Source organism: Cygnus olor, chromosome 2 (genome assembly GCF_009769625.2).
Source record: "Cygnus olor isolate bCygOlo1 chromosome 2, bCygOlo1.pri.v2, whole genome shotgun sequence".
Classification (NCBI taxonomy): Eukaryota; Metazoa; Chordata; class Aves; order Anseriformes; family Anatidae; genus Cygnus; species Cygnus olor.
Genome location: NC_049170.1, coordinates 145,920,150 through 145,992,238, shown reverse-complemented (window position 1 = coordinate 145,992,238; position 72,089 = coordinate 145,920,150). Strand labels below are relative to the sequence as shown.

At 41.9% G+C, this 72,089-nt stretch overlaps 3 long non-coding RNA genes across 5 annotated transcripts; 2 read left to right on the top strand and 1 right to left on the bottom strand.

Annotated features, from left to right (window-relative positions):
- Positions 1-7,277: 7,277 nt before the first annotated feature.
- Positions 7,278-10,654, top strand: LOC121066209. 2 transcript variants are annotated; one of them, XR_005817584.1, is made up of 3 exons: positions 7,278-7,342; positions 9,230-9,503; positions 10,060-10,654. It is a non-coding gene; the product is annotated as an uncharacterized LOC121066209 (long non-coding RNA). The 2 variants fall into 2 exon arrangements; XR_005817585.1 differs by lacking the exon at positions 7,278-7,342 and adding an exon at positions 7,796-7,946.
- A 12,795-nt stretch (positions 10,655-23,449) lies between these two features.
- LOC121064816 lies at positions 23,450-32,034 on the bottom strand. Its single transcript, XR_005816707.1, has 3 exons — positions 31,964-32,034; positions 26,561-26,767; positions 23,450-23,923 (listed from the first exon to the last, which is right to left on the bottom strand). It is a non-coding gene; the product is annotated as an uncharacterized LOC121064816 (long non-coding RNA).
- LOC121064815 lies at positions 28,943-54,517 on the top strand. 2 transcript variants are annotated; one of them, XR_005816706.1, is made up of 5 exons: positions 28,960-29,105; positions 37,601-37,727; positions 49,309-49,414; positions 51,140-51,239; positions 52,826-54,517. It is a non-coding gene; the product is annotated as an uncharacterized LOC121064815 (long non-coding RNA). The 2 variants fall into 2 exon arrangements; XR_005816705.1 differs by having other exon boundaries at positions 28,943-29,105; positions 51,140-54,517.
- The last annotated feature ends 17,572 nt before the right edge of the window (positions 54,518-72,089 follow it).

Below are 72,089 nucleotides of genomic sequence, written 5' to 3'. Positions count from 1 at the left end.
GTGTGTATTTAAAATGAGGTGAATAATCCTTGAGGCATTTTGAAAATGGTGTTTAAGAGATGTCTGCTCACAGTGTATTTTGGTGTCTCTTCCCACCCCTCCATCCCACAGTTACAAATGCACTCAGTCTATCATAAATGTTAAACTTGGCAGGTACGGAGGCAGCCTCATGCAGGAGCACGGGATGGATGGAGGACCCTCTGTGAAGTTGGGGAGCCACATCTGCATTTCCCAGGGCTCTGATGCCTAGAAGATTATATTTTATATCAGCTGTGCAGTATACAGGCCTTAAAGGAAAAGAATAATTGAGACTGTACTTCTGGAGTGAATGGGTATAAATGTAACATAATGTAACATGCATCACACAGATGCAACTGCTGAGTTTTGGCATATTAGTCTCTGTCTCTTACACTTCACTGAGGATGCTGATTTTGTTGTTTCCTGCTCAGTATCATGGGTGCTCCAGAAGCCTTCCAGGGCAATCAGAGGAAGGTTTCCAAGACCGGCGGGAATTTAAGGGACGCTCAAAAGCACGCATTATAAACTTCAAACAAAGCTGTGCAGATAATTTAGGCTGCAGGACTGTAATTAGATAGAGGAAAATGTATGCTGTGATAAACCCAGCTGCTGTTCTCATAGCATGTGATTGATATAGCAGGCACAAGGCCAGGACCAGAAAAGGTCAAAGCTGTGGTTAAAATGCCATCTTCTAAAATGTACCAGATCTGATGTGTTTCCTCAGGATAATGACATGCTGGTTCAGATTCTCCTCTCACCTCACCCAAAGAGGCTGGGGAAGATCTGTCCCAAACAGGTTGTTTGCTGCACCAGAGAAATTTAATCAGAGAGTTTTCAGGACAGATGGGAATACTCAGAGCATGTGCATCCATCTTCTGTAATTTTTAAGCCAGTGAGTTTCAAAGTTGTTGCTATCCTTTCTTTAATGATATTTGGATAGCTGCAGTGTGTCATTTCAGAGAGCTTTCAAATACCGAGTATTGCTTATGACAGGGAGGGTGCTAATGAGTTCCTATGTGTATTCGTGTATAAGGAGGTAGTCAGAGGACTTTACCAAACAGAATGTCTACAAGCTGTGCAAAATATGGGTAAACAGAAGAGGTCCTAATGTGATGACCCATTTGCACCAGCACAAATTCTTCATAGCTCATCCAAAGGAGCCTTCTTTGGTGGCTAATATCATTGCATGGATCTCGATAAATGGCACTTCTAAAACTTGGCTGTTGCAGCTCCTTTGTGACCTTTGTGATGTAACAAGGAGACCTACAAAAGATATAGATATGTCTGATAATTAAGACATTATTTAATCTACAGTCTTGTCAAGATCAGGCAAAAGCTCCATCTCTGGCAGGATATTGGTGTGAGATAAATGTAGGAGTCACAGAGAGCTCACTGAGAGACATTCAATTTGAAGATCTTATTTCTCCAGTCAGACTTAAAATCATTGCCAGGTTGCAGTAAAATAGATTAAAAAGAAAAGCTTGACATTTAGCATCAGACCTGAAAATGAAGCAGTCATGTGCTCTTGTCTTATCTCTGACATTGGCTTGCCTTGGCAGACTTGACATGTCATCTAGGGTGTTGATGCTTTAGTTTTGCCATGTGTAAAATGGTGATATCCATTCTCTTTCCCAAAAGGGCAAGGGGGATGCATGTTTAAGAGCTGATAAGTGTAAAATTTATATCTGAAAAAATACACATTTAATTGTATAAAAATTCAGCAATAAATCAGTGAATTAAAAAATCTGATTGCTGAGAAACTGGGGCTGAGTGAGGCCTGTAGGTCAGCAGTGAAATGTGATGGTAGGACTTTATTGCTGTTTTTAAACTCTTTTTTCCCCTCTTCTCTCATACTTTCATTTTTTTTTTTTTTTAAGCTAAATTATATCTTAGGGTTTTGAAATAGCATCAAAGGCATAGCTGGAATGTTTATAAATAGCTGTATCTTTTCTTGAAGGTGTGGCGTCCTAGTTTATTTCAGGTTTTGAGGTAGGAAAGCGCTACAGGCCACGGGCTGTGGAAGCTGCATGGGCCTGGCTCCCTGGCCAAGCCCTTTATTTACCCTCCTTGCTTGCTCACGTACCCAGATCCTATCCCTCTAAGGCCACCCCTGTGCTGTTTTGTCCTGTCGGCTGCCAGAGTGTGCTTGTGCCAATGTCCCACCACCCTCCGAGATGTCAGTGTAGGAGCTGGCTGGTCGTGGTGGCACCTCTGCCATCCATGTGTTCTTCCCCACACTCTTCCCTTTTCCTCTCCTCACTCTTTGCTGTCTTTGGGCCCTCCCTTTCCCCAGCTTTAGACACACAGACAGGGAGCGATGTCTCCCTGCTGTGCCCTCTTTCCCATTTCCTCTCCCACTGGTGTCCTTCCTCCTCCCATGAGGAGGAAAGGCCTAAAGCATGTCTTCTCCTTCTGTGGGGGTCTGCAGGCTCCAAAGTCATGTCCCCAGGGCCTACTGCTGTTGGGGCAGCCACCTCTGCGGCCTGCATGCTATCTCTGTGTCACACATGAGCGAGCTGTACGCCAAGGGGAGAAGCTGTGTCAGACAATAGGGCAGAGCCTCTCCTTTGAAGACAAGCACTGGAGAGCCGTGAATATTAATCTGCAGAAAGGGCCTCGGATGCCTGGGGGCCAGCGGCTCCCTGGGGACCCATCAGGAAGAGCTCCGGGATGGCATCTCGCGGCGCAACGGCACAGGGGACCGGCTGCTGGGAGCAAAACCCAGCACTTCTTGGCTCGGGATCCACAAAATGAACTGTAACCACCAGCCTATAAATGAGAACATCCAAACAAACAAACAGGAATAAGACCGAAGGAGAAAAAAAAATAAAAATCCAGGATGGTGCTGCTTTGACTCTGAGTCCTGTCGTCTTCTAGGACTGATGAAGCGACTGGGTGGTTCTTCAGATTCCTGTGGTCTGAACACACACCCTAGTCATCACTGAGATGAGCTCGGAAAAAAACAGTAATGAAAGAGGGCTCTGATTTATTTCCTGATAAAATAACCTTTGCTCTCAAAGGCTAACATTTCAGCTCCAGCTTGCAGAGAATGATCTTTTATTTCCATCCATCAAAGCCTACATCGTGCTGGATATCCAGAGAGTATTCTTCACACACAGCCATGTGTTGGCCAGTGAAAGAAAATTACTACCTATATATATTTTTTTTCTCTGTGGGAGGAGAAAAAGGAGGGGGAATAAAGTCTGTATTAAAGACTGGAATAATTACTGTCTATTGCAAACCTGTGACTATGGTATGAGGAAAATTGCTTAAAAGTACTGTATGAGCCAAAGTTTTTCTTCGCTGTGTAAATAATCTCTGCGTTTTTTGCAGCATTTGATCTGAATCATCCAAGTAATTCCTGCTTATTTTCACCCAGGTAGACATCTTGAGTGAGTATCCAGAGGCTTTCTGCTCTGTCACTGTAGCAAACCTATACTGGTGCATCATTTTTTGTCCATCACAGGTGTCATTTGGGTGTGAACTAAGAGCCTGCAGTGTTCACTGAGACCTGTAAGAGTAAAAGTTAAGATTTCCTATTTACATGGACTCTTTCACACTGCATTGCGCTGCAAATGGCTATGGGGAGCAGTCAGCATAAATGAGTTAAAAACGAAGGCAGATATTTATTTGTGATCAAAACATCAGATGAGCTTGATACACGAAGAGCCAGAGGCACTGAAATAATGTGTTGTTTTCCATAAAAGAGAGCCAGATTCAGCTCATGTTTCCAAAAGTATATATATATATATATATATATATATATATATATTTTTTTTTTTTTTCTTTTCTGTCAGTGGGCTGTACTTGGACAGAACAAAGAGTAGAGGGTCTTGCAGTGTTTATGTGATCACCAGAAGCAGCAACATTGAACAGAATGCCTTGATGGATGAGGGATTTGGGTTCATGTGGCTGAATGTCTTGGTTCCCCTTATAAGTGAGAGCTGTGGCTGGGACTGCAGGCTCCGATGTTAACTCAAAGTAATGCTGGAGAAGCCAGAGGGCTTTCCCTGGGTGATGATAATGGATTTATAGAAGGCTTGGAGTCCTCTGAGAAGGCTCATCTCACAGAGCTCCGTTTTGAGAGCTCTCAGTCTTTGGTGGGTTGGCAGAGTCTGCCACATGGATTTATTGGTGTTTACAAAGTGCTGTGAAGAGGTGGTGTTGCAGGAAGATGCTTGTGTAGGTGCAGAAAGCAGCAAGTGATTGCTTTTCTGTGAAGGTGTGTAGAGGATGCCCATGGGTGCATGCACTGTATGCCACCCAGCATGTGGGAACAAATGCATTTACATACAGGGAGCAATGAACAGAAGTGAAGGGCAGGAGTGCAGAGGCCGTGATGCAAAGTCTCTGGAAGTCAGCAGTGCCTTCCTTTTTGTAAGAACATGAGCTCTGCTTTTTTCCTGGGGGTTTTACCCATTACAAGCTCACAGAGGCAATCCAGAAAGGACTGGATGAGTGGGGAAGAAAGGACCTTTCTGCAGATGAGCGGAGTGATCCTACTGTGGGTCATCGGTAGGGATTGAGTCGGGGTTGCACCCCACCACTGCAGAAAGCACAAACGTCTTTCCTTTGAGCTAAAACAAGTAGCTTTTCATAGTGGGTATGCATTATAGTGGTGCTTCCCATGAGAACCAGCCACTACAAAGAGGTGAACACAGTCACCTTGCAAATGATGCAATAGGACTAAAGGTCAGCCTCCTGTGTGGGTCCCTCTAGGAACAGTCAGTGGGAGTTTTAAGGGCTGAATATCCTTACTTAACAAAGTTAAAGCTTTGATAAGGCAAGTTAATGTTGCTTTTATTATGAAACAATATAATACCTGAATGGACCATCCAGCCATTAGCATATCTGCCTTGGCTATAGGGAAACATTCATGGCCCAAAACAGGAGCTGGAAAAAAAATGCAGAATAGCCATAAAAAGTCTTAATTCCCTCATTTTCAAGTTCTGGTGTTAAGGACCTGCAGGATTATTCCCAAATTCTCATCTAACCAGTCCTCCTAGCTCTTGCATTCAGCAGTTTTCACATAGCCTGACTTTTCCTCTAAGTGTACCCTTCATCCACAAGGACCCCATAAAAAGTATTAGGCAAAGATTAAACATTATAAGCTTATAACCAGCTCATAAAATGAGTTTTAAATGCTAAGCATGAAAGGGTGAATTTGCCTAAGGGGCTGCTCAGAGCTCCATTGGCTCAGGGAAACTTGTTCCTCAGGAGGCATATTTATCACTATAGTTTATTTGTATTACAAGAGGCACCACTGGAGACTGGGGACTTCACTGTGTGAAGTGCAGCTCAGTTATTCTGTAGGAATCAATTCCTACAAAATATTTTATATTAAAATTGGAAGGAGAGGACTAGGCCAGTAATAAGGGAAGGTTTTCTATCTTCATTTCATGGCTGGGGATCTGAGGCTCTGCAGAATGAAGGGTCTTTGCCCTGTGCTTGGTGGTCATGTGGGAGCAAAGGTGCTCAGCCCAACCTGATAGCAAGTCCTGATCCAGATCAGTACCTGACATGCTCTTGCAGATGATCAGTACAAGGCTTGAGACCCCTGCACCATTCCCACCTCATCCCTTCCTATGGCAGACTACTTTCATGAAAAAAACTCAAACAAGGACATGGTAACATAAAATTCCTTGCATATGTTCTCCCATCACAAAGGCAGCTGATGACTCAGACATTAGCTGGACAAGCAAAAATGCTACAGGAAGAAAATTTATTTTTTCATGGATGATTTGAGATCAAGGATTTTGGAAAAAAAATCAAACTTGGAGATAGGCCTCTCTTTATAGTCCTTAATAATTGACTTGATTTTTCAGGCCTGTCAAACATTTGAGAGCTTTCCTAGAATCATTTATTTTACACCCAACTCCTCAACAAATAGTCTTCACATCTGTAGAGTTTGCAACTAAAGAAGCATTGAAAATTGCCTGTGTAAAAAGTAGAGTTAAATTTTGCATTAAATTCCAAACCTTTCCTTTCCTCTAGGCCAGCTAACATTTCCTATCGTCATCTAACCAGAGTTTGTTTTCATGTCTCATTTTCCTTTTCTATTGATGTATTAGTCTGGTAGGTTGAGTTTTCTCAGAGGGAGGACTTTTGTGCAAGTTTCATTAAAAATATTTCACAATACCTCTCTAAAATGTGATCTGTGCTTTTGTGTTGATTGAAAATTGTACAGCAACTTGTTAAAGCATATTCTTTTATATTTCATCAAAACAGATACGTTTTAAATGGAAATCTCAAGTATTTTGTTTCTCTGTGGAGATTAAAGTGAGGTTTGTCAAACTGTCAATACAATTGCTTTGAGCTTGACTTTCTTGTCACATGTACCTCAGTAAGTGAGGAGGAATTCTTCTGAAATCACTGGAATTATTCTGCTGAAAAACTTCAATGCTTGAGTTAGCAAGGGCCCTTGTTTTTATTATGTATCAGCCAGGCTGTCTGAGCTGTCCCAGAATTGCCCGTTAGTAGCATATATTGAACTACAATATTAATGAAGAGAAAAGTCTAAGTATTTGTGGTTAATGCATTTCTTTAAAACTTCACAATAGGAAACAACATGTTTCACATTACCACTTACCTCCTCTAAGGCAAGAGTTGTTCCAATGGGTAGACTGTGTGAGAAATTATGTTACATACCACCATGGAGCCTCATGTATCTCTAAGCAATCTGAAATTCTTTAAATCTGCAAATCAAAATGCTGCTGTGTATTATAACAAGCTGTGCTGTACCATACCATCTCCTCTCAAGTCACAGAAAGAGATGAATAATTCACTAGGGTGTTTTTAATTTCTAAAATAAATTAGTGCCATTCATTTTAATAGATATTGCAGAAGGCGGCTGTTGTTTCGGAATCCAAATGTTCTTATCATTGTATCAGAGTAAATACTCTGCACTTTTTGTCTTGCGGATTTGTGTTGTTTGGTTTTGGTTTCTGAAGCTGTCCAGAATCTTGAGATTTGTCACGCTTGTCTGCTGCCATGTTGCCTCAAGCACTCATCTTTTTCTTTCCATTAAGCAGACTTGGGCCTGCTCAATGCATCTATGGGAAATCTCCAAAAACACATGTGGGAGGAAACAGTGTCATATATTCAGGTCCTGACTTTCTTCTCCCCGGTTTATCCTGGAACTGAAAGCCTCTTGTAATGCTGGGGAAAATTTTCACTGCTGGACTTTTCTCAGTAGCTGTACTGCTCATTCCAGCTTCTTGATTAACTCATAATTATGGTGATTATGCTCTGCTCATCCAAAATTCTCCTGTATAGGAGCTTCACTTAAAAACAGTTGGTTTTCCTCTCTCTTACCAGCCAGCAGGTATTAGAGCAACCCGCAAGTGCAAACTTTTGCTAAACTAAGGTTAAAAGAGGTGGGGAGTTCAAAGATGATGCAAAATCTTCTCTGTCCATTCCTCCTGGGTTATGTAAACAGCAGAGAACAAAGGCTTCAGGCTCATTATCTTTGTCCCGATCTCTTTGCTGAGTAGGTCTGGTTGGAAAACTGAATTTCTTTTCATGGGAAATTTTACTCTTCTAGATTGTTTTTGTTGTCAATGAGAAAGTTAGTTCTCCATTTTCTCACAGGTCATCTATTCAGGGGAAAATATAAAAGTTAGAATAGGAAATGCTTTTTTTTTTTTTTTTTTTTTTTAATTATAGTATAAGTGTTTTGTTTCGGTTAAATGGAAATATCTTGTTTTGATATGGTGGAGATGTTTCGTTTTTCAGAAAAATTCAAGAAGGCAAGCTGAACTTTTTCTGGTTTCTTTGTATATTGGCTTATTTGTCCCAGTGACATTTTTGATTAAAATGAAGCCCAATTTTTGAAAGAAAACTCTTCTGTGGAAAATGTTTATTAATACCAACTTGTTTTTTCTCTTGCTGAATGTTGCTTAAAATGTATCATTCTCCGATTTCAGCCAGTAAGTGAACCAATCTATATGTTGCACGCGTACATACATGTATGCACAGGACCAACTTCTGCCCTCAGCTACGTAAATAAATCCCAGTGGAGATTTCCATCAGTGTTGCACATATATGAATGAAAGCAGAATTTGGCTCAGGATTTGTAATCAATATATAAGGCTTACTGAGTGATTTGAGATGCTTGGAGAAAGCTGTTACATAAATGTTAGTCATTATTATTTGTAATAATTACCTACAGCTGTAACTATGGCAAACCTCCATATAAAAACAGCTAGACCCTGACATATGGCTTCTGTGCTTCAGCTCCAGATTCCACTGAAGTGCACAATAAACTCTTTCTTTAAAAGCACGTGCCTAAAGGGAACATGTAAACTCTGGCACACGATAGCAGCCATAACGACGAGGAGAGAATTATGCCATCCTTATTAGCAGTGGCAGCCTGACTCTCAAAGAAAGGAATGGGTGTTGGATTGGACCCTATCATGTGAATAACATGCTCCTGAGATGTATTACAGCCATAGGCAATGTAGGCAGCAAATTAAATTCAGGTTGTAACTGGGTCAAGGCTGAAGAACATTTTGTAACCATATTTTTTCCAATGTGGCTGCAGAGTAGTTGGATCCTTATTTTGGGGATGTCTTCACTCTGTTTGGTTTTACTTTTAAACTAGATAAATAATAATTAAAAAACAAAAACAAACAAAAAAGCCACACCCAAACCAAATAAAACCTTCCTAGTGTCCGCTAATCTTTCCTAGCTTTTAAGCACCCATTTCTGACATGGTCACTACAGCAATTTAAAAGATGAAACACAGAAACAGTTGAGCAGCACACAATGCTGCTACTCAATGGTCTCAGGAGGAAGTGAGGAATATGGCATCTGACTGAAACTGCTTGGGAATTTAGTTAAACAGCCTGTAATGGCCAAATTGATTTTGGCCAGAAGACCAGGGCTAACACCCACAATAAGTATAAAGTGCCATGGGATCTTTAATGACCCCACTGCTTTGGACACAGTTTTACATTTATTTAATGCACATTTTATGTTTGTGAATAATATACTCCATAAAATATATACAGTCAGGAAATGCCAAACATTGCCAGTTTCCCAAAGGCAATTTCAGAGCTTGCAGAGAGTACTCTCAGGCCTCGATTCATGATCGTGTTAAACTTTGTTTATATGAGGTAATCCAATATTTTATTCATTAAAATGCACCATGCACCTAAGAGGAATTAAACAAGTGCTTTACTATGCACTAAAATTGTTCTTCCCCCTTCAGTGAGGATTAAGCAGAAATAGTTCATGGACCTCTGGACCTCGTGCGGTTGGGGAGGCTGCAGATGCTGGCTCTGCCACCTTCACAGCAGCCCTCTGGAAAGTCCTGGAGAGGGCAGAGAGAAACTTTTGCAATGAGCTGCCCAGGACTCTGAAAGCCTCTGGGGTCCTCTTCGCCTCTGTTGAGGAACTTTTATCTGAAGATCACAGGTGGGGATCCCACCTCACCTTAGGATGCTCCGAGTCTGGCGATAGCTGAAGACATGAAAAGAGAGATGGTAGGTGCCACACTGAGGAGGAAAAAGAGGCAGCAGCCAGCCCAAATAAGGTAGCATCAGCTGATTAGTAATAAAATGGGGGAAACACCTGACTCTCTGACTTCAGAAGAGCATCTCCTACAGGCTGCTTGGCTCAGGGTGGTTCATCGCCACTGAGTAGCTGTGATGAGAATTCGTGTTTTTCTCTGTTTGGGCCAACTATAACAGCTTTTTCTGCTACGCTGATGGTAATTTTGTTTGGGTGCAAATAGAACAAGATTTTCAAAAATAGGTCACTAAACTTAGGCTCCAAGGAGTTTATATGTAGACACTTAACTCAGCGATTTGATTAAAAAAAAAGCAATCTGAGTGCCCAAGGTCTCCCAAAGTTGTCAGATCTGTAGCCAGGCAAACACAGAAAGCTATAATCAGGTCTGAGCAATTATGTACATATTTGTAATTTTAAAGATTATGCTTCTATTCTGGTAATGACTAGGGTTTTAAACAGCCTTTTGTATTTACTTTTTTTTCTTTTTTTTTTTTTTTTCCTTCTTTTTCTTTTTATATATTTTTTAAGGAAAGTGATGGTGATGGTTTCCTGAAATCCAGATCAAGTCTCTTAGGAAAGATCACAGTCTCCTTCACCTATAGCATCCTGATCTGTATCCTGCTCAGTACAATACACAGTGTCTGGAATCAGTGCCAGAAGCAGATCTTCAGCCATCTCTAAAGGTCCAACCTCCTACCAGTGCTGAGAGCTGTTCAGGCAGTCTGTGCTCAGCAAATGGATCAGGTATGACTGCAAACACCACGCACCTGACAACGTTTCGTACTTCCATCTCATTTTTCATTCATGATTTCCAGTGCTTCTAGAGAAATATTAGCAGTTAGAAAAGCCGTGCAATATTTCTGGGACACAACAGGGTATTGTACTAAGGGCCACCATGTCATAGGTGACTTTGATTCTCTTTTTAAGGTTTATCTCCTAAAAGTCTTTCTGAAGAATGAAAAATAAAAATGTCATCTTGTAACATGGATTAATGTAAGTAAAGAAGGATCTCTTTTGGTTCTCCTCTGTGATTTTCTTTCCTGAGTCCAGATTTTCTTTGTCAGCCCCCATTACTGGCACAGAACAACTCTGGACTCTGAGCACCATTTGTAGCATTCAAGGATCACAGATTTGCAATTACCCGAGGTGCACATCTGACGTGGATGCACCATTTGGAAGACATCTGTCCTGCAGAGCCACAACATCTGACCTTTCATCAGAGACTGCCTTTGTTGCGTGATAACAACTGCATCCCAACCAACCTGTTGTGCACCAACATGTGTGTCACCCACTGACGCTGGTGCTTCAGTGCTGCTCCTTGCAGCCGCTCCCTCCTCCTGCCCACCACGTCCCTGGGGGCAACTGCAGGGGAGGAAGCATGACCAAGTGCCTCCGTGGCCAGTGCTGGGGCATCTCTGGTGGAAACTCACCACTTACCCCTTCCTAAAGAGATGTTCTTGTGCTGGGCTCAGTCCCTGCTTGGACTCTGTGGCATGCAGCACAGAGGAGGTCAGGGTAGGTGATCTTAATAATTTATTTGGCCTAAAAAGTCTATTACTCTCCTCCGTTTCGTTAGTCACAGCCCCAGGAGCATTAAGACAGGGGTGTTGCCATGATGATGTCTGTCGTCAGGAGACTCATACCAGGAAATGAAGGCCAAGACTGTCAATTTCCAAATTTGATATAAAGCAAAAGGGTGTTTCTGCAAAAATGATCAAAGCTGAGATTGATCTGACATGGGTATTTGAAAAGTGTGTTCGGAGCAAACAGGCTGCAAGCACCCCTTGCACAGTAGTGGTACTTGAAACACTGAACTTGAAACTTGAAACATCATTCCCCCTTTTTAAATGTCAAGTCTTCAATATATCATTCAGCAGGAGATCCTCCTAATTAATTTAGACTTTTCTCTCATGGGTCACACCCTTTATCACTTCCCACTCCGTATGACTTGACTTACGGAACACTTGGCTTCAGACGCAGTCTCAGTCCTGCTCTTTGCATGCTATTTGCACACAAATTACTTACATCCCTGTATTAGTCATTCTTCTGTTTCAGCGATACATTTTTTGTATGTTGTGAGTCTGAGGCAGGAGTATGGTTTGGTTATGTGAAATCGTTCCCAATGTGGGAATAAGTCCTTGCTGTTGATTAAAAAGTAACACTTCGATGCATGTAAAATAGGATGGCTCAAGTCAGCTCAACCTGAGCTGCTTTTGTTCCTCTGTGCAGCTCAGGTCTCTTTTAACAAGACAGTTATTGCAAAAAAATAAAATAAAAAAAAATTCCACAACTCTCCTCTTCTTCTTTTGTTCTGGTGTTATGCCAAAAACAGCATGCTGCCTCAAGCTCAGGTGTATGCTCAGAGCATTCCCATTAAACTGGCCATCGCAAGGGACATAGCCCAGGTGATGACAATTTTGGGATGCTAGCTGGGGTTAGGAAAAAGGCACACAGAGATCCTGAAGCAGCGGGGCTTTTGAGCAAATACAAGATTTTTGATAGCCAGGGAGCTTAAGTGGCAATGAAATTATTCACACGCAGGATAGGGGGTATCCCGTCAGTTGATTTAAGTGCCCGATTCATATCAGGACCTGAGGGGCAACAGAGACAAGAAACATCGTGTCAAGTCCACACAGCATTTGATCCTTGGCTTTTCTGGAGTCCCGTGGTACAGGGATCATCTCACGCCTGCATGTGGGGAAAGGCTGGGGAATGTGAACAGAAAGCACCATGCTTGCAGTACTGTAAATCACATAAAAGGAATTAAAAGCACAAGGCTTTTCACATTGTGCTTTTGGGGAGCCCTCACTGAAGGTTTATAGGCTCTCAGGCTGATGGCACTAGTGACACTACGCAACAGAGACTGGAAACGGGCCTTACAAAATCACTACTTTGAGATAGTTTTCACCGGAAACAGCTGGAGATAATTCTTCATCTTTCCCTGGAAACAGCTATTTCAGTTTAAGACTGGTGTGCGGAGAGGAAGGTGGCTCTGCGGCTCCTCTGACATTCCTGTTTTTCACGGCTGACTGAAGAGCAGCAGCTGGTTCTCTGCTGGCATCCAGGTGAAATTGCAAGGAGGCAACCACGTCCAAAGGCTTGGTGGATCTCTGTGCTGCCTGCAATGCCAAGACTTGCCTGGGGCTCAGCGGTTTCATCTCTGGGAAAAATTAGGAGGTCTTGACAAATAATTGTAACATGCTGTTATAGAGAATCACAGGAAGGAATGACAAAATCCCCAAATGATTGGGTATTCTGTTCTTTTGTAACATTTTGCTTTTATTAATGAAAATTTTGTGCACACATGTTACTCAGTGGCCAGTTTGCTGCATCCCATGGATGAGTCCTTTGTAAAATACGTCAGAATTAATACATTCCTCTGCCTTCACCTATTCTGTCTTCAACTGCAAAAGTTCTTTCTGGAAATGGAGAGAGACACTGAGCTGTAGATAATCTCTATAAGATCATGCAAATTTTTCTTATGTTTCAACTGATGAGGGTCCTTATCATATGAGTTTACCTTCTGTTTTGGCTTCAAACAAATCCCATGATGCAGAGCAAAACTCAGAAGAAAAAAAAGAGTTTTCCACCCCAGATGGTAAATTGGTCCAGTTTCACTCAAATCTTGGCTTCTTTGCAAATGTTGTTGCACTTGGCCTTGTAGATTATAATGAAATTTCAAACTAGGATTGTTTCGCTATGTAAATTATGTATTGGGCATATTCCATTCCTGGATGGAGTAGGACTTTCCAGGCTATTACTCCTGTTATCTCCAGGGGCTACTGTGATATTTGGAGCCGAAAACATGGAGATATTCTCCCTTGGGCCCTTGCTCTTCCTACTGCTGGCACCGAGGATTAATATGGATGAGAAGGAGAAAACGACCTGCCCTTAACTCCAGGTGGAGCAATGCTGAGCCTCTTGGACAGGAACAGATGAAGGGGTTGGTGCAAGAGCTGGGTTGGAAAATTATGGGGTAGAGAAAGGAAGATGAAGATCCAAAGCTTTTAGGGCTGAGGGTGTGAGGGATGACTGGAGTGAGGATGGAGGTGGGAGAACTCATGAGATGAATGAGGGGGGTGGTAGGATGAGGATAGTGTAGGGCAATGGGTGATCTGCATGTGGTCCTCTGCCTCCTCTGTGGCAGCAGCAGAGCGTGCAGCTCTTGCATCCCAAACAGCCCAGCTCTGCCCCAGGAGGCACAAACTGGGAAATTGCTAGCAAATATGCCAAATGTTCACAGTGGTGCAGGCTTGTGCACAGGGTGGCAATGCTCTGCCACCAGTCACCGACAGGTGAAGTGGCCAGGCCTGTGCTGGAGCTTTCACTCTTCTCTGCTTGCACCCTTCATGGTCCTACCTTTGGTGACAGGACCTCAACATAGCACACCCACTGAAGTGCCATGTCATCTGGCATCTGCATATATTGATGCTAGGGGTCAAAGAACAGTGGGTTTTGCAAGCTGACCATAATATTTATATGTAATAATTTATATACAATCGTTAGATAATGGCCTGGAGAAAACCTCGATCATGGCCATGCTTTTGTTTGCTGACAGGAACTTCATCCCTGGCTTCAATGCCAGAGATGATAGTAATTTTTTTCTTGAGATTTGTATCAGCAGTTCTATGTTTTGGGATAGGAAATTAGGTCCTGTTCTTCTTGGACATTGAGGAGCCAGGAGATGCCAAGATATTTCTAAACCCCAGAAGTAGAGGTTATAGAAATGAATCAGAAGCCAAGCCAAAAGCTTCTCTTTTGGACAACTGAAGCTGCTGCTTTCCTCGAGCCTGAGCAGACAGTTCTGAATAGGCTGTCCTGAGGACTTTCCGTTTCATCTGGCATATGGGGTGGAGATTTCATACCAGAGCTGCGCTGATTTTGTCCAAAGTTTTATTTTTTCTTTTGCCAAGATTAAGATCCACTCAGAGGTTCTTATCCAGCCAGCTCTCCTGCAGGTGCCAGGACATGACTGGATGCTTTACAGGCTTGCTCCTTCTTAGAAATGACATGCCGGCCATGTTTCACTGTTGCAGCAGAGAGGTGTAGTGGAAATCAGCATCTTAAGGAAAAAGGACTGAAAGGGATATGACTCAGTTCGTTTCCTGCCTTGGGCCACAGTGGCTATGTGGTCCACAAGCAGTAATGTTTTCAGAAACACTGAAATCCCGTTTTCAGTCAGCGGCTCCCTTTGTTAAGTCGGAAACTGAGATCTGAGCAGGCTAATTGTCCTGAATAGATGTGTGTTCATCAGGTGTTGAGTTTACTGACATCTCTCTGTTTTCAGGAGACTCATTTTCATAGCCTTGTGCAGGGATCAACATACCTTTCTTTAAAATCAGAAGTACACATTGTGTCTTCTATATCTAGCTATGTGTCAGTTCTGCTTGGATGAGATAAATCTCCCTCAAAGCTTATGTAAATTATTCCCAATAAAAGGGTGAGTTATTTCATTGAAATAGTAGGCTTGTGCCCTTATTTTGTCTTGTTTATAGTTCAAGTCATGGCTATGTTCCATCAAAACATGCCTTGAGATGCAGTCGTTAGCTGCCTACTTGCTATTTAAAGTCACATTCATCCTGCTTCTAACAAATGTAGACTGTTTTTAAGTGCAAGGAATACCTAATGCCATGGAAAATTTCACATCCTATCTGACTAATACCCCAAACCTTTTGATTCAAAAGGTCACAGAGGAGCAGCATGGTGCAATGCACCTCTCGCAGATTCTTCACTGTCTGCCTGAGGTTTTGTTTCCAGCCTCTCTATTGTTGTGCTACTTTCTAAGCACCACTTCCCCAGTGCCTCTGGAAGACACTCCCTCCACTGCCTTCCCCTGGTTTCTCCGGGCAGCCCTGCTTCCTTGAGAGCCTTCAATTCACTTTAGGTTGAGGTGACAACATAATGGAGCTGCTGATGGTCAGGTTTCAGAAAACAATCAAGCACGTTATGAGAAACAATCGCTAAAACGCAAGCACTTAGAGAAGCCAGAGATAAAAGAGTCTCATTTTCTTGGCAGCCCACGTAGATGTTCTGCGATGACGGATGATATGACTGTTATCTTGACACCATACTCTCCCATGTTGAAACTGTTTATGGGAAACAAACATCATGTGAAAAACAGATTGCCAGACACTAAGTAAATCACTCTGATGAGGAACGAGTCAAGTACTGCCAGTTTTACCCACACTGTCATTGTTATGATGTAACACATTCCTCATGACTGATATTGTATCCAAATTAGGGCACAAAACCTTCTCTTGATCAGTTAACCGAAATTCCCTGCCTTGTAACAACAACTGCACATGCACACGCACATGCTCACCCCCCCCTCAAACCTGAGTGAGTACTAAGTGAAACCCCGCGCTAATGGAGGATTAGGAAGGTGGGCAGAAATCATACAAACTGTAAATGTTATCCCCTGCCCTCTTTAATAAACTGTTGCAATTTTCTGAGTTCTGCTCGTAATGATTAATAAACATTTGGTGTGCTAAACATATGGAAAAATCATCCCATCTGGACCATTTAAAACTAGGACGTAGACTTTATCTTTGTTTATTTCATCCTTAGCTAAAAGGCTTATTATGAATTGCAATAATCCAAGAAGCCAACCATGGAAGACAGACAAGCTCTTTAGATAAAACCAAAAAGGCAAGTTTTCTAACCAAGGACCAGATGTATTTTTGGGTATTGCCCTTGTACATATTTAGCTGAGCTTTTCAAGTGGTGAAGATTTGCATGTTTGTTTTGCAATACTAATGAATATGTTTTAGATTTACATTTTAGAAAATGGAAACTTTTATCTTCTTGGGGCTTTGTAAGTTAATGATTTCCAGAAGATAGTTTGGTATCCTCTTTTAACCCTTCACCATTGAAAACATATCACTTTCCGAGGCACAAGGATCTAGCACAGGCCTGCTGAACTAAACCCGGGAGATATATGTGACTCTTTCTATTGTTTATTTCTGGAATTACATAAAATGTGGGTTTTTAATTTTCAATCTAGTGAAAACATATGTAAATGGCAAATTATTTTAAAACTAACTTAATGTGAATCGTGGGGTAGGCATTACTGTACACATGATCCTTTAATCAGATAAATAAGGAAAATACTTTTGGAAACATATAGTTTTGAGGCACGGTATCTTCTACGAGTTACTTTGTTTCCTTCAAGATAAAGACTGGTTTGGTGTAGGAAGAAGAAATGTGCTGTGTAACAACATTTTTACTTTAGTTAGAAAGAGCAAAATTGCAGTTTCATAACAAAGATTTTCCCTCTTTGATTTTCCTTAGAGAGGTTATGAGAGAAAATAATTAATGAATAAAACATATTTTTTCAAAGGCTTACCCTCACTGGCAATTTTTATTTGACAAGGGCCCTATCAGAAATGAAAAATTCTTCCTTAGGGAACAACAGAACATTTTAATACAAGAGATAACTAGAGCTTTGAACTTCGTGTGGTTGACAAATCAGTCTCAAACAGCTTTTCTTCCAAATTTTTCCCATTGTTCATGCAAAATATGATAGGAAACTAAATATGATCTCAAAAGAAAATGCTGTTTCTTGTGCTTATGTTACTAAATGATGCAAATCCCTATCTCTCTAGGATGCTAAAGTAAAGGAGCAGTGCCCCAGAGAGGTTCCAGCCTGGAAGGTTGTGTGGTCTGTGTAGCAAAGAAGCCAAAGCAGTGAAAACACTTCAGGTATAAACAATTTGGTTACCAAGTATCTATTGTACAGACTTAGCAGGCCATTCACACATGCAAATATATATGTACAAGTATTCATGTTTATATAAGCATAGATGAAGATCAGGCCTGCAATTCCATCTGTGTTTTTGAGGAGGGGCTCCTAGAACCCAGCCGATAACCCAACCATGGTATGGAGGCCACTCAAAAGGTAAAGTGCCTGTCACCTGTGACTGTTTTTTAAAACATACCCTCAAAGTCAAAGCCCTCACTCCCTTCTGTTCTTGGCACATGTTGGCCATAGGTGAGGCAGGTCCTAGGTTTCTGGTCCCTTTTAGCACCTGCAGAGTGTACAGGTAGGTTAATGCAAGCTCAGATTATTTATTTATTTTCATACCAATGCCATATTAACAGCTGGCTGCAGACCTCAGCTGGGCTATCCAATGTTTCTCCCAAGGTAGCTCCTGTGCAGAGCTAAAGACCTGATGGTGTGTGTGAAGGCAAGAGGTGGGACAGGGCTCTCAGCAGTGCCATGTGGCTGTGGCTGGTAGATCAGGAAGGGCACAGGGCATATGTATGGGCTTATTGTGGTAGACTAGCCAACCACAGGGCCCAGAGCCAACACTGGGGATCCTCTGGGGATTATGCTGCTGTAACTCTCGGTCCCTTCTCACCTGCATGGGCACCAAGGGCCTGGCTGGGCATGGCAGTGGAGGCACACGGGTGCCAGCAGTGTGTTCATGGGGTCTCTTGCAAAAGGTGGCAGCGGGGTGGGAGAAGTCCTGTGGGCATAACTGACCCCATGGCTACCTGCAGGGCCACGCTGACTAACCCCCCTACATTGCATTATAGACAGTTTAAGCTGCTGAATGTCCCAGCTCAGATTTTATTGCAGGCACAATATTGCAGAGAAGGTGCCCTTACCTTGGGGCAGTGGTGTGTTTTTAACAGAGCCTTTCGGTAATAGCCTTCCATCACCGTAGCAACTCTAACAACCTGCTTTGGCATCACTCTTTTTCTGTAGGTGAAACTGAGGTCAAAATTAAGTCAATAATCCCCGTTTGCTTTGTTTTGCTACTGTCTTTTTTTCTCTTTTCATTGTCTGCAACATTAATATCTCCATTTCCATCAACATGCACATCAGTATGAGTGCAGCTGGAGAACTGACAGACGTGCTCTGCTGAAGCAGTACTAATACTCTATTCTAATACCGCCGGTTTCTATTTGCATTAAATTGAGAGCGGCTCATGCACCAAGAGGCAGAGAGTCCTTCATCGCTTTGCAGGGAACAGGAGCCCTGACTGGATTAGAAAAGTGGTCATGCTGTAGTTAACGTGAACTGGGAGAGATGGACTTAAATTCATCCCATTTCTTCATGTGGAGGTAGGATGTATTGTCTTGGCCTGAATTAGGCTATGCTAATTAAATGTAAACTTTGCATGGCTTTTCCTCTAGGCCGGACAAAGCTGATACATTGTCTACAGACCTTTCACTGCCTGACCTTCAGTACACACAGGATGTGGCACTCTATTTATTTTATCTTACTCCTTTTTTCCACAGAACCCTTGATTCTTCCGGTGTATCTGTGATGGATAGAGAACGAAGCAGACCTGTGTCATGCATGAAGCAGGAAGAAGTGGGATAGTCTTGTGGTTAAGGTAATTGGCTGTGATCTAGAAGCAGCTTTTATCTCTGTTTCTGTCATAAAGTTCCTGTGGGAAGTTGAACTTAAGTCTCCCCTCAAATTTTTGGAAGTAGCTGCTAGCATTTTCTTCATTATTTTTGGCAAATTCCATGTAGGGCATTGGAGTCTGATTTTCACAAAGGCAGCTGTAGTCAATAAAACCTGCAGATGTGGGGCTGCTCTGGGAGTTTGAGGTCTTGGGTGGTTGATGTTGTACATCAAGCACCAGAGTGAAGAAAGGTCTTAAAAAAGATCTGAGTTCAGGTTCCACTAGATTTTTTGCAGACTTTCCGTTTCATTTTGCCCAAGACAGCTAGAGCCCCATTCGGAGAGCCCTGAGCAGGTTTGTCTCCCTCACCAGTATGGATAGCTAGGATCTGGCACAGCTGGGGGCAGAGACCTGAACATCACTTCACTTTTGACTTGAGATGCTACTGCAATTGTCTTGCCGAAGGTCAATACTACTGCTAACTATCTGAGTGTAGCCCTCCATTATCTAACCTCATTTGCCTTCTGCACAACAGCATGGCTATAAAGTTAGTTTCCCTACTTCACATGGATGCTCTGGCTACATCTACAACAATAAATTAGACAGTTCTGGCACTGTTCTCAGATGCCAACTGGTACAAGGGGCTTTTGTTCATGTCTTTCAGCTCGTAGCCTCCAAAACAGAAAGGTTGGATGCAAACTGCCAGTTGAGAATGGCTCCTGATCTCTGGCCTCTCTGAACCATGCCTAGGAATGGCTTGGGAAAATGCTCCTTGCCCCAGCCTGTATCCATGCCAGAGACCATTCCAGCAAAGCAACAGCAGCAATGGCAGAGTTGCATACCCAGGAATGCATCGTGGCATGGTTTAATTTCCTACCATGTCTGTAACCACTGTCTACCAAAGGGAACCAATAAAGGAAGAATATGTCCTCAGCCCTCTGAGAGGAGAAACACGTTTCTAGCATAGACTAGAAATTACGATTCATTCTTTGTTCAGCTCCAGGTGTGGGGAGCACATGGGTGGCAGAGGGAAGAAGGACTGGAATGAACAAGCCTTTGACAACTCTGACTCTAGGTGGTAATTAACGCTTTTCACCAACCAGCATTAAATAGAGCCACCTCAAGACACCTAAGTAAACCTGAGCAGGTACCCAGGTTTCCAATGGTCCCTTCCTTTAGCAGAGTATGGCAATGCTTGTGCTGAAACAGCAGCTCAGACAGCCTTAATCCTCACTTCTTCATGGGCTTGGTCCTGCAGCCTAATTAATGCAGCAAGACCTGAGCTTGCTCTACCCATGCTCTGAGTTGATAGATGTAACCCGTCTTGGGAAGCCATATGTTCTGCTTGCCCTGGGAGTCATGCGTTAAGTTAAAATGCATGTCAAGCCCTGCTAAGTGCCAGAACCCAGGCAGTCTGCGCATCTGCCTCGTGTGTAGTGCATTAAGCCCCGTGGAGAGGCAGGAAACATTAGTGGGAGAGCCATGCTGCACTGACGGGGCTGTGCAGTGTCTGCATGGAGCTGGCAAGCATCCTGCCAGCTCCAAGGCCAGGCAGGGGGACTTGTGTGTGACAACTTCTGCTGTACACACAAGCCATCAGGCAGGGGGATTTGAGTGTGACAACTTCTGCTGTACACACAAGCCATTACATCAGTTTTGTCTAATAGTGTAGCAACGCTCCAGTCAGGAACATGCCCTCATGTAAATCTAGACGATTTTTTATTTTTCCTTTTAGTTATTGTTTACTTATTTTCTGAGGAGCAATCAGGAAGCACTGCACAGTATTTTTTGTGGGTGTGCTCAAGGATGCTCCAATTCACACCTTAACAAGCATCACAAGATGGGTTCAAGTGACTGAAAGGCACCCATTGTGGCCTCAGCCAAAAAAAAACCACTATGGTCATCTTGAAACTTTGACTAATGAGAACATGACACACCTCTGTAGAAAATAATAACCAAGTTTTTTCCCAAGTTACATCTATTCAATTTGGCTGAAGATGCTTTATGAATGATTGTACTGATGGATTTTAGGCTTTACTCTTTGGCTACAGTAAGCCTGTTCCTCAAATAGGAGTTTTCCATTGACTTCAATGAAAGTTGGATCATATTCATTCATTTTCTTTCCATACAACTAAAAGCAGCCATCAAAATCTTGCAGTGTCGGCCCATTTTCAGGCAAATCTTTCACTGTAAATCAACCGAGAGATTTACCAGAGAATAAGCCACTGGAATCATCCCATTCCTGTGATAGTATTTGTAGCAGCTATTTCTCATAATATTTTTAATATTGGTAATTTACGGCACCAAATTATACTTCATTATACTCCTTCAAACTCTGATTCTTCCGATTGTATGAATGGAAACTTGGCATAAAGATTGCAAGCCCAGATTTTCTTTTCTTTTCTTTTCTTTTCTTTTCTTTTCTTTTCTTTTCTTTTTCTTTTCTTTTCTTTTCTTTTCTTTTCTTTTCCTTTTCTTTTTTCTTTTCTTTTCTTTTCTTTTCTTTCTTTTCTTTCTTTTCTTTATTTTCTTATTTCTTTCTTTTTTTCTTCCTTTTTTTTTTTTTTTAAGAAAAAAATATATTACTGATTTATAGGGCAGGAAACCCTGCAAACTTTATACAGAGTTCCATGTACCTTTTTTTTTTTTTTTTTTTTTTCATGGACTCTGGAGTGAAGCAGGTTTATTTTTATATACGGAAACTGATTTTTGTTAATCTTTTTGCAAGTTCCAGTATTACCCGTTCATATGAGGCTTGGTAATTCTGACATCCCTTCCAAGGGTGTTTCCTGTAACTTGGGGCTTTCCTGAGAGGTGCTGAGTGCAATCAGTTTTTGATTTGTTAATACATTGGGACCTGATGTTGTTCTGGATAAAAACTAAAGAGAAAAAGACATGGGGAAAGCTCCGTTTCTCAGCAAATAGCAAACCTATTTTTCACCCCACTCCAGCAGCAGCTGTTTCAGGCGTACAGCTGCATTTGCTGCTGTCAGGACAGTGACATAATCATTTTGCACAGAGAATGGCTTCCTTGGGCCAAAATTAGTCCCCAGATTGGACAGGAGGAAACTTGATCTTTCATGACTTTGGCTGGAGATGGATACCTATGCAGCAGGTCAGACGTTTATAAGCTCTGCAAAAGCAGTGGCAGGGCTTGGGGTCCCTCAGATGACACATCTGAAGTGCACAGAAGGTTGGAGCTCTCCTTCTGACCCACCTGGGTGGATGAAGGATTCTCCCCTCGTATGTTTTGTAGGAAAAAAAAAAAAGCAGTCTGACATTGACTTCAACTCATTAATAAAGAAGGTTGAGGCCAGGAACACTTACTAGCTTTTCTCAGACCTCACTCTGGGAAAGGACAAAGTTAATTTTTGCTCTGGTTGTAATAGATTTTTCCAATGGCCTGAGAAGCTTTTCTTTTATTTTGATGCTGTACCTCACAATAGCCATGCAGATTAGTTTTCCTGCTCAAAACGCCATTAAAAAAAAAAAAAAAGAGGACTTCGGTGGATACAATTCCCATGGGAATATTGCGTAGTTAGGATAATACACAGTCAACCAGGGTTATTTTGCATCTAAGGAGGATAGAACAATATGGAGCTATTCTCACTTTTTCTGGAACTTTTCTCACTGAGAGAACTTTACAAAAATCCGTCTAATTTATAGGACTCCTTGGGCCTGGGGACCACACATCAAGCTGCAATATTTAACATATCATAGCAGCAGCACAATGCCATATAAAAATAACACAATAAATGATTAATAGACTAACTCTCTCAAACTCATTCCCTCTGATTATTTCTCCACAATTAAAACAAGTTGGTAGGGTACTTTCAAAAGAATAAGTGATTGCTCTCTGAAGCCATCCACTGCTGGTATGTGTTTAAGTTTACACGCGTAGGACCTCGCTGGGCTGCCTGCACAGCGCTGCGCCGTGCCATGTAGGCACCCCTCCTGCTTTCCAGACGTACGTTCCCCAGCACTGGCTCCCACCGCCCCAGATGCAGGAGGCATGGCTTGTGCATGCCATACTCTGGCAATTCCCTCCTGGTAGATGGTCGTTCCTAGCAGTGTAACTGGGGCAGCTGTGGGATGGAGCATGGGTCGAGCCAGTCTGCGTCTGGCTGTAGGACCGAGACAGTACAGAGGGGCCTGGGAAGCTCTCCCCTCCCAGAATCCCCAAGGCTCAAGGCAGTGTGATGTAAAAACTTATAATTCGAATACATTTATATCTCACAATTTCATCCAAAAATGTGTCACTGCCATTAGCACTGAGCTGTCAGCATGCATATGTGAGGACACTGTGCATCTTCATCACTGGCAAACTAAATGAAGATGGACTACAATACATATCCATATTCCAGGGACTTTCATGGCAATATTAGATGCCATACGCTCTGGTATATAGCATATGCTTTATGGGAGGTACTGTTGCATGAAGGGTTTTGGGTGCTTGGGGACATCTTTGCCATTGTGCAATTTTCTCTGCCTCTCTCTCTCTTTACTGTGCAGAACTGGATGTGACTGAGACATCCCCAGTTGACATCGCTTCTAGGCTCATGGAAATAGCATGGGTACGTCTGACCTCCCAGGTCCAGGGTGCAGCTGCACCCTCCAGTCTCACCCTGGTGGCATGCATGTTGCAAGGGATCGTGCAAAGCACCACCTCTCTATCGGAGGGTAACCCATCTGCCTGAGAAAGGAAAGAGAGACATGTGCTGTGTCCCAGCAGGTCTGTTGGGCTGGATAACTAGGATTGCAACACAAAGTGGGAAAAACATCTGCCATGCAATGGAGACACATCTATTATGATACATGGATGAAAAACTTTGAAATGATGAAAGCAACTTCTCTGGAAGCATACACCATTGCCACTGCCACAAGCATGGGACCAGATGTGTTTGCTGAGAAGCTGGTGCTGCTCTGCTGTGGAAATACTGACTCCATTGACTGCAGACACTTTGTGGAAACCAGCTGAGGTCAGGAAGTCCCACAACAGTCCAGGACATCCCGTCCTGGGCAAAGCTGGGGCTCTGAAAAACATGGAGGAAATGTTAGAGAAGCTTGAGGTGGTGGAGTTCCCAGAGTATGTGTATAGGCAAATGGCAGGACACGTGCTCCACTCCCCCCAGAATGTTCCTGAGTACATCAACAAGAAGGATCCTTACCTGCTGCAATGCAGATGCTGGCACCTTTGGCAACGGCTGACAAGCAGTAGTGTGATTCACTTAGGAAGGTGCTCAGAGGCACACACTTGAGGCAGATTTTTGAGAAGATGTTAACAGAAATTTTGTGCTGTGTCTAAGAAAGGATTTACTTTCAAATAAATAGTTTACTGACATTTCTGACTGAAGAAAATCGCATGGTATGAGGGAAAAGAGATTTTTTTGTCTTCTTTTCCCCCCATTGAACGCTTGCACACTGGATTTGACCACAGTCATGGCTTTGACTCTTCTTCTTGAGACCATCACAGCAAAAAATCTTTGTCATCACTTTTTTTTTTCACCCCAGAAGGGTGCTCTCTTCTCTTTAGAGCCTAGAGGCACCCTCAGGGTGGTCACAGTCAGGAGGGACTTCTTGTGGTGAGGACATATGATTACGATGGATTCACTTATTTCATTCAACTACATCTTCCCCTGTAACTGTGTTAAAAACACTTGGTCTGAGCTGGATCTGGTCTCATCTTGCTTCACTCCTCTGAAGTCCATGCCTCCTCCTGTTTCTTGATGAGGATCTTTATCCCTGCAGGTTCAGGGAGAGTGGGATTTTCCCAACCCCTAATCCCTCAGGGTCTAAAAAGTGTGCTGCTTCTTTCTGAATCTGGAGAAGAACAAGAGGTTTCATGTGTTTTCTCTTTGTTGTAAGATGAATGTACCTGCTCACATCCAGAGCCTGTCAAGGAAATATTTTTTCCAACTCAAAATGAGATTTTGAAAAGGTATGGGGATGTGGGTCCAGTGATCAACTAAATCAACTAAACAGTGAGCAGACTCGAATTGTGTCTGCAGCAGGCAATGCACAGCACTGGGGGAGACATTTGCTGAGCAACTATTGCAGCTAAAATGGGCCAGAAGCAGCTCTCAGGGCCTCAGCACTGGTGACACCAGATATGTGCAGCCTTTGGTAGTTTGTCCTCCCACAACTCATTTATGTGTGCACAGCACAAGCATATGAGGAGGCTTGCGTCTGTAGCAGTAGGATTTGCCCAGTCCCTAATCCCTGATGGTGTGCAGGACTGGCACTTCTGTCGGAGTACAGGCAGGAATGAGGGTTTACTGCATGTTTCTTTTCTATAAGCTAGAGTGTGTGCTCACACAGAGCCTGGAAGAAAAAGGAAATCTGCAGATGTGAGATTGCACTTGCTGCTGCTTGGTGCGGAATGGGGCGTCCTGGTGCCTGCCCTTGGAGCTGAAGTAAAAACAGGTGATAGTGGTAGCAGGGTGCCAAGCCTGAAGTAACACCCCTAGCCTCTCATCAGGGCTTACCCACACTGGATGGTTCTGTACTAACATGGTCACACAGCTTTCTTGGCTCCAAACACCAGCTGAGCAAGCTCGCATCTGCCCACAATACGCTCTGTCAACAAAGCTTTCTAATGCACATCAAGATTCAGATAAAATCTTGAAGGTGTTGGATGTCTTCCTAGGATGTCCTGAATATCCTCTGCTCCGGTTCACCTTGGTGGGAACTGAACAGCATCTCAGCGTCACTCATGCGTTGCATCATAGAGATTCAGGATGTTACTGTGTAATATTTCTGTATACAATGAATAACACTGTTCAGTTGCACAATGAGGTATGGATGGGTTTGATTTCCTGGGAAGAATCAACTCCATTTCTAAGCTGGTGCATGCAGGCTCAATCAGGGTGGCAGATACTGTACTGGTGTGGATGCCCATGGCATCCTGGGCTAAGGGCTGAACTGCAGGACCATGGTCTCATTGCACCTACAAAACTTGGGGGGAAACCCAATTCCATCTGCAGGAGTAGCCCCCATTGTTTCCTTGTTACAATACTGAACACAAATAGATGCTTATTTAAATACTAAGTGAGAATTAAACATTAGATAAGTCTATTATCCCTTTAGATTAATACTGAGTACCAGATATGTTGCTAGCTGTTTAATAGTAAGGTGATGTGAGGGACTCTCACTTTCCTGTCAATGTTAATAAAGTGTGAGAGGTTTTGTTATTTAGCTTGTGATAAGGAAATCAGTCCTCCCCGTTAGCTATGAAGCGTGCATAGACCAACTTAACGAGTTTTCATGGTCATTTTCTACAAAGATAAGGAACTGAAAACTAACAACATATGGGCATGTACACACAAACACACACACAAATACAAATATATATATGCAAACAACCCACAGCCAGTTAAAGAGACAAAAATAATTCTGTCTGTTATTCCATAGCTATCATATCTCAGGCTTCTTTTTCAACAGGGGAAAAAAAGTGCAGCATATTATTTTTCAGAGTTTTAAAAGTCTTAAGCAACGATGGCATTTGTTGCAATTTATGCCAAAGTCAGTATCTCCTGGCAAAGAACTTTAGCTATTTTTGGATAAATGCACAGGAAAAGGCTCTGCTATCAGTATGAGTCCTACAGACTACAACAGGCACTGGCACATAATAGGGCAACTGGTTGTAGCCTACAAAACCAAGACTCAGTTACCAGCCTCTCCTCCTGGTGACAGCTGATGGTGTCCATGATCTTGGGTGTCACTCCTTTTCCCCTTCCAGCATCTCCTTATTTGTGTTCAGCAGTGCAAGAGTGAAGCCAGTGGAGCTTTGCTGTTGACTCTTACAGCATACCAGTTAGGCCATGGATCCCAGTTCTCAAGAGAGGTTCTTTATCCATTCACCACCAGCTTCTCCAGGCCTGAACACCAGGAAATAGGGCTGATTTTCACAAAACAGCACAGATCCAACACTGGCCTCCAGGCAGGGCCTGTTTAAGACCCTTGACAGAGATGCCTTAGGCAGGTTAGTACCTTAAACTCCCTCTTTACTCTCATGAAAAGGTTCAACCTACCCAAGATTTGACTTGTCCACTGGAAGTGCCTGTTTCAGGTACAAAGATGACTCTACAGCTGTCCAAAGCAATGTGATAAAGTACTACCTGCAAACCATTTCATGCAACTGGCCTGCTCCAAACAGCTGCAATCAACCTAAATTTCCTCAACAGATGAAGAGTTCCCTCTGTGTTCTACAGCAAGTGGAGCAGCAGAATGCTTTAAGTCTTCATTCTGCTAATTCAAAACTCTTTTGGTAAAGTACAAACTGGGGCCTGCCCCAGAATCTTTGACAGCTGACGAACAGAGCACATTTGCTTTTATGTCACCTCTGTAGAAATTGCCACAGTTTACAGTGGACACTACAATATTTTGCAATGAAGGAAAGACAAGCGATATAAATCAACTACTAATTTTACTGTGGATGAAGCAATTATTTTAAATAATTTGTGGTCAAGGTTGCTTGCCACTGCACTTTTGCTCAAAACCCATTTGAAGTAATGCTTCCTAACCTCTCTAAATAAAAAAGGGAAACCCAGAAAGCAATAGATCTTCATTAGGGTCCCATGTATAACGCATCAGCCAAATCATTATCATTAACAAATCCATCAGGCATATCTAACCTTGCTTCCAGCATTTAGATCTAATAAGATCATTAACTGTTTCATTTACATCATTACTGAAGTTCTCTGAATCACCTTTCTTGGGCTGTCTTTTTGTGGATGGATCATATATATATTATTAGTTCAAGACTGAAGGCAGGACTGTGCTCATTTGACTTGGATTCCTGCAAAGTCATATGCCAATGCGTATTCAAAGATGACCCAAATTTCTACTTTTTCTTTTTTTTTTTTTTTTTTCTTTTTAACAGTAGTATCTTTTAGGAGAGAATTCATAATCTTTATGATTATAAGAGGAAAAAGCGTTAAGGAAGTCTGAACACACTCATAAAATTGATAGATATGAGCAAAGACAACCAAGAGAAAAATGCCTATAGTTCTTGAATGGAACAGAAGAATTGGTATTTGTTAAAGAAATTAAGCCTGTACTTCAAATTCACTCAGTGGAAGGAAAAGCTACAATGTCTAGTAACTCACCAGTCTGGCTAAGCCAGGAATTCTGTAGCAACTGTAAAACTTAAAAAGAAATACACAAAAAGTGAAATCCAGGTCAAGAAACTAAGGATGAGTACAAGAGAATAGCACAAGTATGTAGGACAAAATGAGAAAGGCCAGCACACAGAATAAGATAAAGAGATATAAAGGGTAACATGAAAACACTGTATAACTTCCTTGGCAGTAAGAGGACGACCAGAAAAAGCATTGACCAGCTAATAAATGGGACAGGAAAGCTAATAACAAAACATGCCAAGAAGACCAAAGTGTTTAATGCCTTTTATTGCTTCAGTCTTCATTAAAAATCCTGACTGTAATCAGATGGTTGACACAGTTAACACCAGCCACAAAAGGGTAAGAACTCAGGCAAGAATAGGGAAAGAAATGTTTAGAAACTGCTTAGATAAATTAGATTTTCTCAGATCAGTCAGGCCTGTAATTCACCCTAGGTTACTTAGGGAACTGGCTGAACAATCTTGAAGGCCATGGTAATTATCTTGGAGAATTTGGATGATGCTGAGCTAGAAAAAGGCTGACAGAGAGCCCATTAAAAAAAAAAAAAAAAAAAAAAGGAAAAAAAAATAGGAAAAAAAAAAAGAGGACAGGCTCCCAGCTGACCTGACTTTTGTCTCCCAGAAAGATCCTTGGACAAGGGATCAAATGATGTGTAAGAGAGCAGAGTGCTCGGTAGTTATCAATATGACTTGTCAAGACCAGATCATATCAAACCAGCCTGTTTGTTTGTTTGTTTTTCCTATGATGGGGCAACAGTCATGTGGGTAGGCAAGAATGCAGTAAGGTTTTTTGACACCTCCTCAAATGGCATTTTCATAAGTATCCAGGGAATTGTGGTCTGAATCATGGGCCTCTGACTTTGCTGGGCTTGATGAACAATACTGAAAACAACCCTGCATTGCCTTCCTTGTCAGCTTTGGTTTGAAGGTCTCATGAGCACCCTGCTGCCCAAGAGCCTTGGCTAAGGGACCGCTGACTCTCAATGGCTGCTGCAAGATGCCCTCAGTGCTGCTTGGGAAATGACAGCCAAGAACCAGATGTCAGCAGTTTGATATTGTCTGAAACCGTTTATCAGGTAAGCTTCTAAGAGATTGTCCTGGGTATATATCCACTGTTATCTTTGCAGTGACTTAAGTGATGGACTAGAGAATCACTATGTTGAATCTGCATGTGATTCTAAGCACTGACAAAGTGCCAGCATCTTGGAGGACAGGCCTGAGAAATGGGAGAAATGCTCTGAAAGAAATAGGATAACACTGAATACAAATTGGCATGTCGATAGGGCTAAATGCCTCCCTGAATGCTTGATGGGAAATGAAAGGAGAGGTAGCAAAGATCTGGGAATTGTAGTGGATCATGAGCTCAGCATGACTCAGTAATGGCATCCTGTTGTGAAAGAAGCAAATATTATTCTGGGATATATAAACAGCAGAGTTGTACAAAAGACATATGAGGTAATCCTTCCATTGGTAAAACCTCCAGTAGGGAGCAGATTCCAGTTTTGGGTACCACACATCAAGAAAGACTGCAGAAAGTCCAAGGGAGAGAAATGAGCCTGGTCAGGGGTCTAGAAAACACTCTCTGCAAGGGCAGGTGTCAAGAGCTGTGTCTGCCTAATATACGTGGAGAAAGCTGGAGAGAATTGTGCCTGCCAGGCTTTGAATGAATAAAATTCTTCTTCAGTGAGGTGGTAATAAACCTTTCTGTCTCTCTTCATTTTGGATAATACAACAAGTTATAAGCTTAACAAAGATTTAAGTCAGCTTTTAGGAAAGCCCTTTCTCTGGAATAGATTCTTTCAGAAGGAATCACATCCTTCTGATGGGGACCTTTAAGACCAGACTGGTGAAATACCTGCCAGGAATGCTGGAGGTAGAGCTGATCTTGCCTTAGAAAGACTGATGGATTAGCTGCATTTTTTCTTTGTTTCTATAGTAATAAGTTGCTTTTATTTATTTTTTTTCCAAATTCCGAGTTCATATTGTAACATATTTACCATAAACAATCTCTGTACTTGTCATGAATATGAACTATGAAGATGCAGTGTGTGATATTAAACTTGTTGATGCGTAAATCAGTGAGCAAGTCAAGCATATGGTTAGTCAAAGTGCATTCACTTGTTTTAGAAAACTCCCACTTTCTTGCATGCAAAAAGCCATTGTTGGCTAAGGATGGCCATGGGCACAGAGTGCCCCATGCCTGTCTGTCCTGGGCCTCAGAGCCCTGGGCCATCCTCAGCCACAGGAAATGGAAATGAAACTGGTGTCAGCATTGTCAGGGGACATCCTACTCATCTCCACGGCCCTGGCCTCATAGGCTGATACCGTGGTGGGGCTGAAGAGGTGAGTACATGGGCCAGGTCCATGTATGATTTCCTTTTCAATTGTGCTCTAGAAATAGTGGGCAACTTTGCAGAGCCTGCATGGTCACAAGTGGGTTGGTAACGAATGTTGGCCTCCTAACTATGGGTGCCCTGTGCCCCACAGTGGCTTAGTCCTGCTCTGCCCCTCCTCGGTCCCACTCCATGACCCCAGATCCCGCCAAGCATGGCTGGTATTGGTTCTTGAGGTTGTGGAGGCCTGGTGCAAAGAATGGAGCAGACATCTGAAGCCAGATGGAGACAAAAACATTGAGTTACTTCTTTCCATGGCAGCCTGCAGTTAGATAAAGCTAAAGTGATGTGTAACAGCAGGTGTCCTCATTTTGGCCTGAAAAGACAGACTTTGATCTTGTGCGTGGCTGTCACCCAGCTCACTAAACAGAGTTGTCTTGTTTTGCTCTTTATTCCAGTAGATGATGCCAATGCTTCGTTGTTTATTTGGATTCTTTTTATCTTATCCAATGTATTTTGCTCTGGGTGAAGATACAGGCGTAAAGTCAACAAAAGGACCTAGGTGTTGCAACACCGAGGATCCCTTAACTGTTGGGCGCTTTGCCATGTAGTGGAATCCCAAGCCCCATCTGAAATACCAGGTCTCCCTAAACAAAGCATGGGGTTTAGCACAATGATTTATCTCTGAGCATCACATGGGAATGTGTCTCTGCCATTTAGCCATTTATTATTTCCCAGCCAGGAAAGTTAGAGAGGAGGAAACTGTCTCATGTGACTTGGGAGAACCTTACACCCACTGAATAACAAGCAGTGATGGGGGAAGGGGTGGAGGGAAGTGGAGCAGTTTGGAAACAGCCTGAAGGCAGAAATTTGACACAGAAACTCTGGCATACATTCCTCAAGAACAGATAGGCTGATGGAGGAGAAGAGGGGTTCCCAAACGATTTGTGAGCAGAAGGCAGGGTGCTAAGCAATTTACATAATTTATTCACAACAGTTAGTTCAGCCAGCTCTACCAAGGACATGGAAGCTAGACCCTTTAAATATCCCCTGTGGGAGAAGTGAATCTGACTGCCTGAGCTGAGCCAAAGGCCACTGACATCTCCAGGAGCTTCTCTGCTTCCCCCCGGGAGTTTTGGGCCAAGCACTGGGGCTGGTGCTGCTTGGTCCCACACACCACTTTTGTACCTGTGCAGAGGGGCAGCTGAGCACTTACTCCCACATCCAACCCACTGTTGGACTTCTGTCATTTTCTTTTATTTTTATGTTTATTCACCCTCCGTATATTAGGTTAGTACCCCAATACTCAGGTGACGCTCACTCTGGGAATATGCCATCAGCAACAATCAATTATGAAATATTCTGAGATGCCTTTGGCTGCCTGAGCCTATTCAGAGCAGTCTGCATGGGAAAGATGAAACTGCCCCACACAGCAAGCAAATCCCACACTGTGCTGGGAACAGGAGGGTCCCTCACTGCCCTGCTGCTCCCTCCTGCTTTCTGTTTTTTGCTATGCAAAGTTGTATTGAAATGAATTAGATGCTTGTACTGAGCATTTCAATGGGACTTCACATAATAAAACAGAAACTCAGTAATATTACCTGTCATTGAGTCTCTGGGAAGCAAAAAGGTCCTTGCCAAGTCCCGCTGAATCTTGAGCAATCTGTGCACGGCGTCGGCATGGCAACACACAGATACAAATTCCATGCATCATTTGTCTGGGGACTAGTCTCTCTCCAACCTTCAGCTTGGAGCTCGACACTGGCCAAGTGTCTAGTTAATCTGAGTCATTGAATTGCTGGAAGGGACTATAGGGTTAAACTGGGATAACCTAAATAGGCTGATAAAAGACTATTCAGTAAGAGATGCAAGTACCCAGCATCTCCCAGGTTTTAGCCCACATGCTCTCGAGTCCTGAGTTGAACTTAATCTAAAAGAATAAAGGGTAGACACTGGAAATTCCCCAAAAACTTGGAAAGACACCCAGTGTGATCTTAGTCTCTGCAAGAGCTGGAAAGATTTATTTTAAAAAGAGGTTCTGATGGTTAAATATTATTTGGAAGTGTGGTTTCATTTTGTATGTACAGTGGTTTTTTCTTAGTTCCTTTCCTGTTCTATAATCTCCTCTGTTTCTTCAGTGTAATTAGCCTGTTGTTTTCAAAAGGCTGCTGATTGTGTCTCTTATGTATGTGTGAATTGAACTCATTATGCACTGACTTAGCTCCCTGGGCTGTGTGTGTGTGTTATGTATGCTGCCTGTGTGGTGCGATCCCTGACCCGCACCAGAAGGAGCTTTGCAGGCTCAGAGATTTGCATGTGGGCTTAGGAAGAGGATAACTCAGCAAATGCTTGACTCAACAGCAACAAGCCCAGGAGCCCTGGCTGATGGCTCTGGAGCCACGGCCTCCCATCCTGGACACATCAGGGTCTTCATCCCCAGGCCAGTCCCACAACAGGAGCCAATTTAATCAAAGGGGTCTGTCAGGGATGTGTTTTGTGTAGTGTTTGTGGTCCAAGTGCTCAGCAGATGTACTCCAGTGTCTCTTGCAAGGTCATCTAAAAGAAGAGTTCTTGCAGAGTCCTGGTGTTTGTAGGTTCTGTTCTACACCAAAGTCTTACCATACTAGCACTGGAAAAAACAGGGTTTCTGGCTCCAACATAACATAATTATACTGGAGTAATGGTCCCTGAGAACCTGTATCAGGACCCGTAGTCTCTAAGTCCTGGTTTTATGGATGCTCTATAGGAACAAATTAGAACTGGGCTTTCAAGGGGTTTTACATCTCCATGAGTCTTTGGAAAGCCTGGCTTGGGTGGCTGCCTTAGATCAGTAGATATTACAGTCATGGGTTCAAGGTGCTGGCACTTCTTGTCTGATAGAGCATTGCTTTTAAGACATGCTGGCTCCCAGGTGACCTTGAGTCTGCATTTGATCTTCTGAAACTTTGAGATCATCTGGGCAAAATAATTTGGGTTCAGCAAATCACCATTTTTGGCAAAAACGTTTTGTCCCCAGACTTCTGACTAGCATTACTTCAGAGCAGTACACATTTACTGGGAGAGAGTGTTCAAGGGAAATAAGAACTTCCCATGTGGCTTCTCGGTATGCTTTGAGCTAGGTTCTGGGGGAGCTGCCTTGTCAAAGCACAACCTCCCTCTCCTTTGCTGTCCACGCTGTGTGTGGCCCGCTACATCCTCACAGCAATTATTAAATACAAGTGTCATCAAGTCACATGTCTCCTCAACATCAAGCTTTTAATTCACAATTGTATTGAGAAGTTGCCATTCCTTCATGTCTCCTTCGTACTAAGTTCTTCAAGTGTGAAAGACTAACGAGTATGGAAAGTACTCTCAAAAAGCTCCCTGAGTTTTATTTTGTGCAGTGATCACCCATAATGTACAGAAACTAAAACAGAGTAACTCCAGATTATTGAAAGGAGCAGGGAGGAAGGGAGGAAAATTGCATTCCCTTTGTCTTCTACATATGGTCACTCATGGGAAACCTGTTTACTTGGACTCTCTAGGGTAATGTGAATTTCATCCTTAAAGAATGAATATTCATTCATTTGGTGGACTCAAAGTCAAACTCAAAGTTAATGAGATACTTCTCCCCATGCAGGGAGGCACTGTAGCTGGAAGGAATTTTATCAAACATAAGTACCATCCATAGATGCCAGGTTCCTATTCTGTGTTGGCATGACAACTTTCAAGCTGATACTTGTTTTAGTGGCTGAGCAATCAGCCAAAAGTGACAAGTTTTTCTTGAAGACAGCTTGACAATCTAGCAACTACCACATTACTACTAAAATGCACACTATGAATCAGCACAATCACTTTACATTTTCCTAACTGATAATGATAAAGCATATCACTATGTAAATACAGGATATAAATTCTTCTCAGTCTGCAGTACCAAGAGGAGAAGAGTGATGAACAGCCACAGAGGGAAAATGTTTGTATCATAACAGTGCCTGTTTTTCTTTTATGGAGCTCATTCATAATGTGTATAGAAATTAACAGCATGGCAGGGGAAAGGGGGACGTGGACAGCAACTGTCATTCCTGGTACCACGTAGCCACATCAGCCTTCAATTCTGTAATTAAACAATCAGTTTCTATAACTCCGAGTTGAACCTTTTTAGAAGGGAAGTCATCTCAGTTTCTTGCTGAAAGAAAATGCAATTGGAGTACTGGGCTCAGAATTAAACTATACTTGACTGGCATCTAAAAGCCATTTTAGGAAGCAAGTAGTTTTTCTATGAGTAGGGGAAAAAAATCATTAGGCTTACAGTGACATTTCTGCTAGTAAATTGCACCTTTAACCTCAGATTCTCAAACAGTGCTCTGATAAGTTACTAGCTGAGCCTAGAAGAACTGGTGAGGCAGGTGAGATCTATTTATCACTCCTGAGACTTGCTCTGCTTCATATCTCTGATATGCTCACTAGGTATCTCTCCTGGGTTGTGACTAGTGCAGGCAGAGAAGGTTGACCTTGCCCAGGTTTTTGGGCAGGAGGTATGAAGAATAGAAGAAACATGACATTGCAGACACAATCAGGGTAAAACTCCCAGGGTCTTTGTAGAAAAGACACCATCTTCTAGCACAGCCAAAGGCATGGTTGCTCCCCCAACTCATGAGTGCACACATGTGAGGGCATGCCCATGACTGTATATACAAAAGTGTTTCCATCACATGATCTGCTGTTCATTTCCAGTCTCATGGTCCAACATGAATCATCCAGAAAGCTAAGAGGCTTGGGAGGTGGCATACTGAAGCCTTTGGGGAGGTCTGATCCAGCCAAAAGAGCATCAGTCTGGGACTTGGAATGGCTACACACATTTTCCTTTCCCGGCCTTGGTCATCAGGAGGGTGATTCAGCCGTCTAAATGTAGTGCCCTTTGAAAGACTCCAGGGTATCCAAGCTATGCATGCAAAGCCATCATGTCCAAGTCCCACAGAAGGCCCATAGCCTTTTTCCTGGATCAGCAACTGGAGGCCCAGTGTATACTTTAGAGTATTTTAGATGGGGTTAGATGCATATATCTGTTAGCTGAAGTCCATCCTTACTCAATTAATTCCTAATTCTTTAAGGAATATAGGTTTTGCTCCCTTCAGAGACATGAAGCTGGGAAGTCTCAGTGGTTTAGGAGGTGTGGAGCCCTTTGAATATCTTCATAATATTAGATATTGGTGAGTGAAGGGATGTAGGGCATACCACCACTGGTAGCAGTCCTACAAAGACAGCTTTTCCTCTTGTGACTGGAAAACTGGTTTAGCTATCTCTGCAGAGCCCTCCTTGTCCTGCCAATGCTTGGGAAGTCTCAGCATGTCGGGACACTGTCACTGCCCTGCTCTTACTGAGGGAAGAGCAGAGCACAGGCCTTCAAGATGCTTCAGGCTAGCTGGTTGGAGGTCCAGGTGCTGAGGTTAGCTAATGAAGCCTGCAGCAGGTTGTTAGGAGGGTTTCAGCTCATATCCAGCACCTAGATAAAATGCTTTGACTATGCCTGGACTGACTGATTAGTTTGACCTGGTGAGCTGTGCCATGTAGGCCTACCATTTGGGATGTCTTCTAGTGTCAGGGTGTCTTGCCTGGGCTTCTCAAAGTTCACACACCTGTAGTCTTCTAAGGACCAGGCACCTAATTCCCACTAACTTGATAATGAGAGTCACTTAATTCATGCAAAAAGAATATGGCAAGCAATGTTAAAGTCTTCTGAAAGTGCTGTGGCCTATACACAAGGAAGTGTCACAATCACAGCTGATCTTCTGCCACTGTGCTGCCTTAGTGACAGCAGTAAAAATGCTACAGCATGACCTAATGCCCAGGTAAGGTCCAATGTCTTTGGAGAGCCTGTTCTCTGGATATTCAGCCTGTACAGAAAGTGCCCTTGTTACCTGTCCCAGCCAGTTTAATATTATAACAAATCACAAACACCCCATTCATTTTGCTGTGTGGAACTTCCTGGGCTGCCCATGCTTTTGTGTGCTGGTGTAAATGAGGTATAAAAGTAGTTCTGTTCTTCAGAGGTATGAGGCAAGGATATTAAAGGCCATGAGACACTGAGAAACTGAAGCAATGAAGGCTGAAATTGAAACAGTGGCTGAATACATGCCTCGCTCAAAAGCTTGCATCAAGACGAGATCATTTTCAGAAATAATTTTACTATATTATTCTAGATTGGTGTTACATTATACAGGGTAGTGCTATTGTGCTTTTCTTTCAAACGAGAAAGAAAAGGATATAGTTTATAAGTGGGGCCTTAAGAAGGCAATGCTAAGCCCTCTAATATGAGAAAGACCATGGAAATCCAGCCCGCAGCCAAGATCTCCCAGAAGACAGCATGCCATAGCTCCTGTCCTGACAGCGTTGACGATGTTCTGCATGAATTCAGAAACTCTTATGAGATGCACATCATCTCCCAAAGGGACTGGAGGAGTTGAAATCTGGAGCAATTCCTAAGAAAGAAAATATTCACAGTCAAATGAACATAAATCTCAGGCCTGGAATGATTCAGATTATAACCTGTGGAGGCTCGAAGGCTGGGACTATTATCAAAGGAAAGAACAAGGGATGAGAGATGGGATCTCTGTTGTGATGCAGCAGGCAAGTACTTGCTCTATCTTGTTAGCAGTGACGTTCAGAAACTTCTCTAATAATAGCCTAGCCTTGATATTGGAGAAATCAGTCCCCATGGACTGAGTTATCATAAGATCTGATTTGTGTACAAGATGTTTAGAATGGCAAGCACAGATGATATGAACCAAGAAACATATAAAATAAATATGACAAACTGTAAGATCCCTCTTTTCCTATCATCATGCCCCTGGTAAAAGCGTGGTCCCGATAAGATACTATTTCAGTCACCTAAGTAATGCCTCATGTCATTTACAAGGATATTCGACCAGTGCAAAATAACTTTGGTCAGAGAACTAATGGTTATCATAATATGGCCATGTTTAACACAAATGACTGCAAACATTTTTGCTAAACTATCTGGCTTATACCTACGTGTGAGTAATCAGCTGTGGAAATGTCAGAGAGGACAGAGAAATGTGGTAAGGAAGAAAAGCTAAGTTTCAATCAAATAAAACACTCAAAAGTCTGAGCCAAAACAAGTGAACAAACAAGCTAACCAAAAACCCACAAGTGAGCTATGTTCCCTTTCAATATGTGCTGAGACAAGAACATGTCTGTACCCTGAATGGGTAATGCTATTCGCGTGGTGTCTTCTGCAGAGGGAATCAAACCGCTCTTCAGAGAATGATCAGGAGAACTGAGGGAAATATAAGTGGATGAGAACCAGCTCCCTACCAAATCCTCCATGGGACATCAGCAGAATTTTAGGCATCTAATTCCAAACTGGTGAGTCTGAAAACCCCATTGCCTGACGCTGAAGCACTGAAACACCAGGATTGCCTTGATTTTGACTTCATAGCTCCCCAGATGGTTACAATTGCTCTAATCTTGACAGAGCTGAGCAGCTCAGCACTGTGCTCACATTAATTGTGCTTACTGCAATCATTAAATCGTCACCGTATAAAATAGAGACAGAGACCATGGAGTGGTGTCCAGCTCTCCAGCCCCCTGCACATCACCAACACTGCACAGCACTATCCAGCTTGTTGCTTCTTCTCCCCACTCACCCTCAAACTTCTGTCTTTTTGTCCTGACACCCAGATAGCCTCTGTGCTAGTGGGTACTGCAAGGAGATAAGGGCTTAAATCCCTCCAGCGGGCAAGAAGTAGAAATTGTGTGTCTGAGCTCCAGAAAACATGCTTAACTATTGCACAGAGCACTGCCTCCACTTATTGTATGGCTCAAAAGGGCAGAATGGGCTGGTTGCCAGTGTCTAGTACAATGGCCTGGCGTCTGACAAGAGGGAAGCGTCTGAGGCCAAGGAGTTTTCACTCCGTGTAGAGGTTTATCTTACTTGCAGATGCACACCTGACTTTGAGGAAGATGTGTTATTTCAGATAGCACTTCCACAAATTCTCTTGGTCAGGTGGGCATCCAACAGGTGGATGGGATGTGAAATGGCTGGGGCTGTCCTGGTGCACAAAACCATGAAGTCTCTCTAGCTTGTGAGCTGGTGAGATGAGGTGTAGCTCAGAGCAATGAGCTGCTGGGTGGGAGGTGCTGGCGGAGCAGAGAGCCCTCAGAGCCACTCTGTGAGCGAATGTTTGGGCTGCTGCTGATGCTGCTGATGAGTCACATCCATAAGATACCAGTGGGGCTGGAGCTGGGATAGAGTTTTGTGGAGAGTAATAGGAAAAGCAGAGGGAGTGGCTGGGAGAGCTGCTTCCATGGGCTGTGTTCTGTATGCAGCGCTCTGTTTTTTTCCAGTGAGTATCTATCTATATCTCTACTTATATCTGCATCTATAGCTGGATTGCAGTTCTGCAGTAAAGTGCATGCAAAAAGATATATATATATTTAATTTCCACCCTACTGTGCTTATCCAACTCTTCCAAAGTGAGGAAGGCTTAGCAATATGCTTAACAACACATCAACACGCACAACTTAAGAAACACTAATTAAAACATAGTAACAAGAATAAACATAGTCTCCCAGGCACTGGACCCCTTCAGAAGACCCCCTAGTATGTTACCTGATATGCTGTGATGTCCTTACGATGTAGTAATGTCACCTTTCTTTTCTGGTTCTTTTTGGCATCATCAATAAGTCCAGTCTCTCCCTCCAATAAATCTTGGTGAGTCTTTTTTTTTGTCAGGACTGCACTCCTGTTTTGTCCTCTTTACTTCCTTTAGTACCTTGTTTTGCTGTACAACAGAGCAAGTTCTTCCTATAGTGCTTCCAGCTCACGTCCGTCTGCCTATTTCCAGAAGCTTTGGCCCTTTTCATATTAGTAGAGTCTAAGCTTCAGTTGCTTTTCTTTTCACACAGCCTTAGCTTGGTCTTATTCTTTCTAGCCAAGCAACTGTAGGGGTGGCCCTCCCCTTCATCCTAAACATGCTGCGTTCAAATGGATACTGAGTTTATCGAGAACGAAACTCCTGGGAGTTTCAGCACATGCTGTGAACTTCCTGTTACATTTTCACAATTCATTGTCTGTTTCTTAAATTAAAAAATAAAAACCAAACTTTTAAAATTTTTTACTTTTGTCCAGGCAACATGGATACCGAGCTTATTCAAAACTTGCAAACAATCTGACCTCAGTCTCCTATTACAGATATGTCTAGACTAGAATTTGTTCTCCTGTTGTAACTTGCATTTATTAGTTGTTTGCCAATTAGTGGAGTTGGTGAAGACATTTGCAATTGTAAAAGCTAATCTAAACATTCCAAGGAGATGTGTTGCAGCAGTCAGACATTTGCGGTTTACCTTTGGTTGTGCACTGAGGTAACTCACAAGTGTTTGCCTCGTGGAACGAGCACTTGTGGAGTGTTTAGACTTTCATTTATAAGCATGTTAACCCGCTTGAGGTAATTGGCAATCAATTAAGTTGAGCCACACATCAAACCCAGTGTAATACCTGCCCATTCTAATTTCAAATTGAATTAAAAAAGAAAAAATAATGGTTAGTATAGGCTCAGCTAAGTGGTCACAGTGCTGAAGAATGGAAGATATATGGAATGCCTAGCCCAGAAAAATGTGTTTGAGGAGTCCGTGGGCAGAGGGAGAACAGCCCGCTGGATGGCCTCCCAGAGAGAAAGTGGAAAGCTGGCTGCTCACTGGAAACCTGAGAAGAGGAATAGGATGCAAGCCTTCCCACAGTGGATAACAAATGTCTACTGTAACACAGTGGCTTGAAGAAGTAGATTAAAAATGGTATAATCCTTTCACAGAAAGAAATCCTTTCACAGAAAAAGGTGTAATACTTTCATAGCTCCATCCTTTCTTGGTTCTAATGGTCTGTTTCATTTAATGGTCAAAGCTAGAACAAGAATCAATGCCTTAACGTACAGGGGGACAAAAAAAATCAGATTTTTTTTCCTACAATGAAGGGGGTGAACCATAGGATTGGCTATGTGGTTGGTCATTGGAAATAGTTGTACTGGTAGTGTATGATCAGCATGTTTTGGGATGGTAAGGCTTGATTATAAGATGAGATCCACTTACCTCCTTGACATCAAGCACATATTTCAGAGTAAAACTAACAGCCAAGCATAGCTGGTACTGATAGTGTTGAAATAAAATGGATCATAATGTACAGACTGCTCAAATAAATGTTTATATTACAACAAATTGAGCATCCTCTGCCATTTATTTTCATTCTATGGAGAACAATTAGAGGATAAAGATGTTAAGAAGGATATACGAGGCAATAAATGTTTTTCACGGGTGCTTAAACACCAAAGGGAAGTGAAAATATTTGATAACTACAGACATCGTTTATGGAATCAAACAACCCCTTCTTCCATTGTAGGCTGTGCCATTATTATATAAGAAGCCATAGGGTGACTTAGAAAATAAAAAAGTCAGGAACAAAAGAGTTTTTCTTACCTGATGAAATTTTGAAAGTCCTTTACCAAATTCAGCTCAAAGTCAAATCTCAATTTTGTGCCTCAAGAATACAAATTCTGGGAGAGCAAATGTGTTGTGTGGGAGTGTCCACTGGGGATTCAGAGGAGTGAGAAAGGCAAATGGGACAGGGGGTGACGGGAGAGTATGAAAGTCAGAGGGATGAAATTAGGACTCTCTCTCCCCTCCCACACTAATATCCTGGAGGACACAGCAATGGGTTGGTAGCTCCAAACCAATGGCAGGTTGTGGCCAAGAAGGAAATCTGGTTTGCAGGTATCTTCTTTCTCTTTTGCACCCTCAGGCCCTGGGTTGCCATTTGGCCATGACCTACACCTTATCCCCTTTCTTTTCTCTCTAATAGCAATGGGAGGAATGAAAATGAGTTTTGTTGTCTTGGGGTAAGTGAGGAACATCACCAGCTGGGAGAAGAGGAGGAAGAGAGAAGTGGCCAGCCTCTCTGCTTCCTCTCTGCTGGGACAGGGAGACTGTGCAGGTAGCACTCAGGGGTGGTTTGGAAGAGCACAGCCATGCACAACCTCTGCCGTGCCTACATCCTGATCCTGCTTTATATCCTTGCTTTCTCAGAAATAATTACAAGACAGAGCTAAAATCAATTAGCTGATCAAGGGAGTGACCTGTGTGGAAATTCAGTGATGTATCTGAACTTAGACTATGTCAATAAAAGCTTCAGTCATTACAAGTTGAGCCAAGAGTGAGGTACATTTTCCCATAAGTTCATGCATAGCCAATTCCTTAAAATTGAAGAGCCATGTTCAGCCCACTTCAGGGTGTAGTCTTTTCCACCCTGACTACATATTTCTATGGTAACTACTCTTACCAGACGAGTCTGTGTATATATATATGTGCATGTAAATAAATAATAGATAAGGCAATGGTAAATGGTGCTAAAAGTGCATCGGTTCCTCCGTCGTGTTGCACACGTCTCCTGTTGCACACTGCCAATGCTCTCCTCTGTGCAGTTCTGTAAACCCTGCCTTTAGCAAAATCTCAGAGCAAAGGGATTTTTTTTTTTTTTTCTGACTTCGGATCTTTGTTGTGGTTTACCAGCAGCAGCGCGTCCCTGCACCAGGCTGGCAGAGAAGGTTCCACCCTCCATTGCGATGCCAACAGGGAAAACTGGAGCTTCTCCGATGCCTAATGCACAAACCAGGCAGTGGTTTCAGTTCTGGACAGAGAGAGCACGTCAGTCAAAGTGGTTGCCCTGTGTAATGCAATAAGGAAGAAACGTTTCCTAATTTGTCAGCTTTCAGTGTTAGCATGTGAAGTCAGGCAGTTTTTCTGTCTCTAATAATAATTAAAAAATCATCAGGAAAAAAAAAAAGACATTTTCTCCTGTATTTCCTTATTTCTTGGTCTCTTGAATCTCCCTTCTCACTGGATGAGGTAGGAGCTGAGCGGTGGAGCCAAGACATGTTTGACTGTATGGAATTCTTTTTTCATTTCTTGGATATATTTTTTTAGTTTTCTTTGCTTTTCTTGCTTCACATTTTCCAAAGCATAATGGTCTGAGAAGTAACAGGCTCTGTCATGCCTTTAAGATGCTAGAAACTTTCCACTTGCCTCTGAGCTCTGTTTCTTAAGGAATGGGCTTTAGAGAACAAGATCCAAAAAGTGCTGGCTTATATAATGCCCAGGTTAGGCAGAATTTAGCACTGATGTAGGTACTTACACCCCATTGTGAGTGCAATCCCACCCACAGAAACCCACCTAATCTCTTCGCCTTTCTGAGAAACTGGAGACAATTCCAGCTGCAGTAGAAAACTTCTTTAGCTTCCTTAATTTCTGTTACAGCTTTTGCCCTGAGGTCCCTTCCTCTTGGCTGGGCTAAATGCACAGGTATCTGCTTTCTGCCTGGAGCCATTTATAATTCACAAAGAAGGTGCTCCTCTGCCTCACTACCCTGAGGGGCATCCTATGAGATGTGCTTCTAGACTCTGTTGCTCTGATGATTCCAGAAAAAGGCACTGCAGTTTTGGCCACTTTAATAAAAACATCCCAAATGCACAGATAAAGAGAAGATCTCTGCTGTGTATACAGTAATGTACACAGAGGGGAAGATCTAGGTTTCATTTTTTTCTCCTTTTTCATACAGTATTTCTCAAAAACTAAGAGCACAAACACTGTTAGAGAGGGAGACAGTTTGTCTGAATAACCTTGCAATTACACAGCAGAACCAGGCTCCCTCCTGCTTGCCTTCTTCTAGCCCCTTGTACTCTAGATGGCCACCAGCTGCAGCAGGAGCCCCCTCTCCAGGGGGCTGCTCCTGGGGCTAGGACATGGGTGGTGTGAGTCAGGATCCCCACCAGACGGGCACTAAAACCCACCCCACACACCCACTTTCACAGGACCGCCATGCAGCAGGTGTATCCCTGCCTTTCGGGAGGCAGGAGGCTGCAGTAGCGGAGGCTGAGCTTTTGGTGGAGGCAGCCATAGGATGGCACCCGCAGCCAAGGGACACCCAGGTTGTGGTTCCCCGTTGCTTTCAGCCAGCTTCGTTTAGCCAAGGCGACGCTGCCTCTGGGTGTACGTGGCAGCAGAGCATCGAGATTTAAAGAAAATCTTCAGTGCCTACAGCCTCTCAGGTGCCTAAACAAGTTAGGTGAAGTTTATTTTGGCTCCCTGTCCACTATGTAGGCATCTAAATTCTGCATAAGTTGCACTTTAGGTGTCTTGCTGTTTTCTTTGGATTTTGCCCTCAGCTGTGAGCAGGAGTATAGGTTTGCTCTGGCACGTGCTGTAGTAGGACAATGTCACCCATTGACTAAATCCGAGAAATCCACTCCCCATTGCCTCCTCTTCCCTCCCAGCTCTTAAACGTCATGACAGCGATAACAAAACTCTACCTACCATTCTGTTACTGCTCCCTTGCAACCAAACCTGTGAACTCAACTTCCCAGTTGTTTGATCCTGTCTAAATCCACATCTGCCAAAATCAGTCTCTCACTGGTAAAAAACTCCACTTTCTGCTCAGCTTTTCCACCTTTCCAGTATATATACTTGTGATGTTCATTATTCAGTCTGGATTATTTATTTGATTTAATAGTAAACCCAATAAAAGTGTTGCTCTTCTCTTTGAGTTGCCACCGTCCACTGCAGACATCTGCAGAACCAGGGAGCAGCCACGTTCAAGAACTGGAGACATCTCCTTGCTTCAGGATTTGGGTCTGGCATGGCACAAGCTACAAAACCTGGGTTTGTTTGTATGATAGCAGTCTGCCCTTGTTTAACAATGCCTTCTTCCCCACAGTGATGAGGATCTCTACAAGCTTTATTTTGCCCTAATTAATTTTCACTCCTCTTTGCTTTCATGGTTGACCTTTTCCATCAAGTCTTAAAGAATAGATGAATTGTCTGTGAAAGTGAGGTTGTTCAGCCATTATCCCTTATAGCTGTGCTCCTCTCTTCCCCAGGGAACCAAACCCATTGAAGCAAGTTGTTTAAGATATTTGCAAGTGAAACTGTGAAGTATTTGGCCTTGTTTTTCAATTTAAATATTCTGGCACACAGCACAGGCCAATTAAAGCCCTGTTTTCATGGAAATTTTACATGCAGCCCTTGTATAGATGTAAGCCACTGCTTATTTTAGATATAAGTACTACACCGTAATAATCACTTATCATGCTAGTCAAAAATAATTCTAAACAGACTCCGATTTTGTTTGCTGGGAGAAGCATTACTGAGCACGGTAAGAGTGCATGGAGGGCTCCGCCACTTGGGAAATGGCAAAATGAGGCATTTAATTCAAGCACAAGTTATTTTTATTGTTGCTGCTTTTTTTTTTTTATTGTTGCTGCAGTTGTTGCTGCTTCTGCACAATCCCTACAATTTATGAAATAAATTGAAATAAAATACAAGATCAAGAAGATTTTAATGGATTTAAAATGAAGACAATTATTATGGTATCAGTTGCCATTGACACATAACTGCAGTAAAGAGATACAGTGGTGGCTTACCCCTGTAAACTATATTTGGCGTGGGAACCTTCAGCAGGGGTGCTAAAGAGTTGGAGGAATTGTGAAAGAAATGCCTGCAGAAAATGGCAGAACAGTTACAGAAGGATAGAGAAAGCACCGGCAGCCTCTGCTCTCAACCTTCCCCACGACTAAGTGCACTGTTTTCTTACTAAAACTTTTCATCCCTCGTTGCAGTTCTCTGGGGACCAGCTTTTAAAATTTGGTAGAGCCAAACTACAGCAGCCTTTGAGTGGCTGTTTTGCAGTTTATATTGCCCTTGTGCCTTGCTGGTAAATACAGTAATTGCTTGTTATGATTTCTGTTTGTTCTTTGTGAAAGTAATGACATGTTTTTACAGATAGCTACAGATTTATATTTAGTCTAGATGACTTAATTAAGAAAAGTAACTTCCTCTGCCCCAAATATCTCAGTACTGAAAGATTTATTCATGGAAGTAGGCAAAATAAAATCACATTAGCAGACAGTTTGCCGTACCTGAGAGATTCAACATTAGGTATACATATATATTTTTTTTTATCCTGAAGAATGACTGGAAATGTGAAATTATGTATAGGGATGATTCCATCATCATTAGGAAGAAACCAGCCTAATTCAACAGTGGGCAGGAGGGAACGGACATTTTATCCAGCCAAAAGAAGATGGTAGATAAATTGCTTCTCGTTGAATTTGATCAGGACGAGAAGCATGTTTTGTCTTGTTAAAGGCTGTGTAATATCTTTAACAACCACAGGAATTAAGGCTTTACTTGCATACAGAGCTTCACCTCCATCAGGGAAGCAGCACTCCAAGCCAGCCCACAGAGAAGAGGAATACCCCGATTAAAGTCGTCCCGGGCGAGCAGCACCAGGATGCAAAACCAACAAAGAGCTCAGTGTGTCCCGGCAAACCCTGTATCATTATAGTAAAATTACTGCTTATGAGAGAAAGAAGGTGTTCCAACAAAAGCGCAGCCTTGTCGGGGCTGCTGCTGGCAGCGCCGCACCAGGCAGGGTGCCCAGCTCCTCACACCCATAACCAACCTCATGGCGCTGGCAGCAGGATGCAGCGCGGCTCTGGCCTCGGATGCCGAGCGAGACCAAGAATAGCACTGGGTGGTTCGTTGTGTGCAGTACTGGGGGAAAAAAAATAAAAAAAAAACAAATGTATTTAAATTCAGTGTTTTCCAAAAGTAGCTAAAACCGGGAAGTTATAAAATATTAACCTGTGAGGCAGAAGGTTTAGGAGACTGCCACTTGTGTGTCCTGGAATAGTTTCTGCTACCTTTTTGGTACGGAGCAGAACCTTTCATTTCATTACTGCTTCTCAGCTGAATTTGCAGCAGCTGCACTTTATCTAATCCTTGCAGCACATTTTCCCACTAGAAAAAAAAAAAAAAAAAAAAGAAAGAAAAAGAAAAAAGCGCAACCTATTTTTGCCTCATTATTTAATTTCTTGTTGTTGTAAATGTTACCGAGATTTTCAGTACTTTCAGGTTGAACTTATTAACTCTCTACCTGCCACATCCTAACACTTTCTACAAGATCTTTCCCATCTGAGAAGAGGAAGGGAGGAGAAAGAGGTAATCCATGGTTAGAAACATCCAAGACTAAGAAGCAGAGGCTACTTAATGCTATTACTAGCCCTTCTTTTTTCCTCTCTGAAGTCCATTATGTCCATCGTGTTCAAAAAATAAAAATACTTTTGATGGAGAAATGTATTTGCTCTAATTGCCTGCTAATGCCTAAAATAAATTTGTTTTGCTTTAAAAAAAGTTAGTTCAATAGTTGATTTTTGGGCTACTGGTTTATGAAGACAAAAACCACAAGAAAAACACACACTAATGATAGGGAAAGACAGGATGAAATTATGAGAACCACCTAACCAAGACTCTTGTATGCAATGTGGGCAACGTGAGAATAAGAAACTGCATTGTAGGGTTGTTACAGCTCCATATCTGTCATGCTGTCCCTCAAAATGTCTGAATATGTGTGTACATATATTTATGAATGGAAGGAAAATGTGTGCAAGCTTCCTGGAAAATGGCATATGATTTATTTTTATAGGTATATTATGTATTAAAACAGTCAGATTAGAAATAATAGATTATATCAATAACTTTTTGTACCGCACAGCTGAAATTATGACAGCTTCAGGGGTACAAAATTTGAGCATTTTATTGCATCAAATGTCAAATGAAGTAATGCAATCAGTGGAATATTCCTTCTGTTCTGCAGTTTAATACTACTTTCTATTTACTTTGCTTTTGCATTCAATGTTTTTAATTGCTTATTATAAAACTCAGAATAAACCAAACTGTTGATGACTCAAGCTATTTTCTAAAGCATTAGAAGAGAAATATCATTCATAAGAAATATGGGAATGCAGCATATTTGAAGAAATGCAGATTGAGGTCCAATTATTGGTACACATAGGTATATCTGTCTTTATCAGCACATCCTGTTTGGGCTATCTTCCCACAAACAGCTTAGGCATTAGTCTCACAGAAGCAGTATATCACTCCCTTCCTCTGTTTATTTTTGGCTAGTACAAATACCGTAGAGGATATTTGTTTTTGTAACACCGTAATGATGAAATAGATTTACTGGCTGCAGCCACAAGAATTCTAAGCAGGTTTTCATTTGTTTAATCTCTGCAGCTTTGTTGTAAAAATTCATAACTGTCTTGGACAAGATGTTAGGAAAAATCTGGACATTTGGGTTTATGGTTAGGGCATTTTTTTGTAGCACCTGAAAAGGTGTGGGGGATGATGTGGGTGCTTGCAGCTACAGAATGGCCAGAAGAGAAAAAGTTACTGGTGCCATAGGTTTTGTGGCATGAACCCATTTCTCCATCAAGCCCACAGCAGTGTGCCCTAAGGCTGGTAGGACAGGCTGGCTTCACTCTCTGGGACAAGTTTCCCATATGGGTCATCTACAATGGAAAGTGCATATATATTAGCTAAGGTAGCTAAATGTCAGGGGAAACAAATCATCAGACACTCTTTGCTTTTCAGCACTGAAGACAGAACCATAACAACCACCCTGAGGTTCACCTAGAATGTCTTTTTTCTGCTAGGATATAATGCCAGGATTTTTTATTATTATTTTTGGCATTACCTTTCTTAATGGAAAGATACACCTTTGATGTGGCAACAACAGAGAAAAGCCACAGTCCCAGATCACCACTGATAACTATTATTTCTTCCACTGTGAGCCCAGACTCACCTATCTAACTTCAGGCACTTAATGAAACTGCTTACATCGGCACAGTCTGTAAAGAAAGTGAATACCCTTCCCCAGCACCAGGGCTCCTCCAGTAGCTCTTGAAGTGTAGGGGATTGGAAGCAGGTTGGTGACAAAACACAGCAGGTGGGACCTGCAGCACCTCTGGGAGATCTGCTTTATTCCTGCCCTGAGCTGAGCAGGCTCATCCCACGAGCAGCCTGCAAATCAACCCAAGGCTGAAGACACGAAGTACAAGAAAAGAACAGCATGCTGCTCCATCTGCTTTGCTTGCAGTGCTACCACACTTTTTTTTTCTTTTTTCTTTCTTCTTCTTTTTTTTTTTTTTTTCCTTCCTTCAGTGCTTGGAGTCTAACAAGCCCAAGAGCTACTAGATACTGCTCAGACTCAGACGAGCTGTTTTGATCTGTCATCTTCTGCTTGTCTGCAGCTGAAATGCTGAGCTTTCCCCCCTGATTAGCCTGTAGTAATTAGGTCAACCAACTCTTGCTTGTACAAACTATTTGCCAGCATTGGCCACCTAGTTTTCCTCTAAAGACACAAAAACAAGGTGAGAAAGGCCAGTCTGGAAGCAAAGGATGACAAAAGAAAAAGGACTTATCTGCTTTATTTTTATTTTTATTTTTATTTTTATTTTTATTTTTATTTTTATTTTTTCTTTCGCTTCATCTCTCATATTTTTTCCTGTAATTTACCAGGGATCCTGTTATACATGTGATACATATGGATTTATGGATTTGCAGCATATTGAATATGTAATTTTCCTCCCCTCCCCCACCTTTAACCCAGCTTTTTTGTTACTGTTTTTTGTTTTCTTTAACCTTGCCACTAGATGCAGTATTGATGAGGAAGAAGCAGGCAAACATCTCCAGCTGCTACAGCCATGAAATAAGCTTTATTTTCCAGCTTATTAACTCTGACCTTAAGGGCACTTGTTGTGGTTACCTTTTTGAAGGTAATATGCTGTCTGTGTGAAGTGTTTAAATTTTGCAGTTTCTTTCTGCTTCTTCCATTGAATACTCCTTTAGAAATTATTAGAATTATGCTACCAAAATAAGTTCTTCTTATATTTCTAAACAAATAAATAAAACCAACTCATCAACACCATAATATTTCGCAGAAATTAAGCATTCCTGACAAAACTGGTTTTGCTTCAGATTGGTGACTTAGATGTGTCCTACGAGTGCTCTAATCATGAGTCTATCGCCTATCCCCAGACGGCTCTATCTTCCTTATTTGCAGGTGAATGGTGTCAAAGAGTCTTGGCTTTGTCCCACAGGGAAACTGGAAAATATTCTGAAACATCAGCTTGAAGAGGAAATTTTTCCTTCATATTTATATTCATAAAGTAAGTGCCAATGGGAGCTGCTGAGCAGTATGTATATCAGACCAATGCATTAGACAAGATTTTCAAGAACTTTTCTAAATTACATCTGCAAGTTCACAGGAATGTTATTGTTATAGCTAGGAATGACAGAGTCTTAACCAAAAAGGACTTGAGTGCATTAAGTGCTATGCAAAGAGGTAATAAAAGATGGCTCCTGTTTACAGGGCTTACGGTGTACGTGGCATTTGAGAGATGACAAGCAGCTAGAGGCAAGTGGGAATAAAACTTAAGCAGTGGCACTCAGAGTTCGATATGCAGCAGATTTAAATGGTGGAAGGGATAATGTTTATGATCAACTCCGGGTTATAGTATAATGCAGGCCTTATATTTCTCTCAAGTCATGTGTACACATATGTTTAGTTGCTGCTGGATAACATTTGGCATAGGCACATCTTTATGTTTATTTGGGGGTGAGGTAGGATTTTCAAATGAGTCTGAAAGCATTGCCTCAGAAATAAGAGAGGTTTGTTTTGCAGGGGGATTGTGTTGTTGTTGTTTGTGTATTTATTTATTTAAACTGGCCTTGCGAATGTGACAGTTGAACAATTTAGGGTTTAATTGTTATTTGTTTTATCATTTATAATGTTAGCATCAGTCAGCAGATATTATATGTGCTATTGCCTATGATCTCTGAGTGATAGGGTTGAAAGATCAGGTTGACATTAGCAAATAATCCCATCTTGCAATCATGTAAACACATGTTTAGCTTTACATCCTTCAACGCACAAGTCATGTAGATAAGTATCTGCTGTGTCAGTGACTCAAGCTTATTTTATTCAGACAATGAACAGCAGTTGCCCAGCAGATTTTTTATGGTGCTCCAGTATCATAATCTATTAACGTTTTACTAGCGTTTACTTTCAATATATAGTTTGCTGGCTGGCACCAAAGCCATTTAAAACAGGATTTGAAACATGAGTATAGATTATATCTAGTTTAACAACTTTATCTCCACAATAAATATATACAAATTTTAAAATTCATCACTCTGTAATTTTCAGCTACTGCTTAAAGTAATTACACATTCTGTGGTGATAACACGTTCAAGGTTTGTTGTTTTTTTATGATATCACAAGCAGGCGAGACACCTAGATCAGGCGTGTTAATGCTAATTGGCAGATAAAGCATAAATCTGAGGGAGCCTAGATTCCTGCCTTTTTGCCAGTTTTTTGTTGATTGGAAACTGAATTCTTTTTATCCTAGCATTTACTATTCAAAAATGCCAGGCAATTCACTGCTGTCTTTCCACTGTGCATTTTAATCCATCAGTTCTGTTATTCCTTTAATGCCTTGTTGTTTGTTTTTAATCCAGTAGACTAAATCGGTTTTCTTTTTAACTGCCTTCTAAAATCAATCATACAGGACTTCCAAGTGCAAAAAACAATTGGCTCTGATGACATAGCTATAACACTGATGAGGCTTTTGTTTGTTGTTTATTTGTGGAGGTGCATGACCTAGTGATAATAGCAGTGATATACTTAATTTGAAATATAATATTTTACCTACTTGTCAGGTGAATACACTTGGTTATTGCCTCTTGAGTTCTTATATTAAATATTTCAGGCTTTCTGGGAATTCATCTTCCCTCAAGACTGTGAATCCTACCCTGAGACCAGATCCCTAAATATCCCTTGGTCTGAATTTATTAACCCTGTATTCTTTATTGTCCTTATTTTTATTCTACAGATAATTTTAAACCATATGAAGGACTTCAGAGCCTGCTCTGAGCCATGCATGTCATGAATCTTCCTGAAGAGAGTTCAGTAACTTATCACATAAGGAGAAGGTTAGAAGTCTCTTTTTGAAGTCAAGTTATTTGAGAACTTAGCCCTGATCTTCCCCAAAATACCTGACTATAACAGAAGGACTATGTGATCCCAGTAGATGCTGGTGAATGTGCAAAGGCCAGGTTATGAAGTACTAGCAGATGATCATAGAAGACAAAATGACACAAAGATTTTAGATAATTGTAAGCTATCAAGACAGAGAGCTTTCGAATGTTGTTGCCTGCAGATGGAGGAGATCCATTGGTGGCTATTGGAAGTTATGCTATGGATCCAATATGTACCTCAGGAAGCCCCTGGTGGATACTATTCAGAAACAAAGACATTATACTAGGGAAAATCACCCTATATTTCCTTATTTCTTATATTTTCCCATGAAGTCACTGATGGCTATGGCTGGACAGAGGAAAAGGAGCAAAGTGGACTTCTGAGCTGGCAAGTGTGGCTGCTCCTATGCTTATGACAACACATCATCCCCTGTCATTGGAAGGACACTAACTGGCTTTGTACACCTTCCCTTGCTGTTTAATAAATAAATAAATAAGTCCACAGGAATAATTCACCTTCAGACGATGCAGCAATTTCCAGATGAGTGAGCTGCTGTATCTGCTATCAGTTGAACTTGATTGACCAAGCTCCTGCTCACCATAGTAATTATGCTCCTTTCAAAACAGCATCACTGGGTATCTTTGTTCTTCTTTTCTGAGGCAGTATCTTATTATGGCAGAGTTAGCAAGAAATAGTTGCTCTTGTGTACTGAAAGTTTGCCTCAGACAGTACATAATGTGATAAAAAAGGAATCAAAAAAGTTTGAAGTTGCTACTAGACCTAGTGTGTACAATTTGTATAGTATGCAGACTTGAAGAATACTGTCAGAAGCTGCTGTGTGTTAACCCCTGCACTTTTACTGTTAATTCATCACATATTATTTTCAGTGAATTTTAAGACTTTGTGGTCCATGCATGCTAATATCAGATGCTCTACCAAACTGTTTGTATTATAGATCTGTGGTTGCCAGTAGAAAAATGTCCCAGCCAGTGTTCAGGTGAAATAAAACCTTCAGAAAGCATGAAAGCACCTGCCAGAATTGTAGGCTTTGGGTGGTAGCTAGGCAGATCCCCATTACAGTGCAGATCAAGCTCTGCAGATAGCCACGGTTGTCTTTGACACTGAAGTCCTCCACTGTACAGCTACTGCTGTTCAGTAGGTTGGAAACTACTTGTCACTTACAGATAAATGTAGCTACTCACTATGTCTATCCAAACCAAATATCTTATTTGTTTTCTTCCTGCAGAGCATCATATGGTCTTGTTTAGGCTTTCTGTGACCTCTTCAGTTCTTCTCTGAGCCAGGGTCTGTGGCTTGCAGCATTTTGCCAGCTCCAGTATAGCTCAGTGTCCCTCTTTTGATCCACAGACCCTATCTAAAAGGAAAAAGACCATGGCCTTCGCAACGTAGCTGTGTTGGTTGCAGATAAGCCTGGATTTCATGCAAGGGGGAACTTAGTTGTGTGAGTCTCAGCTCAGTGCAGACAAAACTATGTTGCAATGAATGTAAATGGAATTTTTTTAAAATTGTATTTTGCCAGGATTTTGGATGTACCATTGAAACTTGAGTGCCAGTCTTTGCAAGAAATGAACTTTCCTCCCAGTCATTTTTTTCCTTTTATTCCTCCAGAAGAAGGAATAGTGTTTATTACAACTAGGCAGACATCTTGATTCAAAGTTTCCTTTTGGCATCGGCTTCCTTAATGTGAAATTTTAACAAAATCATACCTCTCCTAACACTTTATTTACACAATTGATAGATACAGGTTTAATTAAATATTTATATTGATACAGCATTTTACTAGTTATCTTTTCTTTACCAGCCATCACTACGTTGTTAATTTCAGTTTCAGTACATTGAATGAATGTATTTGTTTCTCCAACTTGTTGGAAGTTTGTTTTATGTGTCTTTCTAAATAGTGCCTGGTGCTCTGTTCTCTAGGAATTGTAATATTTAAGCCATGCATAAAGTAGGGTCAACTCACTGGAAAGGAGTAGGAACTGGTTAAACCTACAGTGCTTGACAAGTTTAAATGATTGTAATAAAAGCCATGAAACAAGGATTTTGTGTTTCTCATGGATCTGGGCCATATCTGGGCCAGAGTGTATATACTAAGATATGTTCATGCAGTGACACAGGTTCATTGAACTGCAGAGCTGGGAAAACCCACAAGAGTCTAATCCATCCCACCTACCTCAAGCAGACCCAAATGGGCTTCACTGGATATATGTCTTGAATAACAGTGTACAGTGCTGAGCTATCCTGTGCCCTTAAGTTTCTTTTGCAAGCTGTGCTTCTACAAGGCAATTCAACCATTTTGTTGTAAAGCATGATGTATTATGTTTTCTGGGACCCATTTTCCTTCAGACACTAGTGCAAAGCAATTGTGTCCTTAAGAAGTGGTCCTCGTTCCTTCCTGTATTTTAGCTTGTGTGTTACTCCAGAGAAACATCCCTGAAAGGTGTGAATAAGGCCTGCCTAGTGGAGTGAAGACAAAACCCAAGACTCTTCAGGTAAATCACGTAAATCAATTAGGTTCTGCAAGAGCTTGATATTGTCTGACCACATTCAGAAATGGCTAGGATTAATAAATACACACCTTTTATATAAAACCCTTCCTCAGAAGACTCCAAAGCACTTTGTAGAGGTAGCTAACACTATTATCAGGTTGTGCATTAGAAATCATCTGCATGTGAGGAAGTAAATGCAGTACTGATATGAATTGGATCAGTGGTGACTTGACTTTTAGCTAGGTACAGGAAATAGCAGAACAAGGTGAACATAAATATCAAGGCCTAGAACAGTAATATTTAGGAAATGTAATTTGTGAGCTGAGTTTCTGAACTGATGACTATGCTGTGCACCTTTTGCATGTCAGGATTTGAACATGTTTGCAACTGAAGCAAGAGTTTGTTTTACCAAGGGGAAGCAGTTACTATGATTGGTGCTGAATAGAAATAAAAAACTGATGTTGTAGTGTTGGTTGAAGAACTATACTTGTAAATAAATAGACACTTGTAAATAAATGGCTACTGTCCCTGATTATTTTCTCTCTGCTGTGGTAGACAGCTCCATTTTCTCTACCTTAGATTCAAAGAGATGAGTTCTCAGGTTGTCACAATAAACCTGTTATCTCCAGAAGCTGCTGTTTCATGGTGATTTGTGTATAACAAAAATCCCTCTAAAATAGCAGTATATTAATATGTTAATTTTATCTGCTACTATTGCATGAGCATTAGACATGGTAAGATTCTTGAGGACTTAACTGATACACTGGTGCTGCTTATCAGGGAGAGGAAATGCGTATTATATTCTGTGCATTAAACTAGACATTTACGTCCAATTTCTATCAGAAGCAATAACAAGTTTACCAGGAATATCAAGCTAAGTACAAGAGTAAAAGGATTAATTATAACATAGTAGGATGTGACAAACTCAGTGGGAGACTTTATGGGAGGGGAAGGCAATATTTATTAAAAACCAAACAAACAACACAACAACAACAACAAAACCAAAAAAAAACACAAAAAACTCACCCCTCTCACATATATTCTCTCACATATTTCAGTCAGAGTAACTCCTAAGCACCAGGACATGTTTGCCAGCTGCTCTGGTCAGGATCACTTGTGAAGGACATGGAAGGCAAATGACAACAGCCACCAGTCTTCTCTGTCTTTTGGTTGGCAACAGGAAACTGTTTTTTGGATAGGTCTTTTACACCCTTCAGGAGTTAGAGGTTATCATAAGGGGATCTTTTGCCTCAGAGTTTGGCTTAGTTCATTCTCCATATATCTTAATCACAGTTGCTGTTGTTTTTGTTCCCTTGCTTTGGGTACCTTTATGGCTGCCTGGCTTCTTCTTGTGACAGCTGAAGAGTGGCACAGATGGAGGGCTGTAACCCTGTGTCCTCACACTTGTACCACTGTGCACCTCTTGATGATAACTCACTGTGCTGTGGCCTCATAGGAGCAGAGGCCATCAGATAGATCTTCCTGGAAACACCACATTCCTCCAGGTTTACCAATTTGACTGATGTCAGTCATGGTCTTGGATATCAGTACATGTCACTCACGTCGTTCTTGTGATACCTGTGCAGTATGGCTGAGTGTAGCATTACTACCGAAGAGTTACTTTTTCCCCATGTTCACATATATATATACATATATATATATTTTTAATTGTGACCAAGTGAGTTAGAGCCCAGTAGAGAATGTCTTTTTAAGCAACTACATTGGGTTAGACCAGGAAAAGGAATCTCCAGCTAAGCTCCAACTCTGATAAATTACACTCGTTCCCTTTGCTCTCCACTTGGACTAAAGGACTTGTCATTTCCAGCAATATCTTATCCTAACCAGATATTCTGGTTGCACACCCAGGGTGTAACAATTACAGTTGGAATTGTGGCAGGATTCTGGTGCATGTGGCACCAAGGAGCAGTGGGGCTGCAGCTGTTCCTGTCTTTGAGGTGGCATTACAGGCACCTCGGTGACAGCGGCAGTGCAGCTATTGACCCCCATGTGGAAAACCTTAATACTTCTCTGAAGGCAGTATGGGTGTTTTCAAAAGAGGGCCAGGACCAGAATGAAATGTAGCATCTGAAAACATGACTAATTTTTAAAAGTTTACTGTATTTGGCATTTTAAGGCAGGTATAATATGCATTTGGAGTGTTTTGTTTGTTTGTTTGTTTTGTTTTGTTTTTCTATTTTCTTTCCTCTGCTTACATTTTTCCTTGACCCCTTTCTTATTTTCCAATCAATATTTGCTTATTGTCAGTATCTCAGATAATGACTGTAAAAGACTATAGATACTGATGTAAGTTACCTGTGTATCAGATAATCACTGTACAAGCTCTCCCACCCATCTAGGCAAGACTCTCACCCCTGAGAAACCTGAAGCAGCGACAGTAGAGCTGACATCTAGACAAGTTGCTGCTGTAAACACATGGCAATCCCAGCCTAGGCTCAGGAATCACAGATTCACATTGATTATTCAAGTTATGAATAGAATTTCACCCACATTTTTTTTGTTACAGTGATGCCTAGTAGGGTTCTACGTTATTGGAGGAGGAAATGACTGAATTTATGGGCTTATTGTATTCAGCAGTGTTTGGAAATAAGGGCACAGCTTTTTATCTTTTTTTCACAAATAAAATGTACAATATGGCATTTAAGGTGCTGCTGTTTAATAAGAAGTGAAGTTGAATGTGGCATGATAACTATGACAAGTCACAAGTGTACAATAGCAACAAGTTCTCTGTACAATATACCTACATACCACTGTACATCCTAGTGAGAAAGATGCCCCCATTCTGTTGTTTCATTGAATCCTTCTCAATGAGTGGTCTCTCCATGATCAGTCCTGTTGATGAAGTGTTTCTGCGGATTGCTGCTCCTGACATGGACCCAAATGAGAGTTAAAGTGCAGAACTTGGGTCTGAGACTTCTCCCTTAACTTGTGTTCAGAGGGTTTGCAAGGTTTCTTCTATACCTTTCTTTGGTATATTAGGTCTGAAGAAAATGGTAGACAACAACGATTCTTCTGAATTTATGGTCTGAAGAGTCACAGAAAATGGTCCTTCATGGTCCAGTGAACCATATTAAAGACTAAGACTAACTGTGAATTAATCAGTTCCAAGAATTTTCTATGCCTATTAGTGGAAAAAGTTTGTGTTGATAGTGGTTCAATCACCCAAAAGTATGGAAGTCTCTTAATCAGTGAAAATCACATAGCTCTGCAAAGGAATCTGGCAGCATTGAGAAAAATGTGAATAAAAGTGAGAAGACAAACAACGAATGAGGTCTCTTCAGGACTAATCTTCCTGGGGGCCTCCCAAAGACTGATGGCTCTGACCATTACAGGTAACATCTGAAACAAGTTCTGTCAGATCACTGCATTAGTTTACCTCATACATTATTTTCCTTTTGCTTGGCTTTGATGTGCAGCCCTTGGCTATGATGCTAATTCTACCTGCAAAAGAAGAAGAGGAAATAATCCACCTGACACCATATGAGATATATTTCCAACTGTAACGTCAAGTAAATCAGCGCCAAGGTTCAGAAGAAGTTTCTGGCTTAAAGGACTCAATGTTTTGTTTTGCACTGTGCAGAGTCCTGTTACAGGGCTACGTGCATTGTGTTCCTCTGCCACTAACTGAAAAGGAAAAGCAGTGTTTTGTAACCATGACATACCCTGTTATCTTCCCCAAGTGATGAGCTCATCCAGATTACTCCAAGGGGATACTTATATTTTATCAGTGGCGCCTTGTTGCACAATTTCCAGTTTCTTTCTTGAAGATACAATAAAAGATTTATGTCTGAAGGACTATGATGTGGTTTCCATCTAAGAGCAAAACAATTCCTTCTAAAAAAATACCATATCCCCAAATGATTTCATAATTGCAAACAGTGTTGATGAGCTCTGTGGCTTAAATGAGTTTATAACATATTTGCTGTGTTTTCTAGTGAATATTTTTTGATGTGCTTAGTAAGGAAAATAATTAAAATCCCCCTGCCATTTCAAATTGACACAAAATAAATGCGATCCATTAGTTGATGTCTACTGTAATAAGTCATTTTCTCATTTCATTCCAAATTTGTTTCAAAGATTTTTTCTTTCTCTTTCTCTTGTATGTGTGTGTGTTAAATAGTTTCAGGTCTGAAAGTCAACCATGTTTCTCATTATCAGACATCAGAAAGGCTTTCTTCCCTTTGTGTTTTCATGCCACTTAAGGATAAGCAAGTCTCAGAATACTGCACGTTTTTGATGTATGGGTAAAATTCACATCTTCTGTTCTCAGTGCAGAATACTTATCTGCACTGCAGATCTCAATTGCATATTCTATTCTCATCCCTCTTGCCGGGCTGGGTTGTTATCGCCACAAATTCCACATGCAGAATATTCACGATTCCTGCAGCGTGGACAGGAGAATTGGCTTGTGTCAGTAATATCTAAATACAGAGAGAGATTTTATAATATGGCTAGGATACAAAGAATTTGTGAATCCAGGCTGCTGTCAGAGAAGAAACATGAGATACCAATTTAAAACACTGGAGAGACGATTTTAGGCAGCACTGTCTAGTTGGTTACAATTATTTTCTCAAACTGACTTATGGTGGTGGTCTTACCCCTCTAGTTGTTCTATTTCTTTTTGTACAACTAGGTTTTGATGTTAGCAATGTGTTATATTTTAGCCAGTTTTTGATAATGTCTGTTGCTGTAACTTGAAAGATTTTCTGAGTGCTCCTTGGAAATAATTTACTGTGAATCAGTTCTGATTCGAGTTATGCTGTTCCCTTATTCTTGCTGCTGCATGCTGTAGAACAGAATGTCTCTTTTTTTTTTTTTTAAATTTTAGAAACATCTTAACTATCTCAGATCAAATCTGTGTTCCACTTTATTCAGGATATCGTTTAAGAGTGGGTATTCTGAGGACTAAATTAAGGCAAAGCCTTTCACATATCTATATGAGTTGATGTTCTCAGTATTGCCTTGAAGCATGGATTTCTGCAGTCTAATAAGAATAGGCATTTCAGCTGCAAAGGTTATAACGTGATGTTAAAATTCTCATGATTAGTTTTCAACATTTGTATCCCAATGTCATTCACAGGAGACACTAACCATTCTGGATCCAGAGCAGGGTCTAAATTTTGCAGAAGTTTCTGAACCTTCACATTTTGTATTTTTTCATTAAGGATTTTCCCAGGTCCTTCTTATTTCCCCTTTATTTAATTTGTGCCTACATGAAGCCCCAACTAACAAGCTAACCAGAATATCACCTTTATGTGCTGACAGAATTGGTAGAAATGAAGGGAGGTAACTTCACACCGGAGTAATTTAGCAAATAAGACACGGACCCACTGTCCCTTTCAGAATCTACAGCTGTGAAGTGATTCACACTGAGAACTTATGGCAGTGCCTTGTGAAACCAAGGCTTGGCAGGATCCTACCCCATTAGGAAACTGCCTTCTCTGGGGCATGTCAGTTTCAGGTAAGATAGCCCCATTTGGTCGTGTGATGTGTTTACACGGTAACATCTCTCTGGTACATCAGGTCTGGAGGGTGCTCTAAAGCATCCCCAAGGATCAAAGAAAACTATGGTATGAGATAGAGAAGGAAAAAAAAAAGAAGAAGAAAAAAAAGAAGAGTGAATCATACTATAGGCTTTAGAAAAACATCAAAGCTTTTCAGCTTCTTATTATAACTCCCAGAATACTGCATGCCTCTGCATTCAGATTCCTCATTCATGTAACCAGGATTGCAATGGGAATGGAAACAACAGAACATGACTCCACGGAAACAAAGGCGTTTGTATTATTCTGTGTGGCCCTCAGAAGCTGCAGTTTGGATATAATTATGACTCAAATGAAAGGCCATTAACAAAGCAAATGAAATATTTTGTCTCTGATCTGTTCCAAAGAAAGCTTTTATGATTGTAGTGTTCATAGATAGCTTTGTCCAATGGCTTTCAGAACAACTTATTTAAAACACAGGTTATTTAGCCTTATCTATTTTTACTAGTATCTAAAAATCAAAGATGTCTAATAGACAGTCTGTCAAAATCAAGTGGAAGAAAAATGAATTAACATCAACATCGTTAAAGAAAAAGCTGTGGTACAGGGAGAAGTAGGATGATGCTGTGCCACGAGGAGATGCATTATGGGTTTTCTTTGCTCTTTCAAGAGTTTTTGAGGAGCTTATGGCAGAGACATTTATAGCCAATCTTTTTGAAATAACATCTGCTTTTAAACAAGTGTTTAAACAAGACTCTTTGATTTTTCCTACCTAATCTTAGCTACTACTTAAGCTAGGAGTGTAACTGTCCTTATGTCTGACGATTCCCCTCTTTGCTACTGAGTACCTCGAGTTGAAGGATTGGGTATTGTTCTGTTTGTCCCTGTCTAAACATGTTTGAGATCCAGTTTCTGTCCTGAGTTGGACATCCAGAAAGAAAAACTAACTCAGAAACTTAAAACAAATTTAAAGTATTTCATGAACCTTGACTATAGGATGATAAATTGTTGGGGAATAGAAGAAAAATCTTCAAGGGTCATAGCATCAGGTCCTTGCTCAAGTACATAGTCCCATAATATAATATCTTTCATAAATTGGCTGGACATAGCTGCTAACTGGTCACAGTCTGCTTCATCAGGTAGAGTAACATTTTCAGCTTCAGTTTTGCTCCCCCAGAATACTGAATTGTGAAGTTCCCTTGCTAAGTCTGCATTGAGATTCACAGACGTGCAAAGCCAAGCAACGGATCTGTGTGGTGGTTTTACTCGGGTGGGCAGCCAAGCTCCACCACAACCGCTCTCTCACTCCCCCTCCTCAAAGAGGAACGGGGAGAAAATACGATGAAAAGGGCTCAAGGGTTGAGATAAGGACAAGGAGATCGCACAGTAATTATCGTGATGGGCAAAACAGACTCAGCATAGGGAGATAGTAAGATTTATTGCTTATTACTAACAAGCTAGAGAAGTGAGAAACAAAGAAACCAAAAGCACCCTCCCCCCCACCTGCCCTCTTCCACCTCCTCCCCCCCGAGCGGCGCAGAGGAACGGGGGAATGGGGGTTATGGTCAGTCTATAGCGCTTCTTCTCCACCGCTCCTTCTCGGTCACTCTCGTCCCCTGTGCTGTGGGGTCCCTCCCACGGGATGCAGTCCTTGGTGAACTGATCCAGAGTGGGCTTTCCACAGGCAGCAGCTCTTCAAGAACTGCTCCAGACATGGGTTCGTACCACGGGGTCCATCCCTCAGAAGCGAACTGCTCCAACCTGGATCCCCCACAGGCAGCAGCTCCTGCCAGGTCACCTGCTCCTGCGTGGTCTCCTCTCCACGGGCTGCAGGTCCAGCCCGGAATCTGCTCCAGCAGGGGTCTTCCACAGGCCGCAGCCTCCGTCGGTGCAGGTCCACCTGCTCCACCGTGGTACTCCATGGGCTGCAGTGGGACAGCCTGCTTCACCATGGTCCTCACCACAGGCTGCAGGGGACTTCTGCTCCGGCGCCTGGAGCACCTCTCCCTCTCCTTCTTCACTGACCTTGGCACCTGCAAGCCTGTTCCTCACTCCTCTCACTTTCCCAGCTGCTGTGTGGCTCAGTGTTTTTTTTCCCTGTCTTAAATATGCTCTCACAGAGGCACAAAACAACATCACTTACTGGCTCAGCTCTGGTCAGCAGTGGGGCCCTTACCTAACATGGGGCAGCTTCTAGATCCTTCTCACAGAAGCCACCCCTATGGCCCCCTGCTACCAAAACCTTGCCACATAAACCCATTACAATGTGTCTGCTCAGTCCTTTGCAGGCATACCTGTGCCTGTTCTCCCTTTGCACGCAGCCAGCTGTATGTCAGTCATCCCCTGCTGGAAGGCAATGTTGCCATGCAGTTACAGTAAGATCTGCAGAGAAAAAGCCCCAGACTAATGAAGCTTTGCAGCTTTTGGACCAGCACTTGCTTGCACCCAGCTAGCTTGAGGCAGGCATAGGTCTGACTGCAAAAGGTTGTGCAGATGTACCATAACCTGCAGTCAGGCAGGCTTCAAAAGTTGCTTCAGTTATGGCCTCAGAGCTAGTCTGGAGGGCAACCTGCTGGAAGCTGTTGGTTGTTATTAAAGTAAAACAGTAATTTGCTATATTGCATATAGCGATAGGTTGCGCATAGAGACACTTAAGAACTTTTCTCAGCTTCGCCTTGATTTTCTGAGAGAGTGAGAACAAGCTTATTTACTTCCTTGTCCTTCAGCTTCTTCACTTGTAACAATGATAGCAGGTACCTGCCTCTCATAAAACATGCTGAGAGCAGACTGTGGGAAGTATCGCATAGGTGGATAATGGGAAGTTTAATTGGGTTTTATCTATAAAGTGTTTTGACATCCCATGAAAAAGGCTGTTGGTTGTAATTTATTATTAAACTATTATTAATTTATATTTATCATTAAACATATTAAATATTCATTAATTATAATTTCTGATTAAACTCATTAATTTTTTATATTTAAAACTCAGTATTATTCCCTTTTCCAGAAGTGTTACTGCCCAGCACTGAAGGGTGAGAGCTTGCCTCACCGGAGGCTGCCCCAGTGTTACTGGGTGGAGAAGCAGAGGCTCTCTGCCATGCCAGATTACATAAAGCGGTGTCAGAGTTGGACTGCTGTCATCCCTGTTGATTTCAAACACAGAATTGCCACTGGCACATTCGCAGCATGTGCCAGGAGACCGGTCTGAGTTAGTAATCACTATTTGTCTTGTGCTCCAGACTGGATGTCCAAGTGATTCAGTCCATACATCAGCTGGGTGACACACTGTTTGAGGTGACTGGCCAGATGAGATTGCTGATTTGTGGAGGCACAGTTCTGAGAATCAGACTCCCAAATCTTTATCTTGCTCAGTTTGGTGTGAATAACTCCTCCAGGAGCCTTTGTCCAGTGGGACTCCAGACACTGACATTCAGCAGTGTAGTGTGCTGTCTGCTGGATAACAGCCACCTCTGGATGAGTCTTCAGAAAGAAAAGCTGCAGGAATGCCATTTCTCATCAGCTGGTGTCACTGCTTGGAGCCAGATGTTAGCAGCTGGGTGTGGTAGTACAAAATGGTCTAGGAAAGAAAGAAGAGAATGTTTAATAGGAAACATTAACTTTCTGGCTAAGCTATGGGCAAATACAGCAATCCCTTGTTTACAACAATAACTACTGGAAGCTGCAGAAATAGATCTCTGACATTTTAAAGTAGTATGTTTACTCTGTTTGATCAGACAGGAGATAATGTCATGTGCTTATTTTGCCATAAACACTCTTAATAAAGACTCAGCATTTCAGCTATTGGCAAGAAACAGAAGAACATGAAGTATCTTTTGAATATTCAAACACCAGGGTGTTTGGAAATATGCAGTTGCCTGTAATTGTACTTTGTATTTCTTAAACATTCTTCACAGTAAATGTCTTGATTTATGAATCTGTGATAAACTGATTACTGGAAGTCTCAGAAGTAAGACAATTTGCCTTTTCTGTTTCTTTCTAAAATAACCCAGCCTTTGGGAACAGGGTATGTTTATGGTGAACAACAAGGACTATATAAAAATATAAAAATATAAACAAGGAAGTGCTAAATGGCCTTTGGAAACACAGTGCACAATGCACACACAGTTCTCCCATGTTTTAGGAGGATAGATGGTCCCTTTTTCTTGGAATATCTGAGCGTCTCAGAGTGGACAGTGAATCACCCCATGTGAAGCGGGGTAAGTCTGGTAGGACCAGTTTGGAGAATGGGAAAGGAGTCACTGAGCGTTAAGCACCTAAATACGTATACCAGAGCTCCGTCAGGAGATGAAAGAGACCACAAAAGGTTGTGAGTACTGCCATGTTCGCTGTTAATGCACCAGGATCCCATGCACCTGCTTATTAAGTGAAGGTACAACTCCCAGCAAGAGACCCAAGTTGCTTATGTAAATAAGGACTGCTGGGGCTTCGGAGTGGGATCCCAAACAACCACAGACCCACTTTGCTAACTGCCGAAAAGGGCTGAGGCTAGCTGGATATCTCGAATCCTGGGTTTGGGCTGGGAGCATGCTGTCCTCTGTTCAAACTCCTACATAGCCTTTAACTTTGTGGAGCTGAGAGCCTAAGAATAGATATGCTTTGAAAAACAGAGCAGAGATCTTTCTCCTTTTTAAAAGAGAGCTGCTGTGGGACAGTGCTCCTTTTCATTATTATTTATTATTCAGTTCAGTGGTTAGTACACTCATTCAGGATGTGGGTGACCCAAGTTCAGTTTCTTCCTCAGCCTGAGGGGCTGTAAACTCGCATCCCATACTTCCTTGGAGAGTGCCGTAACCACTGGCCTATGGACTATTCTTAGGGTGGGGGACAGTCAGTCTGTCCTCTTGAAGTGGTTCCTCTTTGCATGCTATCCTTTTTCTCTTGATCAGGGAACGAGTAAGTATACCATGCGAAATGGAGCCACTTCAGCAGAAAGGCTTCACAGAGCCCTTCTCTTCACATCCTTTCTTCATTTTGAGCCCACAGCCTAGAGTTGAGATCAAATTCCTGGAAAGTCAGAGTTTTGAGTTTGACTCCCCTGCTGCTGAGGAGTAAAATATATCTTCTGGGTTGTGTGCAAGTGCTTTGATCACTAAGCCATAAAGGATAAGGCTAAGGATGTATAAAGGACAATGCCTTTGAGGGAGCTAGCTCTAACTGACTTGCCAGTGCAGGGAAATTTGTGGTCAGAACCCCAGTGACAAGACTGTCCAAGTGTATAGGTAAAAATATATTCCAAAAAGCAATACATAATCTGTAAAGGTATAAATCTGTTGTTGTCATCTAGGGACCTAGTGCCTTAAGACTACAGTTTTATAGATTAAAAATTCCCATACTGTTTTATACCAGAAAAACATCTTGTTCTTTCCCTATTGCTCTACCATATAGGTCTGTAGATACTGTGTGAGAACTCTTCTGACAATCTTCCCCTGTGCAACATTGATCCCACACTGCTTAGGAAAGAGCACTTCAAAGCATCAATGAGGCAGAGGAGGGCAGATTCTGATCCCAGAAACCACTAAGATAGACCAGATTAAAGAATTTCAGTGTGATTATCGTGGGTTGTCAATGTATGTCTGAGAGCAGGATGAATGTCTACTCCAAGAAACAAAAATCAAAAGGCTTTTAAGAAAAAGTACTTGCTGGCCAGGGTAAGTCTGGTGCCCATACTTGAGTTCATTCAGCTCCAGCACTGACTTGGGGAACAGAAAGATCAAGCTCTTCCAGTGCTGTGGTCACACTGCTGCTCCCCAGGGACCAGAGCCCAGCATGGGCAAGTGGGGGTGGCAGCTGGAGCCCCAGTCTGCTCACTGGAGCTTGGAGGCCAGGATGACTTTGTGCACTGGTTTGCAGCTTGTCAGAGCCCTGATGGCAACCCGCTGAAGCTCAGTCCGGAGCTCTGGAAATCAAAGACTGCAATCTGTACTTTATCTCCTGACTGCACTCAGCGTGAATGAATCCCTATTTTCAAGGAGCACTGGCCTGCCAACTACATAAAAGTGTCACTGTGTCTGGGAAGCCATGCGCGGATCAGACACAGTCCACTTGAAAGTGAGATAACTTTTCTTACAACCCAGAGCAATTACATCAAATTGCTCTATCTCAAGCATACCTGCTGCTCTTAAAATCCTCAGTTACGAAGCTTAGAGGAGATGGATTTTTTTTATCATGTAAACAAGTGGAGCAGAGAACACAATATGTCAGAGAGACCAGGCTTCTTCATTGTTTTTAAATACTTTTTACTCTTCTGCCTTACACTGTTATCTGCAGACTGTCCCTAAAATAAGGGATGCATCTAATTGATAGCTGATGCCCAGCATAATTAATAGTCTTGAATATTGGTTGAACTGCTCTCCTAATGAACCAGGGTGCAGCTGATAAGCTATTGGGCAACTTACCCAGCTTGTTAAAACAGTGATAAATAGTGTATCACTTGTTGAAGCCAAATGAGGCTGACTTCTCAACGTAGCTGAAGCAAAGCCAAGTGCAATCTAATCCAAGCCCAGATCTATATCTTATTTGAAAGTTTGAAGATATCTGATTATCATAGTTTGAAATTGCTCTTGATAAGGGTCCACATACTGTGAATTTATAGGCCTGTTGTTCCCACCGCATTTATAACCTCATCAGGGACGGGTTACATTTTTTTTCTTTTTCTCGCTTCATGAAGAAGTCTCTAGGGGATCATTTCCAAGCAATCGAATTTAGTTACTTCATACAATGGTAGGTGAAATTAGTGCAAAGTAACAGGAGCTAGATTAATGTGATTTCAGGAAATAATCCATAAAAATCTTATGAGGCTTTAGCAGGTTGTAAATTGGATTTTAGGCACAGGGAGAGAGAAAGAAAACGAAAAATCCTGAGCAAAATAATCAGTCACTAATGTGAAGTACTAACATTTTAAGACTTCACGCTGAAATAAAATACCAGAGTAAAAAAAAAACAAAACAAAAAAAAACATAAAATTGACTAACAATGACATTTTTTAATGGCATGAATGATTAAAATTGTGATTATAAATGTAAATAAATGCCTTCTGCTTTTCTCACCAAACAATTAATCCAAGTATCATCAAAGAGCTGCAAATCAATAAAAAAAGAAATGGAAAGAAAAGAAAAATATTTCTCAAACATTTGCCCATCCCATCTCTGCAATGGAGAGCTGATGGTTTTTATAATCTAAACATGAACTGTCATCATGTATTGATAAAGATTTATAAGTAGGGAGCAACATGTTTGTTGTCTTCTGTTAGAGGGGTGACCAGCTTGTTCTAATTCAAAAAGACTCATTTTCAAGTATTTTTCACGTTTTATAGAACCTCTTTATTCTATCTTTAACTGGGAATGAGAAATATTTTTTGAAAAAGTTTGTGTAATCCTACATTATATCTTCATTATAGCTAGGCTAGGACAGAATGAGAAATACCCAAACCAGTTTGGGATTTTGATCAAGGCAAATTCTTTGTGATATACTCCAGACAGCTTTCTTATCTAGAAAAAGTGCTTAATATCTTACTGAAAGACTCTCCCAAAGAAGTGTCAAGGAGCAGCTTAAATCCACAATTGCTGCTGGTTGCTGAGGCACTTCTGTGATGGATTTTTTGCAGAGAAGTAAGAGCATGGCTGGCTGAATTTCATCCTCTCAGTACCAGCACACAGGGAAAGAAAGGTCCTGGTTTGAAATGTGGGTCACTTCTCCAAGCAAGGACAGAGCAGATCCCTGTCCCACAGAAACAGCATGTACAGAAAGCACAAAGGAAGAAGGAGCTTTTTGGCTATGCCTTCATTAGCAAATTAAACAGACCACAGGCTGCTGGCCAATCTACGTGATGTGCATGCAATCACATGGCTAAATTGTCTTTCTACTTCTCACTAAAAACCTTGGACGTATCCTTACTATCTATTGGGGTCAATCCCTGACCTGTGCCACCCCAAAACTGTATGTTGGCATCAGATGGTGTAGTGATAGCTGGTAGAGGTAAAAACTGCCAGGGTACACCAACACCTGAACAATGATGAAGGTCTTGAACCAGAGCTCTGGGACCTCTTATTTTACTGTTGTGTGGCTGATGTGACTGCTCTGCCCTGACTATCGGTGCCCCAGAGTTAGCTGTATAAGGCTTACCACCTCATTTAGGGCCCTTTTATATAGAAAAACTTATTTGTAGGTGGTGATTGATTTCCATAGGTTGGCAATGAAAGAAAATGAGGTGGACTATCCTTTCACTCCTTTGACTATACAGGAGTCAAAATGAACAGCTTAGGTTTAGGCATCTACAGATGCCTGTTAGAATTACTGGAGATGAACACCACTACCTGCCCTGAAATAAGATTTCTTGAAATTTCATGGACCATGAAATTAAACTAAGACCCAAGGTTTTTGTGATTTGCAAAGATCTTTTTTAAGCACAGAGGGATGGGCATTGAAAGAAAAGCCTTTCGTAGAGGCCCTGAGCTTAGTTTTGTAGTTCTGTAGGAGTTAGAGCAGGAGCTTTTATCAGCTGTAGGAGCTGCACCAAGTGAAGGCAGAGAAGAGCTGGTGGCAGGGTTCCGGATGCCCTGCTGAGCCCCTGCCCGGGGGGAGGCAGCAGTGGGGCCATGCTCCGACCAAGGACTGGGTTGTGCATCAATCCGACTCATTCCTGTGAGCAGAAATCACCTGGAGCAAAGAGCAAAAGTTTGGGCTGGGCAGTGACACAGGCTTTCACCTATGCTTATTTATTTCTTGTTCAGCCTAAGCTACTCACAATGGCTTTACTGGTCCACTATTCTTCTGGGAAGGACAATTCTGTTATGCAGATTCATGTGGTAAGCGCCTTGGGGAGGATTTGATTGTAAAGGGTATAAAAGTTATTTCCTTTCCCACACAAGAATAACTCCACAGATATAAAGATATTAGAAGTACCACTTATGCCAGTGTAACTGTAACCATACTGGAAGAGGGAAGGAAGGGTTATGGAGTTCATTCGCTGGGTTAGTATATCCCGAGCAGCATTTCTCTTAATCTCCAGGTGTTTAGACTTCTAACATTCACAAAGAGTGCAAATAACATCCAAATGTGAATTAGTGATGAAGGAGAATCAGCAGAACAGGTGCAAAAGAGAAGAGCTGAGCCCTCCTGAGACCTGCATGATGCAGAGGTCTGCACACAGTGAGGGACTCCGGTCCCCTAATGAGGAAAGGTGCTGAGCACATAATTGAAAATGTTTAGTAACTGAATACATCACTGTCTGGGAAGCTAAATAAACTAGCTGTGAATTGTAATAATGGACCTAAATGCTGTCTGACTGTTTAGAGTTTTATGAAATTATTAAGAGAAATCCTTTCCTTTCGTTCCTCTGTGTTGGTGGCGATTTGGTTCTGACTAGAAGATGGCAAAGCAATTTTAAAAGTCCCTGTACTGCCCTCAATCTTATGCACAAATAAGGGTTTTCTAGGGGGATAGGAGCACAAAAAACTCATTTGAACCAGAACTGAGCCACAAAAACTTAGCATCACAGAATCATCTAGGTTAGAAAGGACCTTCAACATCATCAGCCTGACCTATCTACTGATGATAAGGGTCCCCTCTGAAGAGCAGAAAGAGGATTTGGGTGCATGCAAGAAAAAAAGATAGAGGAACATAATATAATCTGATTAATTTGAATTTAGGAAGGAGATAAAAGTGAAAGATGTCAAATAAGCTGACTGCTATGAGAAGGTAATGCAATATTATCCCAACAGATTAAGGAAGACTGTGACAAGGTCCGCTTTCAGGATGGGTAACATTTTCCTGAGTCGGGAGGTCCTGGAATATCGGTATCTGTTTAACACAAAATTAAAATGTTGACGCAGGTACCATACCCTCAGCCTGCTTCTTCATTTCTCAATTTATTTCAGAATTGCTAGCCTATTGAGTAACTTATTTTCTTGTGAGGTAGGAGTTTAGCCTTCGGAAAAGCTGTTTAACTGCAAAATATAAGAGGATAGATAATTGAGTTTTCCAATTTAGATTTGATCTAATTATATGAGTTTCTTATAATGTGAAATGACAGGAATTTCCAGCAGACAAAAAGAAACTTTCACACACATTTAGAATAAATAAAGAAAATTCTGAAGAGTTTTGGGGTTACTGCTATTTTGAGGAAAGAAGAAAAAAGAATCTGCAGGGAATGTTTTTAGACTAAACCAGGTAGAGAATGTAATTTGCAAATAAAAGAGACTATGCAAGAACACTGGAGCCATAAGATCATGAGTTATTATATCTGGCATATTTTGTGATGCACTTATTTTCCAATGGGAGAAAGAGTAACACAGCTCTTCCTTTCATTTGTACTGCTCCAGTGAGGAACTTTAAGCTGTGAACTTTTTCAGAATAACACACGTTTTCTACTGGACAGGCAGATTGCATGGGCAAAGCACTTCTGTCCATGTAGTTTATATGAGACTGGAATTTATTAGTACAGTGTTTTTAAAGTGCAATAAAATGCAGCACTCAGATCTCTCTGGGGATCTGTATTATGCAGAGTGTTGTGACTTAAAAAAAAACACAAGTGCTGTCATATTGTACTGTACCACCCAACTTGCCAGAGCAACCATGTTTGGGTAGTTAAAGGAAACACTTTGGTATCTGGAGAATAGGCTTGCTCCTGAGCAGACCAAAGCTGTAGCACAGCTGGAAGAGGTCTCTTCTTAACACAGGCAGTGATCCACCTGCCTGAAAAGCCTGACATTCCCCCACCAAGTGTCCAATACTGTCTTGCCAAAAATGCAGAGGAGGAAATAATGCAGGCAACTCCCCCCTGCTGTCATCCCTTCAACTACCCAAAGGTAGACATATTTAAAGACTGAGTGAGAACTGTCCTGAACTTTCCTTCTTGCCTCAAGGGTTTATCACCTGGGTGGCTTGCCCCTGTCAGTGAGGTATGCAACTAGAAGCCAGATCACACTGCTGGCTCCTCAGTCAATCCTTGGGGTTTTGTGACAAGCTGGTGACACATTCCTCTTTTCTTCTGTATCAGAAAACAAAAACAAAACAAAACAAAACAAAACAAAAGCTCCTATTGAGTACAATTGAATAAAGTGCCTATGCTCAAAAAGAAAGCTGAGGTTTAGAGCAGCCCTAGATTGCAGTGGTATTGAGTCTACCTGGATGTCATCCACGTGGTGGAGAATTGTTGTGTACGTGTGCATTTCATCTGCTCTGGATGAATCAGTACTGTGCTCAGGGCTGGGCTGTTAAAGTTCTGTGGTGGCTCTGTCTTTGGTTCTACCTTTCCAGTTTTAACTTTATGTGAATAGAACTAAACTATTATTAAGTGGTGTCTGGAGAATTCTAGACTAAAGTTGAACAAGCATCAAAAAATAGGGATGTTATTTGGAGACTATCTATTTGTGAGCTAGTTGGTGCACCATAATAGCCTGGAAATAAGTAGAACTTAACAGTGCTGCAGATTCTGTTCAATGCTCAAAAATTATTTTTGGTCAAAAACAGATCATTACTTTTTCTTTTTCCTTTGAAATTATTGAGGTGGTTTATTGAGGTGCTTCTCTTTGTCAAGATGGAATTGTTTCTCCTTCCTTCCTTTCCTTTCCTTTCCTTTCCTTTCCTTTCCTTTCCTTTCCTTTCCTTTCCTTTCCTTTCCTTTCCTTTCCTTTCCTTTCCTTTCCTTTCCGCTCATTTCCTATGCTTTCGTTTCCTTCCTTTCCTTTCCTTTACGCTCCTTTCCGCTCCCTTCCTTTCCTTTCCTTTCCTTTCCTTTTCCTTTCCTTTCCTTTCCTTTCCTTTCCTTTCCTTCCCTTCCCTTCCCTTCCCTTCCCTTCCCTTCCCTTCCCTTCCCTTCCCTTCCCTTCCCTTCCCTTCCCTTCCCTTCCCTTCCCTTCCCTTCCCTTCCCTTCCCTTCCCTTCCCTTCCCTTCCCTCCCTCCCCTCCCCTCCCCTCCCCTCCCCTCCCCTCCCCTCCCCTCCCCTCCCCTCCCCTCCCCCTCCCCCTCCCCCCCCTCCCCCTCCCCTCCCCCTCCCCAGCCCCTCCCCTCCCCTCCCCCTCCCCCCCCTCCCCTCCCCTCCCCCTCCCCCTCCCCCTCCCCTCCCCCTCCCCCTCCCCCTCCCCTCCCCCTCCCCTCCCCCTCCCCTCCCCTCCCTTCCCCTCCCCTCCCTTCCCCTCCCTTCCCTTCCCTTCCCTTCCCTTCCCTTCCCTTCCCTTCCCTTCCCTTCCCTTCCCTTCCCTTCCCTTCCCTTCCCTTCCCTTCCCTTCCCTTCCCTTCCCTTCCCTTCCCTTCCCTTCCCTTCCCTTCCCTTCCCTTCCCTTCCCTTCCCTTCCCTTCCCTTCCCTTCCCTTCCCTTTCTTTTCCTGTTCTATTATTAATCATCATATTCTAATACATAAACACCTATATAAACACATGAATTATAGTGGTTGACCTTAATGAATAGTTAAAACGTTTTTCAGGTGAACTTAGCTTCATCTGTGTATGCCTTGCTTGTTCTGGCTTCACTTTTTAATGAAAACACTAAATAAATAAGATAATGGAGTCTTATTTCCTTATTAAAGTCATAGTGGAAGAAATGAACTTCTCATTTACCTCCTCCCTGAGAAACTGAATATTCCTTTATAAACTTCTCAGCAGGAAAGAATTTAGAAAACCTCTGTTGTGGACCCTAGTTTTTATTTGTTAAGGAACCCTGGAGATTTCACTTAACTTTATCTCTGCTTCACTTCCTAGTCTTCCTCTTCCTCATATTTGACTGAGCTTTCCAAATATAGAAAGTAATATCTACCTGGATGGAGCATATATCCA